This window comes from Biomphalaria glabrata, chromosome 6, assembly GCF_947242115.1.
Source record: "Biomphalaria glabrata chromosome 6, xgBioGlab47.1, whole genome shotgun sequence".
Taxonomy (NCBI): Eukaryota; Metazoa; Mollusca; class Gastropoda; family Planorbidae; genus Biomphalaria; species Biomphalaria glabrata.
This window is the reverse complement of record NC_074716.1, coordinates 42,176,920-42,231,112: the sequence shown is the minus strand read 5'-3', so window position 1 is coordinate 42,231,112 and position 54,193 is coordinate 42,176,920. Positions and strand designations below refer to the sequence as shown.

The following is a 54,193-nucleotide window of genomic DNA, read 5'->3' as shown; positions in this document are numbered from 1 at the left end:
CGACCCTTGATCCCATTCCAATCTCCTTGAATGTTTAGATGAGCTTGTACCTACAATTACTAACATTGTGAACTCTTCACTGACTTCAGGCATTGTACCACAGCAATTTAAGCATGCACTTGTCAGAAAGAAATCCAGTCTTGACCCGGAATGTCTAAAAAACTATCGCCCGGTATCAAACCTTCCCTTCCTGTTAAAGCTACTGGAGCGCATCCTGTTAGCGCAAATTCATTCTCATCTTGAACAGTCTCTTGGAAGAGTTTCAATCTGCATATAGGAAGTGACGTAGCACAGAGACAGCAGTGGTCAGGGTACTAAACGACTTACTTCACAATTCCGACAAAGGCTACATATCAATTCTTTCTATGCTTGACTTGTCCGCAGCCTTTGATACGCTAGCTCTTTGGCTCCGCACCAACGCACAGGGCGTTGATTTAAAAAAAAGGGGAAAAAAGTCGGACCAACGCTGGGGGCATCGGCTATTTCAAATTTATTTTTTTCGTTTCCATTTCTCCAATTCTTGTTTTTTATTGCTTAATTGTTTATCTAGAATAGTTTCCCTTTGCTAAACATCCGGGATTTCCTTCATTTAACGTGTTTTTATTTTGTACGAAGTTTGTAAAGAGATGACATTTATTTTTTCTGTGTGCGTGTTTTTTTAACATCGAGCTTCAACCAAGGCCATATAAAATTTGTAGATCTAAATATTTCTTTGATAAAGAAGTATAAGAATTCAGATGACAGTGGTTTTGTTTCATCTGATGGTGATATTGATAAATCTAATTATATAGATCTAGATCTAGTAAATTAATTTATTATTATAGGTCTAGACCTAGGCCTAGGTCTAGTAATGATGAAGTTTATCAGCTGATGAAGCAGCTCCACCCCCAGCTAATGTTCAATGTAGATCTAGAACTAGTTTAGCTGTCTCTACATTATCTAGATCTAAATCTAATCAGATAGATGTAGATCTCTAGATCTATCATCTAGGCACTGAAACAGAACAATTTCAGATTTATTCCACCAAGAAATAGGGTTGTCAACCTAGACTTAGTCAGCACTGCATCTATTGAGATGGAATGTTTTTTTCATTGACAATCACATTGTTGATAGTCTTGTTAGCAAAATAAATAGCTATGCTGACCATAGGATTAACTGGAACACCCCTGCTAGAATAAAATCTATTTTCAGAGAATGGAGACCTATAACTATAAAGAAAGACAGAGTATGTAAACACTTTGGGTCAGGGAGAACGGTTTATGTTTGCGCTGGGTGGGAGTCGAACCCACACATTCATATTGACTGCTTCCATGAATATCACAACTAGAAGGAATATTTATATACTAAGTACATGAAGAACTTAAGAAGAAAATACTATAAATATATATATGCTGTACAGTTGGACTAGTTTTAGGGTAAAAGTGTTTTGTTCCAAGAGTGTTGCTTTTTTATGGGCTTTTTCATTAAAGTAGTGACATTTGATTATTAGTTCCAGTTTATTATTTTTTGCATCTATTGCTGTTTCTTCTGTGGTGTTCTGTAAACAAATGGATAAAAATGAGAAAAAAAGCTATTTCAATTCAATTTGAACAATAAATTTCTTTAAACATGCACTTGGATGGATATTTTCAATGTCAGTTGGTGAGTTTTTCATTTTTAATTTTTATATTCAAAACCCAAAATAACAAAAACAACATAATTTGCAAACTAGAAAACATAAGAAATGGAAAGAGCATCCATTTCTCTTTAATTCTATATCAAGTTTATTATTTTCCAATAATAAATAAAAAAGTTATACAAGTTATATCGAAGCAAATTAGCGCACTCTGAAATGGCGGAAAAATTAATTCCGTCCAAAAGTGGCAAATAATTCCGAATTAATTCCGGAGCCAAAGAGCTAGACCATGAAATTATGATGGCCAGATTCTCTCCAACTTTTGGTTTAGCAGGAATAGTCCTAAAGTGGCTTGGATCCTACCTGACGGAACGCACCCAAGGTGTCGTTGTTAACGGGACAGAATCAACAAGCTTACTTTTGAAGTACGGAGTACCCCAAGGATCAGTTCTAGGCCCAGTACTGTTCACTATGTATACATATCCACTCAGCGGTGTGATACGGCCAATCGGCATCTTATAATATTTCTTTGCAGATGACTCACAGTTATACGAATCATCAGTACCCTCAGAGGTGTCGCATCTGGCAGAGAAAATCAGTGGTACCGTTGCAAGGGTGAGCGATTGGATGGTTGAAAATAAGCTCAAGATGAACGAAGACAAGACAGAAATAATTAAGATTGGCACTAGGAACAATGTCTCAAAAGTTGAAAGCACAGATTCTCTCTTTATCACGAACTGCCAAGTTCCTTATGTCCATGTAGTGCGGAATCTTGGAGTTTTCTTCGACTCAACACTATCTTTCGACCCACACATAAGTCAGCTCTGCAAAGGTCTTTATCTGCAGCTACGCAGATTAGGCCAGATCCGACCATATTTAACAATGGAGTTAACAAAAAGCTAGCTGTGGCATTCAGACTCTCCCGCCTTGACTACTGCAACGCCGTGCTAGCAGGTATACCTAATGACAAAATAGCCAAGCTGCAATGTATACAGAACAACGCCGCTCGAATAGTCCTTAAAAAAAACTAGACAAGATTCTGCTACTACGCTCTTGAGCACGCTCCATTGGCTTCCCGTAAAAGCGAGAATCGATTACAAGGTCGCCACACTTTGTCATCAGTACATATATAACAACGAGATGCCATTGTACCTTAGTGAACTGATTACTCCATATGTCCCCCAGAGAGCCCTGCGCTCAATGAACTCAACGCTTTTAGTGGTGCCACGTTTCTCCCTCAAAAGCTACGGTCTGCCGGCTTTTTCAGTTCACGGACCAAAGGTTTGGAACTCATTCCCCATTGATCTTAGACAGAAAACATGCTACACCACTTTTAAGAAGAACATTAAGACCTATCTGTTTAAAACATTTTTAGATTAACTGTCATTTTAGCTGTCGTGTCTGTGTTTGTAATGTTATTACAGCGCCTTGAGCCTACATTTTGTTTGTTAAAAGTGCTTTATAAATAAAATTATTATTATTATTATTATTATATTAAATTTTTTTTTTATCGAAATAAAATCATTTAAATCACATGAAATAAAAACCAGATTCCACTACGTCGCACGGCCTAGTTAGAGTAAAAAAATACCTTTTTCAACACGAGCTAGTTGACAAGGTTAATAGATATTTTTTTTAAAGTGGAAGAACTCGACCTTTAAAACTATGTCTATCAGTAATGTTATTTCCGTAATTCGATATAAAGAATAATTAATTACCATAATTAATTCACTAATTGCTTTTCTTAAGCGGTTCCCGTAAGGGGAGGCCGCTATTAGGTCCATGCAAAATTTCTGTCTGTCCTTCTGCTACACTCATATCTCCAAAAAACATAACAGATATGAAAAAAATATTATTTCACCATGCATTGTGGCTTGCAAAGTAAAGGTCAACAGCTACATTATGTATTTTGAAAAAGCGAACCATTTAGTTTATGAAATTTATTATTCAAGAGATTTTATTTAGTTGACAACTGTGACGTTCACTGTATCTGAGCGCCTAAAGGCAGCACGGAAAACCTTCTCCTAGATACCCCTTTACCTCACTGGTCCACAAATGAGATTGGTCTATAGCGCCCTGAGCATGTTATAATCATGAAAGTCGCGCTATCTAAAATTGTAATATTATTATTATTATATTCTACTAGCAGATCCGCGGCGTAGCATACGCCTTTTAGTAAAGGGTGAACACTTCCTGAAAGACACAGTTGTCCGAATGGGGTGGGTTTGGTCAAACGACTGTGTGTGCATGCCTGGAGAGCGAGGAAGGCGCTGGTGTGGGCTGGATTGGGCGGGAGGAGGATTGGAGATGACAGGTAAGTGAACATTTCCAATACGCCTACGTTCTGTTAGAAATGTAGATTATTATGAAACTTAATCTAAACACCAAGCAGCATTACTTGGAAGGAGGTATGGCAGTGGACAGGGCTGGAGTTGAAATGACGACGGTCTGAAAGGCACACTACTAATCCAGGTAGCTATTCAAAATGAAAGTGAAAGATAATGCTCTTTTGCAAAGGGCGATTACTATTGCTCCTTTTTAGATAGAAGAGAAAAATGTTTAGAACACCAATGACAGATCAAGAGTTAAACAGTAGGATCTAGGTGTCATCCTATGCGATAGTCGAATATTGAACAATGATACCAGAGAATTCCATTGTGCTTGTCTAATATAACGTGTTGACTTAAAGTGTAAAATGTTTGCTATTTAAAGGAAGAAAAAGACTTTATGACTTTACGCATATATATAGATATATAGTAGTTGAGTTCTCTCGCTAATACAAATGTTGTCTTATTTAAACAGCGTCTATGTTTTAATGATTTATTCTTTTCTTTTTAAGATGCGTCAAGTCATCATTTTAGTTGTGGTTAGTGCCGTAGTAGGATCTGCCATATCCTACGCCAGGCACCCTAGAGCTTTATTTGAGAACCTTGAGAATGACATTGTCAAGCGAGGTCTGCTGGGAAATCTTCCACTAATCGGAGACGTCCTGCAGGGAACAGTAAGTGGCTTGGTCAACAAAGTTGAACCTCTTCCTCAAAATCTACTCAAAAATCCTTTTGGCATTACTGGAGAGATCCCCTTTGTTGGACCTTTAACCTACGGAGTTCTCAACACCGTTGCGGATGTCGCTGGCGGACTTCCGATCGTCGGCGGACTGGCTCAGGACTTAGTGAACAACCCACTTGGAACCGTTCAAAACCTTGCCGGCGAGCTGCCCATTGTTGGCGGATCAGTCTACGGACTTCTTAAAACTGCAGATGGTGTAGTTGACCCGCAAGGGGCACTTTTTAGCCTTCTGAACCAGATTCTCAACAATGTTGTTTGATGTTTTTTTTTAATGAAGATTAAGACAAAAAAAAAACTCTTGGTCTTAACATAATTTAATGACAGATAAGCCTACGTCAACTTATATATTATTAGATTATATAATTATTATATAATAGACATTTTAAATCGTAAGTCTACTTAAAGATTATATAATTAAACGTTACAAAAGCAAGGCAACATTATTTGGTTTTACAAAGTTTATATGAACTCGTTTTGTCTGTCTGTGTGTCTGTCTAGCCAAAAGCTTGTACACGTTATTTCTCCGACACACATTTTCGGATCTGAAATTTTGCACAATTATTACTATTACCAGACAACACAAGAATCAATCAAAATTTAATTTAACCAATTAATTAATTAACTATTGGTAATAAATTACTTTGTTTGGTATTTCAAACAAGGGAAAGAAATAGTAGTTGACTGAAGTGGTGGTATAAGCTGAATTAGTCCTCTTTATATAAGGCTGCCGTGTCCAGCTTTGTGAGCCCAATGATTAAATAAAAAAAGAGATGACAATCGTCCATGTTTGGCTGTTCGCTAGCAGAATGGTGACCACGTTGGCTTGAGAAACATGAGGTGGCTTTAGGCAACAACTTCGAATTGAATTATATTTATTTTTATAAATGCTTTTTAGAGGCCCCCGAAAGGAGAAAAAGACGCTATTAGTTTTGTGTGGCCTGTCTGTCTATCCGTTCGTCTCGTTTAGATCTCAGAAACTTGAAGAGAAAATGAAAATAGGACATCATTCAAAGTTCTGATTCAACGGCTACATTTTTCTTTTCGAAAAAGATCCATCTAATTTTTAAAATTATCTATGCACCACTTTTCAATGAAAAACTTCAAAGCAGGTAAGTTTCTTAAAAAGGTCACAGACTTCTCCATTAATAAATCAAGCTTGATTCATAGATTCGCGCATTGGTACAAAAAAAGTGCATCTAAGGTCACAATGGAAAAAGTATCAATATTTTTTCCATTTATTAACTAAGTCATGGAATAGAATACTGATTCAAATGTTGTTTTTAAAAAATACTTTTAATACGAACCTGTTGTAGTTAAAAGTTAAAAAAAAAAACTTTTATAACGCGCAGCTAGCCAGGAAAACCAGTGACTTGGCAGAATTAAAGTCATTGGTTAACATGCATGACTGAATGCATGACGCGTAGGACGTAATCATCTTCTTTTTTGAAGTAACGTCTGTATTATATAAGATACGATACGTTTTAACATATCCTCATTATACACTTGACAACAATCTAAATTAGACTCAATAGAGGCTAGATGTACATCTAGATTTAGATTTAAATGTATTGAACAATTTGAACAAAATTTAATTTTATAAATTATTAAGAAAATAGTTTATTTTCTTACAGATTAGGGGTGCAGCCTGGGCGGTAAATTTGCGAGTGCTGGGCTGCCCACGCGTCCACACTCGCCTCTCTTCAATACTGACCGGGTCCAAGGGGATGGAAGCCCCTTGCAAAATGGGGATTATTTAATGTACAGTGCACTGTTGGACTTTTGTCATTTTGTTTATACATCTGCTTATTCAAGTTCTCGTGCCATTCAAAAGTACAACTACAAATAAATGTTTTAGTTATATATTTTATCAGAATATGTTGATATTTTTGTCAACTTAGAGTTTGAAGGTAAAGCAAAATTAATAGTTAAATTTGGGGTACATCATTCTCTAGGAATAAGTAGTTACATATAAAAGATACTTCTGAAAAACAACACGCTTATGTTGATTAAAATATAATCATTTATTTAAATCAATTATTTTACTAATTTTTCAAGAGTTACGATTTAGCCGGTGGCGCGGGTGATGTGGTCTTTAAATGTGATACCTAGGATCCTTCTGTATCATCTCAGTTTCATTGCTAGGATCCTCCTCTCTTGCTCCAAGATTCGCAATCATATAAGGAATGTGGCCATGACCAGGGAGCGCATAGGTTCACTCAAAACAATACTGAAAGACAAAGGTAAAGCTTTCGACATAGCTTCCATACAAGGGAGGCAACAAGCAAAACAAACATTTCGGCTTTGAAAATAGTCATGTTTGATTAGTTATTAAATTTGTTATAGATCTAGAGTAACAATAATAGATGTAGATCTAGACTAAACCTAGAACTAGTCTAGAAATCTAGATCTAGTCTAGCTCTAGATTCTAGATATATTATATTCTATTCTAGACCTACAAAGTAAATAGAGCGATTATGATCAGGATTAGTAGGCCTACTAGTGGGTAATAGTGCTACATATTGTTAGCACGGGAGACTAGTTATTTGCGTAGGCCCATTTTTAAAAATTTCCTAGCCCGTCTACTCCAATATATTAATCGATATTGTTGATGAGAGGTAGGTATCTAGGAGCAGTAGCGTCACTAGGGGGTGCGAGGGGTGCGGTCGCACCGAGTGAAACCATTCTGGGGATGAAAACCAAGTTTAAAAAATTTGCAAATGCAGACAAATCGAGAAGGATAATTATATTAAAATCTCTGGATATATGCCCAAACATGCCCAGACACGTCTTACTTACTTAGACTTAGGTCCTCCCGCGCCGTTCGGCGCATTGGGCGGCAAGCTGTCTCCATAATGATCTGTCACTGGCAATGTCTGAAGCCTCCTCCCACCTGGTGTCCACTGTTCTGAGGTCCTCCATGAAGGTGTGTCGCCAGGTAATACGAGGACGTCCCTGTTTGCGCTTTCCTCGTTTTGGCTTCCATGTTATCGCAACTCTTGGTGTGCGTAATTCATTTTGACGTAGAACATGTCCCGCAAACCTCATGCGACGCTCAGTCACAACCTCACTAAGTGTTCGACTTCCAGTTCGGCATATGATTTCCTTGTTTGAGATCCGGTCTGTGTAACTGACTCCCAAAATCCGTCTCAGCCATCTCTGTTGAGCCACATTTAGTCTTTTCTCAATTTTGACAGATGACTTCCACGTCTCACATGCATATGTAGCAGTTGGAATGACGATTGTGTTGAGAAGATGTATTTTTGTCTCGAGTCCAATGGCTTGGCTAGTCCAAATAGGCTGCAGCCTTTGGAAAATGCTCCCTGCCTTTCCTATTCGGCACGCTACATCATGGTAAGCATCTCCATCATTTGTTACGATGCTGCCAAGGTACGTGAACTTGTCCAGCTCTTCAAGCTTTAACTCGCCAAGTCTGACGGGGACACCCTTTGCCTTATCCCACTCGCATAATTTTAGTCTTATCCAAGTTAATGCGGAGGCCAATTTTGGGTGCCTCTCTGTCTAGGCTCTCCGTCATTTCTTGAATGCATTTATTTGTAGCCCCGAGTAGTGCAACATCATCAGCAAAGTCCAAGTCCGTCAATCGGAGTTGTTCATGCCATGGAATACCAAAGGCAGTCTGGTTCATTGCTCTCCTCATTATGTAGTCGATGGCTAGGAGGAAAAGGAAGGGAGATAAGATGCACCCCTGTCTCACACCTGTCTCGATTGTAAAAAACTCTGTTGTTCCCTCTTCTGTTTTAATGCAGCAACTAGACTGACTGTACAGTCAGACACGTCTAGATGGAAGTTTAAGTTTCGGTATCCGAGACTGGGAGCACAACGGTATAGCATTTCTGTCTTAAAGTATAACAAAGAAAACCTGTTCGGGTGACGTTAAGTCTGTTTATAACTTTAATTAAATATCATTGTAAAATTTGAAATAACATTAGAATAAATATCATAAACAGTGGGATTTTATAATAGCATTGACATTCATTTTACATTTGAGTAAAATCAAATAAAAAATCAAATACAAGTAGGTAATCAGCTCACTGTATTTGTTCAACAAAAAGAACTAACTAGCAATAGTGTTTATTGGATCATATTTGTGGAAAGTTGATGGGAAAGGGATGACACCCTGAGCTACCGCACCAGGTGACACCGTCTGGGAGGTTTTTCTATTTATTCTAGAAGAGTTAGAAGAGTCTTATCAAAGACGAAGTGTTGTCCTGTTTGCATTTATGTGAAAAATGATTTTTTTTACAATTTTATTACATAAATTATCAAAACAAGACTATGGCTTAAATATTCCTGGTCCATTGGTGACTTCGATGGGGTCGCCTCTCAAACTCTCTTTGTAATCTTGTTAATTGTTAGTCTAGGTCTATTACAAATTTAATTACATATATGATCCAAACAAATTAATACAAGTACACTTAAAAAGCAATCTACCCACACAAAACGAAGGTTTCATTTGTGAAATATATAGCAAGGGTCATTAGTTATTGTTATCATTATTTCTTAACTTTCAACGATTGTAGTACGCTCATACTGAAAATCTAACAGGAATTATATAATGTCAACTGTCACTAGTATTGTTTTTAAAAACGCTTTTAGTCAATAGTCCTATAGAAAAAAAAAATTGATCCAGTGGAGTCCCGATTGTCTGAAATGATTGGGGATCGGACCCATTTCGGATTAACGAATATTTCTGATTAAGCAAAATTGTTACTAAGATAAACATAATAATGAAACACAACGTGTAATGACATAAACAGGTTAATGCTATAGTAATATGATAAGTGAACTTTATTTCATCTCAAGGTAAGAGATTGAAATGCTTTTTATTCTCTAGTAAATGTTGTTTTCTATATCACTGTATTAGATAATAAAAAAAATGTATCGTTCTGTTACAGCCATGCAAAATGATGCAGTTTATCGGAAGTAACTAAACTAAATAATATTAACATATACTTACGGAAAAATTATTTTCCAATAATTACCAAGCATTCATATTTCACTGTAGCAATTTTCTAGTTAATTAATCGTCTTAAGGTAGCCTGGGGATCCTACGATGTAGGAACTTAACCTCTAGACCATCGGAATGTCCCAAAAAACATTCTTCTTGTCCAGAGTCATTTCACCCGTATGCACCCCAGTGGTCAAAGGTCACAAGCCCTAGCTAGACCATTCCCCCCCCCCCCCCCACCTCGCAGCATCCGTTCACTAAGACAAATTGTCTAATACATGCCTAACGGCTGTCTGTGTCGGCTCTATTGAAGCTGTTAACAACTTTACTTATAACCTTTTTATTTTCTTTAATAGTTTTTAATGCACTATATCAGTATCAGTAACTATTTCTGTTATACGCAAATTAAGACCCGCGGGCCGCGGGTAATATATGGCTAATTTGGACGAGCAAGAAGTAAAGGAAATATCACTCTTATTTCTGCGGTTAGTCACCAAACGAAAAAACAAGAGGGGTGGGGGAAAACAAGTGGGTATTCACACGTCGCTACGGATGGCTGCGCCCTGGACTGTCAAACCCTGCGCGCTCCCACCCCCATTCGTCCTTCGGGAGGTTTGGACTATGAAGTAAACTATCTTTAACTCTGAAAGGATCATCCGAAACATGTAAAACATTTTACAAACAAATATTTTACAAACACTAAATAGCAGCGCCGGACTTAACCACTGTTTTTTTTTTTATCGTGCGTAGTATTAGCGTTTTCCTAATTGAATGACACCCCAAAAAGACAGTTTTTGTTTATATATTTCAGGAGATTTTTATGAGTTAAAATTTTTTTTAATAATTTCCGGAGATTTCCAGGACTTTTTTGTATATTTTGCATTTTCAGTAGATTTCCATGAGGCCTGCGAAAAATCTGTTATAAGTTTTAAAAATGGTTTAATTTAATAATTTACACCTAAATATTAGCGTGGGGCCTATGAAAGTGCGGAGCCCACTGCGATCGCATAGGTTGCAGTGTCCCAAGGCCTGCCCTGCAAAATAGCGGCCTATGCTACGTCACCCCACGAAAAAACAAGAGGGGTGGGGGAAAACAAATGGGTATTCACACGTCGCTACGGATGGCTGCGCGCTGGACTGTCAAACCCTGCGCGCTCCCATCCCCATATAGCATGGTTAGCTATATGAATAATCCACTTCTTGATAGGAATCACTAAATGACACTTGAAATCTTTTATAACGTAAACATATGCTACCATATAGGTCTGTATTAACCTAACCATGTACTTGACATTCACATACAAAGGCCTATCAACAAACTATTCTCTGCCACATTGTTTATGGCTGTGTCCAAATGAATTACCTCGTAGAACGTATTTAGCAACAGCCGTCACCATGACATTTTTCTAAGTACCTTGTGTCATGATACTTCTCTGTCTATTCTTTAATATCTTAAATATGCAGTGACTTCTTTCACAAGCTCCTTGTGTACAAGACAGTATAAATACAAGAGACACACCTGCCAATAAATCTTTAAAATTCTGTATCTATAACAGCAACTATCGCATCATCTGCATTTTCTCCTTGGATTCGGTGTCACTGCTACCCTGTTCTCGGCATGTGGAATTAAATGAACAAAACCAACTCTTCAACTTCAATTCCTTTGTTTGCCCACCTCACAAGGTCATCTGCTGCTTTCTTAATAACTTGCAGATCCTGTTCATGTATCTACAGCTTGGAGTTGGCTACACACACAATGTTATATGCTCTCAGAGCATCACGTTCATTTGTTTAAAGGGAATTTAATATTCATGTGGAAAACAAATACTGTCAAGGTTGTTTTATATTTTAGCAATGTCTCTCTGTATTTCGGTCTACATCTTCGTTGTCTTGACAGTAGTATTTCTTTGTTGAATATAACGTGGCTTGATCTCCAGGAATAAATGACGTTGTGCCTGTTCATTCATAGACGCTGCCATCTTGACATTTAACAAAGGTTGAATTGATTGTGTTTTCAAAGTTACAGATTTATAATTGTGCACTTTTCTGCTCCCCCTTTGTGCTTCTTTTTCGATTCTGATGCATATTGACTCCCAATAATTTGTTGTCACCTGTTACACTGCTCAATAGAATAACTGTGTAATTGTGAAGCTGACAAGATCATGCTATAACTCAACCATACCCATAACAATGCCTTTGTGACTGGACATTCCATCCATAGACTAGGAGCATTGTGATTGGTCCTTTTATAGATTCATCCGAATATATTCACACCAACGTTTAATTAATTTTAAATCTTTATACGAAATATGAGTCTTATATTGCTTGTTCAGCGCTCAATGTGTAGGCCCCTATAAACGATGAAGTGATGATGAGCTAGGAATGTTTGGCTGCACTCTGGACTGGGTTATTCCAGCTGGAGCTAGCCTCTTGGCCTTGCTTTTTTCTCTAGCGCTTTTCTTCTGCCAGCGCTGTTCTCTTTTTCTCAGCTATTTGTGCGCCAGTTTTAATAGCGCGACGCCATGATGGTCTGTTTTTTTTTGCGCTTGATCAAAATCAGATCCCAATCACAGATGAATCCATGCTAATACAGCAGCAGATTATTGAAATAATCACAAACTAGGAACTTTAACCAATGTTTGAACAAGGGTACCACAAATTCTGATTACAATTACATATCTCAAATTTAGATCCTACATTATGGGTCTTTAGACAGATGTTGTTGAGTGTTTTCTCATCTTCTTATTTGGTACAAAGTGGATTCAGTGCCTTGTTCATGAACCTCATCACAAATAAAAGAAACCGACTGGTGGAGTATGCAGCGCTCACACTAACCAACAAACTGTCGAAAAGGATGGACAGTGAGCGTTTTATTTTTATCTCTGAAAGTTGAGAAACACTGCTTCCAAATGATATATATATATATATTATGTATATGTTTGTGTGTGTATGTATTTAGGTTAGGGTTTACTCGCGGATAGGGTTAAAAAATACATAAACCCCTACTCATAAGTTCTGGATCCGCTAGTGTATTAAAGACTTGTTTGGATAAAGATTCTATAAGTAGATTTCCAATTGATAATTTCTATTAGCTATTTAACTTAACCTTTCTAGTTTTCTTTTAATGTTTATGTTTTTTTCATTTTTTTTTTACAAAGATAATTTACTGTATATATCTCAGAATGTGCATTTGTTTAAATACTGGATATAGTGCTTGGCGCAAGGGCTCTTTCCAGTAAGAACCTATTCTAGGGTACAATGAACGTCTTCCGAAATAATGAAGGGTCGGAATGTAAAATAAAATATTAATTAAGTACACACACACATATATAATATATATTATAATATTTATTTATTACTTTATATATATGGTCGGGAAGAAGAAAAAAATCCCATGCCTCCCCGCGCTAAAAAAAAAAAAATCCTGACTACGCTGACTGTTCATTCAGATCTGACAAAAATGTACTATGATACAACCAGTAAGGACTCTTCCCGATAGTCCTGGTAACACGTGGACTTCCTATCTCTCGACAACTCGAACAAGTCTTATTTAGACTAAAAGTTAATCGAGGTTCAGTTTATTGCTTCTAATAATGAATCCTACTTTCTGTCAAGTCAATGACTCTTGATCTGAATAACTAAGTCCCATAATTAAACTATAGTCACTATAAAAGATGTTTACTGTGTTGATAATGATATTACAGCTCTATGAACTCTGAAGGAAACTATTTCCTGTTTGTATATTGAGATAGCTCAGAAGGTAAGTTTTATTTCATATTTGCAAACTTTGTGACAGTTAAAAGCTTAATCATAAATATCGTACATTAAAAAATGCTTCTTTTTAAAAAGGATTACTGCATTATTTGTCCCTCTCTCTGTCTCTCTCACTATTTCTCTCTCTCTCTCTCTCTCTTTCTGGATATATAAAAGCATTAAACACAGAATTCACCCATTGATTTGTTTCCATGGTGTTCATTATTATTTTTTTAACCAGTAAAAGACAAACTACTGCTGATGACAGACACAAACGTCGAAAAGAGAACCTAAATCGAATACAGCCGACAAAGGTTATGTCCAATGTTGATATGACAAAATATGTAGGTTGCAGCTTGAACCTACATATTCACATGAAATACTGTATTCGTAATTAATCTTCGGACTCGAACTAAAGCCTTATTATTATGTCGACAAGTAACCTCCATCCATTTTCATTTCCAATTTCAACAAATCGTCCTGAATCCACTTTTCTTTTAAATTGCGTTTTTCGCATAGCGCCGCTCCCTTTTGGCAGCAGCCGCACACACCTCTTTTCATTTCCAGTGAAGCGGGCGGTATTCTGACGTTTCTGAAACATATTTTTGGCACGTAAACTTTAGTATCTTTTGCTTGGAATAACGCCATCGACTCACACATAGAACTACTTTGGGCTCGTTCTTCTCAATACCAGTTTTCTCTCTCATCACCCAGCCATCATGTTTACTCGGCGCAACGATTGTTATACGATTTAGACTGTTGTCTCTAAGGTACCGAGTACAAAATCTGCATCTCTTCGTTTTTGGGCTTGGATATAACCATCTTCAATTATGAAGTAACATCGAAAACATGTAAAACAATACCTGTCAACAACATATTTTGAAGGAAGCGCGGTGGCTGAGGAGTAAAGCGCTTGGCTTCTAGACCAGAAGGTTCTTGGTTCGAATCCTGATGAAGACTGGTATTTTTAATTTCGGGATCTTAAGGGCACCTCTGATTCCACCCCAGCTCTAATGAATACCTGACATTAGTTGGGGAAAAGTAAAGACGGTTGATTGTTGTGCTGGCCACATGACACTCTCTTCAACCATGGGCCACAGAAACAGATTACCTTTTACATCATCTGCCCTATAGACACAACCAACGAGTTGAAATAATGTGTTTGATTTTTATTTTCCCACAGATGCGCAGCCTTATTCTTGTAGTGGTCATGAATGTTGCCTTCGGGTCAGTGATGTCCTTCACAAGGCAACCCAGATCTGCAGATGCAAAGGACGATCTTGCTAGGCGCGCTCTCCTTGGCGATTTGCTCGGAAATGTTCTCGGCGGCTCTGTAGGTGGCGTGGTCAACAAAGCCGAAGCACTTCCTCAAAATCTGCTACAAAATCCTTTGGGAACTGTGAAGGATGCCGTTGGTAGACTTCCCCTGGTAGGGGGTCTAGCCAACAATCTTCTGAACACTGTGACTGATGTATCAGGAAGTCTTCCAGTCGTTGGAGGCCTGACCAAGAGTTTGCTGAACAACCCGTTAGGTACAGTGCAGGGTGTCACTGGTGGGCTTCCAATCGTTGGTGGCGTTACTAGCAGTCTGCTAGGTACTGCTCAAGGTCTAACTGATCAAAAAGGTCCAGTTCTAGGACTTTTGAATGGCCTTCTTGGTAATGTGCTATAAATGTATAATTCTTAATGTAATGTTTGATTACAACAATATATATTCAAAATGTGGGACATTACTTTTGCTAGCAATAAAATATGACAATTTAGATATTTTTGTCTGTTTGTTTTTGTCCAAAACAGTGAAAAATTAATTAGAGTTTTAACGTATATGTTTTCTTAAAATGTGCTATGTTGTTTCATTTACAATGATTTTTTCTGACAAATTTCTTGTGGAAAATATTCCTTCAGAGTTGCGGTGAGTCACTTGGGTTCCGAAACGAGGGGTCCCGGGCTCGACTCCTGGGATTTTTTAATTTCTGATCTTTAGACCGCCTCTGAGTCCAGCCATCTCTAATCGGTACCTCACATTAGCTTGGGAAAGTTAAATGTCGTTGTGCTGGCCACGTGATACCTTCGTTCAGAAACATATGACCTTTACACCATTTGCCTCATAGATCGCAAGGTCTGAATATGTATATTATATTTGCCCCGCATCGAAGGATACACTGAATTTCCCCCTTCAATTATTCAGCATTGTTCTAAATGTGGTTGACTAAATTAACATTGATGTCATGATTTCAGGATGCACAAATAATTCGACCTTTGAACTTTGAGGCAGAACTGGCAATAAATTGTCATAGGAAGCAAAGAATCCTATGGGCTTCTTTTTGGATTAGAAGACAGTAAAAAACTGACTTAACTAGCTTAGCTAAAATGTATAGAATGTTAATTTAACTAGAATCAATGACTATGTTTGATACACAGCGCGATAGTGTGATGCCAGATCAAGCGCAAATCTGAACCCTTTCTATTAATTCTATAATTTCATAAAAGCACAAGGTCTTAGTATTTGCAGGCAAAGTCCCATAACTCGTTTTTTTAAACGTTTTTATGTTGAGTGATATTCTGCCTGCTCTTGGCTACCGAAAGAAGAAGTGGAAGATGCATGGATACTCCAGCTGAGGGAATGACCCAAACCTGGACCTCTCAGTTCGTTATAATGGGGCATCTATTGCCAACTTTAGCCAAACTCAACATTCGAAAAGGTGGGCTTACTATAGTCACCACGAAACACTGATTTAAGCATTTACATAGAAATCGGTATCCCCGAATCAATCTAACGATGTGGTCAATGTTAATCCAACTGAATTTCATTTGTTTGAACCGATAACATTTTCTTATATTATAAGCTGACATCATAGCAATATTAAAGGGTATACAAATAAAAGAATAAAAAAACCTAAGCTAAGAAAACTTCGCTATTTCAAATTTAAAAAAAAATAATTTTTAAGCATAAAAAGGAATTCAATTTACAATATCCTTGTACAGTTTATTTGATTGAAAATATTTTCACATTTGTAGACGTTGAAGAAATAAGATGTATGTCTTACAATCTTTCATTTTATTAACATCAATAATAGACATGGAGTGCAAACACACATACTTATTTACCATACGGTTCTTATATTTATAAATTTATGCCAATCTTATGACAGCACGTGTACATATAATTAGGATGCATTTCAACCTAATCTAAATAGCTTCTATTGCACTATATAACAAGACATTAGAAGTTCCTGTTACGAGTTGTACAGGTGTGTCACTTTGGCCATTTTAATCTTTTTTTTTACAAAGCTTATATCACCTCACTCCGTCTGTCTGTCTGTCCAAAAATCTGAACAAGTTATTTCTCCGACACTCAGTCTCTGATCAAGCTGAGATTTTGCACGATTATTTCTTTTAACTAACAACAGATGAATCAATGAACAAAATTAATCAATTAATTTAATTAGTATTGGTAATAAAATTATTGTGCTTGATATCTCAAAGAAGGGAAACAAATAGTACTTGACTGAAGTGGTGGTATAAGCTGAATTAGTCCCCTTTTTAGTATTTTGCTTGTTTTATTTTTGTTTTGCAATTTATGAAAGCCAATCGAGTTTGTGTTCCTAGTAATAGATGCGATTATAGATAGTGATTGAATGAATCATCTGTATTCTATAATGTTCCTGACATTATCGCAGTGTTGAGTGTTGTTTAAATCGGAACAACTGTAATGTTTGCAATATGTGGATTGAATTAATTTCTGGAGAATATTGGAATTGTAATGAACCTTTACAAAGAGACATGGACATTGTTATCACAGGCAGCAAAATAAATAAATAGATTCTTTATGTCCCGCCGTGTATTGATAACAAATATTGGTAAACTAACATTGTTACAAAGCACTTTATCCACTTTTTTTTTTTACAAAGCTTCTATTAACTCACTCTTTCTATTGTCTGTCCATCTGTTTGTCTGTCTGTCTGGTAAAAAGTTTGAACACCTTATTTCTTCCAAATCCATTCTCGAATCAAGTTGAAACTTTGCACAATTATTCATGGGCGTAGAAAATACACTAATCAACGTAGTAACAAAATATAAATAATTAGTCAATTAATTACGGTTTAATTAACAAATTTGTGTTTGATATTAACAAGGAAATTAAACCTTTGGTATTCAGAGATATAATTAAATTTGTGGGTCAATTTGCCCTTTAAAAATTATACATGTTATTTCTCCCAGACTGAATCTCGGATCAAGTTGAAACTTTAAACAATTATTTTTTCTACCAAAAAAAAAAAAAACAAAAAAAAAAAAACAAGAATCGATAAAAAAAAAGAACCAGTTAGTCAATTTATTATTGGTAATTACCCGGGCATGCTACCCTGCCTCATAGTGGCACCCGGGTCGAAACGATCATAAGAGGAAACGATTAGGCTAAAGGGTAGCAAAACAAGACTCCCGTGGGGGTGTCTAAGGGGATGCGAGAGCATCCTCATTGCACTGTGCGGAGTTGTAAAAAAGCTCCCACAACCTTGTCACAATCTAGGCGCTGTTTCTCAAGGGGCCGTTACATGAATGGCGTGTCCCGCATAGTAAGCCTGGTATAGAAAAAGTAAAATGGCGGGGGCCTTAGTGTACGCGGTCTCTTGCCGCGAGTCTGAGTCTGACCCACCCGTCAGTGTACACTGTTCTCATTCAGGCCGGTGAGAGGGAGCTCTTGTTCATTTTTTGCTGGCTTAGAGTTCCAAGAGCTGAAGACTCAACTCTACCTGACAGTTTAAGAAGAAGAATTGGTAATTAATTATGTGCTTGATATCAAATAAGGACAGTGTCTAAGAGAGGTGGATGAGTGGGATTTCTTCTGGTGTGTGTCCTATTCTTAGTTGGAAGATTGTAGATTGCTCTTTGCGAGAGAGGGAGTTAATACTATCAACCGCTAACTTGTACATTTTAATATAGCACAATATTTGAAACAGAAAATAACATATTTCCTTTCGTAAAAATTTCGTTGTTTACTTTTTAATCAAATGAATGAAACAACTTTGTGTTCAAAACATAAGCTCCGTCACTTCCGGTGCAAGTGGGTGTGTTATAAGTGGACCACTGTAATTCCTTATCATCATTGAGCTCTTTATGTGTTTCAATGTAATGACCCACGGACAAATGTTTGTAATAGCCGTGTGGATGAAATATTAAAATGACCAGATTTTCTTTGGCAGCCTCCTGGTCACCGAAGTATTTATCAAACGCAGTCTCCCAAGCGTCGATGAAAGTGTCCACACATTTCTCTAGTTTTTCGGCCAGAGTGACGTCACACGTGACGCAAAGCAGTTTGGACAGGTCTTTGGTCATGTCACTGGAGGCCAGACGTAAGCCTTTGATGGATGTGACCTTGCTTGATTCACTGTCGTAGAAGAGCTCACACGAGGTATGCTGAGCTTCAAGGTCATCAAACACCACGTGACTGGCTGTAACCACTCGGATCAGCCACCAGAATTCGCTTGGAGCGGACGATGTTTTACAAGTTTCACACGGACAACTTTCTTGACCTTTGGTCACTTCCTCAACTCGTCCTGTACCAAACACGGTTTTATCTTGCACGTCATCTGGCCATGAGTAGGGTGTCTCGATTCCAGGCCAATGTTTTGGTCTGTTAGGACTGATGGCAGAGACTTTTATTCTGACCACTAAAGTACTTAAAGCGATGACCAAATTGTATATTTCTTGGCTCTGATAAGACTGGGGTAAACTCTCTATAGAAAAACTTTGAATCGGGATAAAAGAGCTATGTTCAGGTTGCTTAGTACAATTCAAAAATTCATATTTCTCTTTTCTCATGTGTTCCTCAAAATTATCACTACTTCCCTTTGCGTCTGTGAAATAGAAAAAAATGCTTCAGTTGATCGTTAGAAGACAAAGTTCATTGATACTGAGTTACGTCTTACAGTTTGAAAAGAGGCGCAAGATATGTCAGATGTCCTAAATGAGTATTTAAATATAAAAGAATAAAAACTATTCGGTATTGTGTGTTTCTATGGTGACGATGACCAAAAAATAACGATTGGCTGCTGGTTTTGCAGTGTGAATGATGCAAGATAAGCGGTACTATCTTGGCTACGACAGACGACTCCAGAATGCCGAGTGTAAAGACGTGTTTTTACAGTTAGTTAGATTTGTTTGAATTATAATTTTTTTTTTAAATTTCATCTGACGTTGAAATTGTTTATACTTATATTTAGAAATGTTCACAAAGAAGTTATTTAGTTTACATTCATACTAGTTGACCCACGGCGTAGCATACGCCACTATTTTGCAGGGCCGTCCTTAGGCCACTGCTATCTATGCGACCGCAATGGGCCCCGCACTTTCATAGGACCGGCGCTTATTCTAGGTGTAAATTACTAAATGAAACAATTTTATAACGTATAACAGATTTCCCGCGGCTACCAGGAGCTCCTGGAAATCTCCTAAAATTGCCAAATATAAAAAAAAAGTCCTTGAAATCTAAGGAAAATATTGAAATCTTTAGAAAATTCCTACAAATATCATGAAATATATAAACAAAATTGTCATTTTGGGGAGTCATTCAATATGGAAAACGCCAATCCTATGCGCAATAAAAAAAATGGCATTATGCAATACTCGTAATTGTGGAATTCGGTGAAAGAAGCTTCTCGCGCCTCAAACTAAAGAAGAATTACTTGAGGTCAACAATTCTTGTAGATAGATTGAAACATTTGATAATTCTTGCTATTGAGAGTAATCTATGTAGGAAAAATTTATAGTATACTGTATGACCTCTCTACGTGCAAGGCTCGTAAAGTAATTCTGCACGTAGTAAAGAATGAATAAAATGCAAAGACGAATTTATTTTCTAATACAAACTCCTTATTTTCACTTATTATCCGTATCCCTATCCAAACTTGGCCCCTCAAAATCCGTTTCGCATAGGGCCCCACATGGTTAAGTCCGGCCCTGCTATTTAATGACGGGTGAATACTACTTGTTTCCCCCCCCCCCCATCTTTTTTTTTTCGCCGCTTAATTTACGTGGGGTAACTCTAGTCCAACTTGAAGAAATAAAAGAGTGATCTTTTCATTACTTCTTGGTATCCAGACTGTTGAGCCATGAAGGGAATTATATATATAGAAGAAAGATAATACAAACTTTTATTTTTCACTTATTATCCGTATCCCTACTCAAACTGGGCCCGCGAAATCCTTTTCACATAGGGCCCCACAATGGTTAAGTCGACCCTGCTAATTAGTGACGGGTGAATGATACTTGTTCTCCCCCCATCTATTTTTTTTTGGCCTCTAAATTTACCTGGGGTAACTCTAATCCATCTTGCTGAAATAAAAGAGTGATCTTTCCATTACTTCTTGGTGTCCAAACTGTTGAGCCATGAAGAGAATTATATATATATATATATATATATATAGATTTGTAAATTGAAATATAATTCGCCAACAGCGGTTTAGTTATCTACCAGCAGTTTGGGGCTACAAGTCAACGACCGTCGTCAACAGACATGCAGGAGAAACATGCTCAGTCTTCGGCTTTGTGAGCACAAAATGGCGCTAGTGAAAGAATAGAAACGCCAGCCCTAGTTATAAAATGATGTAGCTTAAAAAATATTGCTAGAATTTAGTTGGACAATTATTTTCTGCTATTCACTCCACAGAAATAATAAGCTCCATTGGTCCAGCAAAAAAAGATATCCTTATAGTTAATAAAAAAAATACTCATTGAAATAGATGTATGATCATTCATAGATATACCCTTATATTAGATTATAGCTGTTATATACTCTCAATCTCAACATATTATCAAGATGTCATTTATTTAATAATATATCACATTATACACTAAAGAAACACAATGACGCTACTCTCTAAGATCAGACGACAACTCGGCCCATCATTCCTCATTCTGTTCCAGAACGAGACTGCTTTGCTCGCCTATCTTAACACCTCTTTGTAAATATTAATTAACCACAAAAGAAGTGGTGTCCTTTTTGAAACACTATGTCAAACTATTTAGATTCACTATATTATGATTTAAAAGATTGTATATTGAATAAGGCACTTTGCAAGCTCTTACGTGTTATGAAACTGGATCTAAATATATTGTATAGTTTGAGAGATATAAACGTGACAGACGGACATACAGACAAACCCAACAAAACTAAGAACGATTTTTCCCATTTTGATAGTCGCTAAAATTTTAAACAATATATTTAAATTGTTCTAATTATTTGTAATCAACAAGAGTCGTTCTGCCTCCCATCTTCAACTTTATCTCTTCTTTCATTCTCCCCCCGCCCCCTCCCCCCATGCTCTTTTTCAAGTGCTCCTCTTGCATCAATCCAACTTTTTACATCAAAAATCTCCAGCAAGGAAAAAACACGCACGTACGCTCTGTGTTATTGTCATAGACATAAATAAATATAGACTGGCCGATTAAAGAGTTTTATGAAAGGAAAATTTGTGACCTGCAATTTTGTGTACTTTATTATACAGCATTTATGAGCAGTATAAAAGTTAAGTATTCATATCTATTTCAGCCACACGCCTATATATATATATATTGTAAATAAGGAGGCAGTGTAGTTTTGTTTAATCTCTAAGAATGAAGATCACGCAATTTTTCATAATTCAGAAATCCGAATACAATAGATATACATGTTTTCAAGTTACATGAAGTTACTTCCTTCGGCCAGTCTATATTTATTTATGTCTATGGTTATTGTATAGTCATAATATTTTTTAAATATGACATAAATTTTGATTTTATGAACGATTTAAAATGAACTACTGTCGGACGGAATAAATAAATTAATTAAAGTTTACATGTGTACCTGTTTTAGGCTCAACCACGGCTGTTACTTGTTCTGTAAAAAAAATAGTTTTATAGTGTAAGGAGAGGCTTAATTGTCCACAAACAATGTAACATTATATAACAATGCTAGAAATTTTAATTTAATCGTATTCAATTTTTTCACCAAATAGCTTTACAACTAGTATACAATAGTTCAAGTTAGCTTAAAGGATCGAAATATGGAAAAGAATTAAAAACTTTAAAGACTGTATCATTTACCTCCCTCATATCAAAGCCCAACTGAGACACTTGTTTTTATAGAGTAAAACGATATGGTATTAATAGCGTGTTTATGATTAAATTCTGAGTCATTAATTAACTACATAATTTATTCAAAATAATTGATGTAATGCAAACAAAGTTTTTTTTTTTTCAAAAGCTTTTTATATTTATTTATCTCTTTGAAAGCGACTGCTCTATTATACGTATAAGAATGTCACTGATTAGGTCCTGACAAAGCTAGGACATCTTGTTCTATTTTGTCCAACGCTATACCATTGTGACCATTATTGTCATCGGGTCGGGATCTACACTGCTGTTTGTGCCCATGTGGCTGGTGAGACCTATATGAACAGGAAATGTTGCACACTCGCACACATAAACTCTTATACATAGCTACACACATACACTGTCACACACAGACATTGACACTCTCTCTCTTACACACACACACTCATAAACTCGTAAACACACAATCACACACATACTCAGTGACCCAGACAGTTGTGTGTGTGTGTGTGTGGGGGGGGGGTATGTACGAATATAGATTATCAGTTACATTAATGATTCGGTATGTACCTGACTGTCGCCTGGCTGACTTCTTGTCACGCACTAGGGTGTAATAATCTAAGAATAATGTAGAAAAAGACATGGTTGATTGAATATAAATTACATTCTAAAAATAACATTAACTTCACATTTAATTATCATATAAGATTTTTTTTTACAGTAAAAAAAATTATTTCTTCAACTAGGTTATGTTTTTTGAAATCTTTGCTTTTTCAAACAAAACTATAAAAAAAACACACACACATACACAAACATTGAGATAACAAAAATGTAGTTCTCTACCTGATGTTACACTGCTTACGGTAGAATCTAAAGAAACGAAGAAACAAAATCTGTATTTAGGAAATCTTCAGAAAAAATAAACAAATTTTTTAGGAAAAATCCTTAGAAAGGTTTTTTAAAGTGTATGCCCAATGAAAAATTTGGAAGCTATCTATCTATCTATCTATCTATCTATCTATCTATCTATCTATCTATCTATCTATCTATCTATCTATCTATCTATCTATCTATCTATCTATCTATCTCTATCTATCTATCTATCTATCTATCTATCTATCTATCTATCTATCTATCTATCTATCTATTTATCTATCTATCTATTTATCTATCCATCCATCCACCCATCTATCTATCTATCTATCTATCTATCTATCTATCTATCTATCTATCTATCTATCTATCTATCTATCTATCCATCCATCCATCCATCCATCCATCCATCCATCCATCCGTCCGTCCGTCTGTCCGTCCATCCATCCATCCATCCATCCATCCATCCATCCATCCATCCATCCATCCATCTATCTAATCTATCTATCTATCTATCTATCTATCTATCTATCTATCTATCTATCTATCTATCTATCTATCTATCTATCTATCTATCTATCTATCTATCTATCTATCTATCTATTAATCTATCTATCTATCTATAAATCTATCTATCGTTAGCCATTTAGCTAGTAGCGATGCACCATATTTCAGGGATCGATTATTGACAGAGACTCGACTGTGGTTTTAGAGATTAAATGCTATTTCATCCCTGAAACTGTCTGAACTTAGTTCTTCACTTGTTCTTGTGATAGTTTTCCCGTTCAAAGAACTCACCTAATACACTCGTAACAAGACACTCAAACATCTTCGAAGTAATTTGTCAAAGTCAGAGAGACATTAAAGTCTAGGCAAACCTTATTTCACTTACTATCTAATTACCTTTCAAACTAATTATCTAGTTAACTAAGCGTACATACTGATAATTTTCATGATCACTTACATTTCGACATCTGATGTTTTCCTGACTTTCGCTTGTTTAATCTCTTTAATGTCCCTTCGTTTCCAAGTGTTCCATAATCTAAAAGAAAAATAAATATAAATAAAGCTTAAATCTTAGATTTCATTCAATAACTGTACGAATAGGCATTAATATACTGTATAGGCAATATTGATTTCATGTAGAGCTATTGCGCTGACAAAAAATGTCAAAATATAAATATCTTACCTGATGTTTCGCTACTCAATACAGAATCTAATGAAACAGAATAAAGAAAAGCAATAGAAAGTAGGTGTTAAACTAGAAATAAAAGTTCAATAATGTTTTAAAGTAACATCGCAGTCTAAAATAGGACGTGATTGGTCATTACTTTGGTGATGCAATATGATTGGTGACCACACTAGAGATCTAATATGTTTGGTCCTCACCCTGAAGATGCCAGATATGATTGGTCCCTAATCTGGATATGCCAGATATGATTTGTCCCCACTCTGGAGATGCCAGACATATTATTGGTTCCGACTCTGGAGATGTAATATTTTTGGTCCCCACTTTGGAGATGCAGTCATGTGATTGGTCCCTACTCTAGAATTGCCAATCATATTACTGGTTCCTGCTATGTAGATACTCCAGAGATACAATATGATTAGTCACCATTCTGAAGATGCGATTTACTTGGTCCCCATTCTCTAGATGCAATATGATTGGTCCCCATTCTCTAGATGCAATATGATTGGTCCCCATTCCGGAGATGCAATATGATTGGTCCCCATTCTCTAGATGAAATATAATTGGTCCCCATTCTGGAGATGCAAATCATGAGTATATCATGCAACCTTTAACAATGTATCCTTGGTTGTTCTCTTAAACCAGGGGTCGGCAACCTTCGGATCGCGAGCCACATGCGACTCTTTGGATGTTAAGCTGCGGCTATTTAGTTTCATGCGCAAATAGTATTTATTTTATCGAAGAAAAAAAACATTTAAAAATGTTTTGATTCGATTAACGAGTATTAGGCACCGAATCTATCTCTCAGCCACTTGTACTCGCCTTTCAGCGCACCCCTTCACCATGTCTTAAAATGTAACATATTTGTTGGTGGATATTCAACTTTCTTTTGTCCTATCATGTGATACATACGAATTCGCACACAAAAGACACGGCACTGGTTGGCCTTGTTGTCAGATATAGGTCTTTCCAAGATCCAAAAGAAGAACTTCTAGGATTGCTACCGCTCTCGTGACAGACTAGTGGAGAAGATACAGCTAAAGTCGTACAAAAAATACCTTGAAGACGTAGGACGTAATCATCTTTTTTTTAAAAGTAACGTCTGTATCATATAAGAAGATAAGAAGAAGGTCCAGAAATGTAAGTACTTAACGCAACAAAAATGGACAGCTTTAAATGAAATGCTGAAAGTTGAGGCACTTATATTCGACACATAATAGTCTTCCGGATTGCTACAGTCAGGTGAAAAAGTTGGCATTTGGAGTGCTGACTATTTTTGGATCGACTTATTCGTGTAAGCAAGCTTTCTCTTGCATGAATATACTTAAAAGTAAAGTAAGAAGCCAACAAACAAATGAAAATTTACAGTCGTGTTGAAACTAAAAACTAGTTATGAGCCAAATGTATCCAAACTTTCTAAAACCATGCAAAGCCATAGTTCTCTCTGAAATTGTTTGCACAATTGTTTCTTATTGAAGTACAAGTTTGTGTTGTATGTAAATGTTTAATTGGTCAAATTTTATACTTCAACAATAAGTAATTATCTAATAATACCAGATAATTTTTTTTTGAAAAACACTATTTATATAAAGATAAATAGATATATTTTCTTATGAATAAATAGTTTTTTTTTTTCAAAAACTTTATTTATGCGAGTACTATTTATTGTTTAAAAATTTTGTGGCTCTTTAAAAACGTTGAAATTTAGTAAATTGTAATTTTTGGCTCTTTCGACTCAAAAGGTTGCCGACCCTTGTCTTAAACCACACTACGTCCTGGAATAAGTAACGAAGCCACTCAAAACAAAGAGTGTAATTGAGATCACTCTAAACGTATTACGTTAGATAATGTTTTTCTTTCTATTGTGTGCTCACATTTGACGTCACATTAGCATAAATGTCCCATGTTTAATGGCACCACTAAATATAATACATTAAACATTTCTAATTGCTTCTATATGGCGCATATTCCATACTAATAGCATGCTCAGTGCGCTTTGGTCCAATCTCTTTTTCTGGACCAGTTGAGGGAGAGAATATCTAGAACTAGTGGGAAGCGTGGTCGAGAGGCCAAGTGCGCTTGAACTTGGCTTGGCTTGGCTACCTAGAAGGGGCCCCCAGGGTTCGACTACCGACTCGGGCAGAGTTGTGTTTACTGAGCGCCTAAAGGCAGCACGGAAAACCAACTCCTAGATACCCCCTCCCCCCCACCGGTCCACAAATGAGATTGGACCAAAAGCGCTGTGAGCATGCTATAAGCATGAAAGTAGCGCTATATAAAAGCTATAATAATAATAATAATAATAATAATAATAATAACTATCCCATGCAGCCTCTGCTTGAGTTGGAATTCGAACTAGGTGGATAAGCAAATAGCCTAGCGATTTCAGCAATATCGTACGTATATATTGCGAACCATTGGACAGTTCTGAACACTGTACGAAGCACAGACATCACCTGTTGGCATCGATATTTATGCCACAAGGGAACTGAGCCTTACGTGGTTGTGACAAGAGGGACAAAAAGGGTGGCTACCTTTATTTTTTTTATTAGACTTAGCCCCCTTTATTACTTGATTTAAGTCCCTGTCAATTGTTTACGATGGCCACTCTCTCTTGAGCCTTTCAACTGACCAGTGTATTTTGAATTAAATCTATATACTGTTTAACTCATAGGGGCCTACTTGTGTTGTACTATTGTTGTGTTACTCAAGAGGAGTGTGCCACTGTTGTGGGAAGAGTATTTCGATAATGAGCTAAGTAGACTTTATCAATTTGTTAGTACTAAATTGATTTATGTAAATGGTATATGTCTACTTAGTCTCTTATCCTCTTCTGTATGTTTTTTTTTTGAAAGACATATTTTGTTTAGATACGAGACAGTAGTGTGTCTCATGAATGACGTCATTTCATGGTTAATGTATGTATGATATTATTGTAAACTAATGTAAACCCTCGCTTTGGTTTTTGACATAAAATGTCTCATGAATAACGTCATTGAATTGTTAATGCATGTATGGTATTATTGTAAACCATCTTTTTGGTTTTGCGGCACAAGACATTATTGTGCTTCTATGATGGTGGTCCTTTCATTATATTGACCGGAAACTGTCTTGCTACTTTGCTTAGTTTCATTATGTCATTTTCTTTTGGTGAGCCTTTATTGCCATTTATATTTTTTATGATCTTTTTCTTTTGTTTGTAAATAAACTCCTTTTTTTTTGTTGCAACTGAAATCTCAGAATTATTATTTGTTTGTCTCGGTAGTATTATACATCTAGAGGCTATAGTTATTAGCCTAGATAATATAGTTGGGACCACAAAGTACCACTGGACTAACTTGCCAGTACAGTACAGGTCACTGGTCTTATGACCTATCCTATTTGTAGGTCACAGAAAGAGCTGACAGTGGTTCCAATCCCGCTCGCTGCTATCCTCTACCGCCATGTCGAAGGTTTGGGCGACAAAATAATAATCTTCATTTCTGAATAAAAGTTAAAAAGAACCTATGTTGTTGTTTTTTATTACCTATTGATTTCGTGTGACTTCTGTCTGTGGCATCATAGTACAAGGTTTCCTCACTTCTAAGGAGTTCTGGTAATTAAAATGTAAACAAGCAAAATAAAAATAAATAATTAAAAAAAAAACTTATATTAAATATATTAGTATCAATATTTTTTAAACAATTGTCTTTGTTTAGCACAATTTCATTTAAGCTTTCTTAATACAATATGATCCTATCACTTGTCTGGACCAGTTGGAAAAAGGTGGGGGGGGGGGAAGAAAGGGGTATCTGGGTAATCGCTTTTAAATGTAATTAAAAAAGGGAAAGAAACGACCTGATTTCAAACTTGTAGGTTAAAGCTTTCTCAGGCTTCTTAAGTTAACGCGGTAACCACTCTGCTAGCGAAAAGTCTATGAACATGGAAGATTGCAGAGTTATCTATTCTTTTTATTTCATGTTTGTGTTCACTCAGACGTCAAGCTAATATAATGGGGACTAATTCAGCTTAAGCCACCACTTCAGTCAAGTTCTATTTCTTTCCCTTGTTTGAGATAACAAACAAAGTAATTTATTAACAATAGTGAATTCACTAATTGGTTTTAGTTTATTTTTGAGTTGTCAGGTAAAAGAAAAATTGGGCACAATTTCAGCTTAATCTGAGATTGGGTGTCGGAGAAATAACGTGTACAAACTTTTGACCAGACATACAGACACACGAAAGCACAGACAGACAGACAGAGTGAGTTGATATAAACTTTATAAAAATAATCGCTCAGATTTATTATTTTTTACTCTAAGATTTATTACAAATTTAATTACACGACTGATCCAAAACTAATTGATACACATTAATATAAGCTTTTTTTTAAAACAATAGTTTTCTTGTATTTTGTTTGTTTACCTATTGATTTCAAACGACTTGTATTTATGACATCAGAATGATCAGAGTACACAGTTTCTTCACTTCTAAGGAACTCTGGCGGATTAAAATGTAAAATACAAGAAAATAAAAAATTTCTTATTACAATTTTAGGAGCTTATACTATAAGAACTATTTTCTTTCCAGAATAACCAACTGGCTATTCCACTTAGAATAAGTCAATATTAATGTTGCGATTAATATATAATGAAATATGTTTTAATCGTCAGGATTTGGACTCTCTCTAAGACTACAAGTTTGCATTCGTCATTGAAATAAATGTGTAGCTATCAACGTGTCTCTTTCTGACTCAGAAACAAAAGAAAATTGCGAAATGACACACTGAGAAATCAATACATTGAAGAGTATCCTACATGGCTGAACAAAACTTCGAATAGCTCGCTTGTTTGGTGTATCCGGTATGCGAAATAACAAACAGTTGAATCCAGTATAATGAGACAGTCCTACCAAGAGTGATGTCAATTAAAAAAAAAACATTAAATAGATAACGGTTGGTTCCTAACATAAATGGTCGCTGTGAAGGACTAGGAAGTTTGTACGTACAAGTCACACCCTATGTATTTCATGCAGTCAGACGACAAGATGTAAAGAGACGATTTTAATTTTGTAAATGTTAATTTGGGATATATATGTATATTTAATGGGGTAGCCTGGTATTTTATTTCGAAGCGGGAGGGGGGTTATGGGGGACTTTTTGTCTCCTCTCCGGCCATATATATATATATATATATATAATATACAAGGCAAAAGACAGGGAGAAATGGAGAAAGACGGTCGACAAGTCCTGCTTGGTGCCCCAACGACTAAGGGATAGGAGGGACATGCGTGACTCCGATAAAAACTTAAAAAAGGACAATTCTGTAATTGTCATAGTTGTATATGATAGCCACCCACTTGAGGTTCACCTCCAGACATATTAATGTCAACATTTCCACTGTCAGCTATCTAAGTGCTTCCTGCTTGCCTGGCTTATTGTGGGAAACAACACAAAATAAAGTGTAAGTAGAGCCCCGCGTGATTGTGTAATTAGAGAATGGGAGCGTGGGGACCGGAACATTGTAATTGATACACACTGGGGACGAGACTATAAACTTGTAACTTGTATCGTCTGCGATAATCTCTCTCTCCCTCTTCTCTGGCAATGCTATTCAACCTCCACAGCAGACGATTAGGACACTAGGGAAGTAAAACTGAGTGCCTTAGTAACGAGTCTATTGTAAAAAAAACAACAAAAAAGCCCCACAGTGTCAATATCCACACACCGTTTCTCAAGGGCCCATTTTTTTTTTGTCGTAACAATGCACAGCTTATGTGGTACAGAGAATAAATATGGGGGAGTTTACCCGGAATGCTCGGCCTTTGGCCTAACTTCCAACCAGAGCGTCTAAGAATACAATCGACCAGTAATAGGAATGTAAAAAGTTTACATTTTGGATCTTTCCCAAGCAAGAAATGTATTTCAATAGGCGGATAAAAACAATCTTCGTGAGCCTAGAGTTTGACGAGACTTAGACTTTAACTCTTAGGACAATTACGAAGAAGAAGAAGCCTTCCCTCTTTCTATATCACTTCTTCATATATATATATATATATATATATATATATATATATATATATATATATATATATATATATATATATATATATATATATATATATATCTTGTCTTCAGTGGTCTAGCTAGGGAGAAGGGGCGAAGAATTTGAAAATCCCCCCGGGCACCCCCTTGATGGGGGAGCCCAAATGAGTGTTCGAAATTGTTTTTTTTTACATTAAATATTAAATATTACGCAAAATGCAGGGGCACCCAAAGAGGTCAAGCCCCGGACCCCCAAATGATGGCTAATTCCGAGCTACGCCCATGGTTTTGTTCGAGTCGGAAGATTAATGACGAGTGCAGTATTTGACGTCGTGGCTACGCGACCCTAGCTGAGACCTAGATATATTGCTACATCTAGTGCAGCCCTAGCTGAGACCTAGATATATTGCTACATCTAGTGCAGCCCTAGCTGAGACCTAGATATATTGCTACATCTAGTGCAGCCCTAGCTGAGACCTAGATATATTGCTACATCTAGTGCAGCCCTAGCTGAGACCTAGATATATTGCTACATCTAGTGCAGCCCTAGCTGAGACCTAGATATATTGCTACATCTAGTGCAGCCCTAGCTGAGACCTAGATATATTGCTACATCTAGTGCAGCCCTAGCTGAGACCTAGATATATTGCTACATCTAGTGCAGCCCTAGCTGAGACCTAGATATATTGCTACATCTAGTGCAGCCCTAGCTGAGACCTAGATATATTGCTACATCTAGTGCAGCCCTAGCTGAGACCTAGATATATTGCTACATCTAGTGCAGCCCTAACTGAGACCTAGATATATTGCTACATCTAGTGCAGCCCTAGCTGAGACCTAGATATATTGCTACATCTAGTGCAGCCCTAACCAGTGGTCGAATTAGATTCTCTTTTTCTTCGTCTCCGTCTGTCCTCGGCAGGGGATAAAATAAAAAAAAAACATAACCTAATTATATATGTACGACGCCCTTATTTGAGGAGAGCGATTTATGTACCAATTAGATCTGGAAAGTTGAACATAGAAACAAGAAACAGGATAATAATAATAATAATAATAATAATTGACAGACTCACTAGAAAATTACTAACCAAGTTTCGATGTCTACACCCCAAGTGCTCCACCATAAGGTTATACCTGCCCAGGAAGGATGGGGGTCGTGGATTGCAGAACATCTTCAAATTGTGTAAGATGCAAGTTTTAAAAATACGATCAAAACTCCTCGCCTCCAGCAACAAATTAGTTTCCTTCCTACGGAAATACGACTCCGATGCAACCCCTCTGAACCTACACAATGCTGATGTCAATATCGGTTTGGACGACGTAGGGCATGAGATTCGCCAATGGGAAGAAAAAACACTCCACGGAAAATTTCCGGCTTCATTACATGGGGACAACATCGACAAGGCTGCTTCCTTAACATGGCTCAAAGCAGGTCATCTCTACCCTGAAACAGAAGGCTTTGTTACAGCAATACAGGACAGAGTAATCAGGACAAAAAATTACGAGAAGCATATCCTGAAACTCAATGTTGTCGACAAATGCCGAAAATGTGGAAATGTGGGCGAGTCGATTGAACACATTATGGCGGGATGTCCAGCCCTATCAGAATCAGCCTACCTAGGTCGCCATAACCAAGTTGCAAAGTTAATACACCAACACCTGGCTTTGACGTACAAATTGATCGGTAAGGACACTCCCCCTTATTAAAAATACTCTCCGCAAGAGGTTCTCGAGTCTACTGAACATCTGCTGTACTGGGATAGGCCTATTCTGACCGACAAAACGGTAGATTTCAATCGCCCGGATCTGCTGTTCATCGATAAAAAAGAAAAAACCGCTACCATTATCGATATCGCCGTACCACTGTCTCAAAATTTAAGAAAAACTGAGATAGAAAAACAAAGAAAATATGGGAACCTAGGCTTGGAGATTAAGCGTCTATGGAAATTGTCCAAAATAACAATATACCCCATTGTTATATCAACCGAGGGGATAATAACAACTGACCTCACAGACACCTTCAAGGCCCTTAACATTCCTAGGAACATCTTCGTTGCCTGTCAGAGGGCGGTACTGCTGCAGACCTGCCACATCACCAGAAAATTCCTCAGTGGAAACTGTTAAAGGGACTACGATGAATTTTGTTTCTCTTTAGCGAAACTCGACCCTGGCAGCGCCAGAGAATGACTACTCGTTCATTTCTAACATAATAATAATAATCTTTATTATCCGTATGGAAATTTGTCTTACAATTTGTGCATTACACCAAACAAAAAACATTATAACTATAAGAAACCAAAGTGTACATTCACACCAGACTCACTCATAGTTTACATGTGACAAAGTTTATACCATGAAGAGGTCAGCACTCAGTGTCACGGATATTGTCATTCTAAATGTCTAGCACGCACTCTACGTTCTATATAAACAATTGTTCATTTGGGTTAAATCTCTTTAACATTTTCGGGTACTTCAGATAAATTAGATTACACATTATAGTATAATATTAATAGGAAACAAAAAATACTCTATGTTTCCTTCTGGCGTGTTTCTCAATGTTCTAAAAACAAAACAAGTATATTTGTTTGTAATTAATTAATTGTTCATGCCCCCCCCCCTTTTTTTTTATGACAAAAAAAAATCGTTCACGCTATTTTTGTAATACGGATGGAAATATATAATGCAAAGCTCAGTGATGGAAAATTAAGGTTTTATAAAGTTTTTTTTTTTTTAAATATCTAGTTTTAATCAGTTTGCATACTTTTACTTTAGATATTGTTGAAAATATATAGCTTATTTTTGAGCGAGAGAGAGAGAGTGAGAGAGCTAAAGAAAGAGCGAGAGAGAAAAAGAGAGAGAGAGAAAGAGAAAGAGAGAAAGAAAGAGAGAAAAAAAGAGACAGGAAGAGAGAAAGAGAGAGAGAAAGAAAGAGAAAAAGAGAGAGAGAGAGAAAGAAAGAGAGAAAGAGAGATTCAGGAAGAAAAAGAAGAAAAAAAGAATTGGAAAAAGATTATTACCACAGCCTGTTACACGAGCCATAAAAACTACAACATATCTAATGAACTTTAAGGGTTAAATTCTTGATATAATCACCTGGAGAATCGATTCTATTTTCAATGAGGTTGGTCAACACGTCAGCAGATGTAGGAGCTGGCTCAAGTTTCTGATCTTTGGTACAGAATACAAGTAAGAGACATTCAATTAAAATAAATGGTTCCTTTGTAATTACAAAGTTATAAATGTTGAAAGAGTTAACACAATTAAAATAAATGTTAGAACTTTATCTATCTATCTATCTATCTATCTATCTATCTATCTATCTATCTATCTATCTATCTATCTATCTATCTATCTATCTATCTATCTATCTATCGAGTTATTGAATTTTATAAACACGCAAAAAAAAAACAAAAAAAAAACAACAAGGTTACAAAGACAGTTTGTGTGGAAACACAAACTCAAAATCCGCCCCCGAAGTGGTCTACCTAGAGTCTACACCAGGATTCGAACACAGGACTTCTGGTTCCAAGTGCTTTGCCACCCAGCCACAGCATCTCCATATATTCATCTACATTACACTTATATTTTAAAAATAATAACTATTAACCTTATCCATATATTTAAAATTAATAACATATTACATGCAATAAAGAGAATCTAAAAAAGATTTATTCTTCTTACAAAATTAGATAAATTGGCAACACAAAAAAAATATTCTTGACCTATTTTTATTAGGTAGTGAGCTAGTTAGAAATGGCTTGAAAGACTTGGATAAGGTCTACTTGGACCAGACATTCCCCTCGCAAAATAAAAATTAATATCTCCGTTGTCATTTGTCAGCTAGATCTAGACCTAGTTTTAGATCTAAATCTATATTCAAGATCTAAGTCTAGGTCTACAACTAGATCTAAGTCTAGTCTAGAATTAGACTTAAGTCTAGATGTAGATCTAAGTAGATCTAGAATTAGATCTAGATCTAGAACTGGATATAGAATCTTGATATAGAATCTTGATATAGAATCTTGATATAGAATCTTGATATAGAACTAGATCTAGAACTGGATATAGAATCTTGATATAGAATCTACTACCTCTCGACTAGAACTCGTATGAATGTACACGTTTAATCTTACAATTACTAGACCTAGGGTAGGCAAATGTTATAGTTATGTCATGAATATATGTTATGTCATGAATAGTAGGTCATTTGTTACCGGGTAATGCCATTACGAATGGTATACTATGCTGTTCGTATCCGATTTATTTCTTAATGTGATACTATTGTTAACATAATAAATAAATCTGCATCCATAAACTGTCAGAAGATAAGTTATGGCCTAACAATTGCCTTAATACCTTAATAATTAAAATTTTGTTCAAACTATTAATACATTATAAATATATCTAAATCTAAACTCTATTTAGTCTTATTTAGATTGTCAAAAGTAGGCCCGTATAATGAGGATATGTCAAAACTGCGCGCTATAAAAGTAGTTCGTTATTTTTTAAACTTATAACTAAAACGAAGTTCGTATCAAATTTATTTTTTAAACAATATTTGAATCAGTATTTTATTCAATGAGTTAGTTAATAAATGGAAAATATATTTTATAATGAACCATTGGCAATTTTATCATTGTGACCTTAGATGCCCTTTTTGTATCTTTTTTTTACAAATGCTCGAATTTATGAATGAAGCTTGAGTTATTAATGAAGAAGTCTATGACCTTTTCAAAAAAGTTACTTCCCTTGAACTTTTTTCATTGAAAAGTGGTGCAATTTTTTTGAAAAATCTGCTTGCATATATAATTTTAAAAATTAGATGGTTCACTTTGGGAAAAAAAAATTAGCTGTTGCATCAGAACTTTAAATGATCTAAAATATCATGATGTACTATTTTCATTTTCTCTTCTAGTTTTTGAGATATAAACGGGACGGACGGACGGACGGTTGAACAGACAGGCCACACAAAACTAATAGCGTCTTTTCTCCTTTCGGGAACCGCTAAAAATCTTTTTTTTCAAATAAAGCTAAACCTAGGGGAAGAAATCCACACTTACAACTACATCGCTTATTCATTACCAAACAAAATAACTAATTGACTAATGAGTTAATTTTTTAAACGTATTCATGTTTTGTTAGGTACAATAAATAATTGGTTTAAAATGTCAACTTGATCAGAGAATGGGTGTGGTAGGAAAAGCGAACATTTATGATTATTTGAAGGGAAACAACGTTACTTATTTAGCTATATCTGTGAATACAAAAGATTAATCTCACTTGTTAGTAAAGATCCCCTTTTAAACCATACGATCTATAGGGTAAATGTTGTTAAGGTCGTCTGTTTCTTTGATCAATGGTTAACTAGCAGGGTGTCATGTTGCCAGCATAAAGACCAGCCACCTTTACTTTCCCCAACTGAAGTCAGGAACACCTTAAAGTTGAGTGAACTCAGGGGCGCCCTAGATATCCCATAATTCGAATACAGGAAACCATGTTTGGAAACCAAGCGCTTAACCATTCAAACACAGCGCCCCTCTCTCTTGTTAGTATCAAACAAAATTACTAATTAGTGGTAATTAATTGACTAACTAGTGTTGTTTTTATTAATGTATTAATATAATGTATACTAAGGAATAAATGTGCATACTTGATCTGAGAAGAGAATGGGTGTGGGAGAAATAACGTGTATAAACTTTTTATCAGACAGACATAAAGCGTAAGAAACAAACCTTGTTTCTCGCCTGAAATCTTGCAGTGACAGAAGGGAATTAGAATCACAGAAAGAAGCGTGTGTATGTGCAAAAACACAAAGAGAGAAAGAGTTAAACAATTTAAAAAAAAGATAAGGTCTGAATTTTAAATTTATCTATCTGTCTGTCTGTCGGTCCGTCCGTCCTTCCGTCCCTTCGTCCGTCCGTCTATCCGTCCGTCCGTCCGTCCGTGCGTCCGTCTGTTTGTCTGTCTATGTATTACTATTTATTAATCTATGTATCTAGTACAGGGATGGCCTACGTTTTGGTTCCATGGACCAATATTTTGCACTTCTGATTGAGATGTGCCACTTAAAAATTTACAAGTTTCATTCCTTTTAATTATGGTAATTAGTTTAGTTTAGTTAATTTTATTTAATTGATGATTGCTTATACACGATTTACATTCCTCAAATATGTGTGACCATATGGTTTTTCCTTAGAGTGACTAAGGCCAGGCTTTTCAAAATTTTGAAATTGTCATCATTTGTTTTTCTAATAACAAAAAGCTTAAATAGGTAGCATAAAAAATGTCCAAGACAAACGAAAATAGAGCGCATACATATTCAAACATACAAAATGCGGTGCAAAAATTACATTAAACAAACGTGTTTTTTGGTCTGATTAGTTTTACAAACATTTCGGTCAATGGTATTATCAACGAAACTGAATTCCTGAGAAGTTTTTTTTTTAAATTCGTTATTATCATTTTGTGGTTTTCTTGAATTTGTTTTTCCTTGGGGTGAAATGCGCCAATTGTAACTGTAAAATGCGCCAATTGTAACTGTGAAATGCGCCACTTAGGGTGGCTACCCCTGATCTAGTATGTAGTTTAGTTCAAGGATCTCATAACATGGTATTTGGTTAACTTTTTTTTACCTTTGCTTTTGAATGAATGTTTAAAACAACTTTTAGGAAGTATGATCCCCATAGTCTGCCATCAAAGACTTCCATCAGGATACATAGAGAATTACAAGAAGATACACTCCTATTTCTGTGTCATCTAGATATCAGTTGTCAATGTACTATACACATATATTGTAAATAAAAAACGCTGAAGTAATACAAATCAATATGGGAATACCCAGTATAAAAGTACCAACCTTACCTATATAGAATTCCTTTTTAGTTTGTTTTTTATTTAAATTATTAATAGTTGTAACACATTTTTAAAAATCTTTTTTACAATAAACTAGATTGAATTTATTAATTATAGTAAAATATTGATGATAATAGTATTAATACTAATTTACGCTATCGGTATTTATTATAAGATCGGAAATTCCCATTACGTTGAGCTGTATGCATTGAGAGTCGAAAGAAATGAGACGCGGACAATGTCCAGAATTCTTTAATCGATGGAATACATCTTGAAATGTTTTAGTTTGTTACGGATGGTATTTCTATTAGGAGTGCCTGACATCGATGTCATTTCAAGATACAGTATAAACAAGCAGAGGATTCAACCATGAGTCGAAAATTGGCTACAAAAACACGAAGGTGGCATTTCAGTTTTCGTTTCGATATGCAAATGTGAAAAAATTTGTGTTGAGTAATAAGAGACAGTTTGCGATATATTAACAAATGAATGCACAATGTCCGTCTGCACCTGGTAATGTATCTATTTTTTTTTAATAATTTTATAATTTTATAAAGTGTAAAGTTATGCATTTTTAGGAAACTAATTTCCAGTTTATGTTTGGGCAATGTATACAGTGAAGAATAAATTAGGTACGTAGGCGCTACATTTGCACATGATATCCCAAAAGATTGGTCAGCTGTAAAAATTATTAAGAACCTTTTTACAAAGCTTATATCAACGCTGTCTATTTGTTAAAATTTATTACTCCCACACTCAATCTCGGATTTAGCAGAAATTTTGCAAAATTATTTCTTTTAACTGACAAGACAAGAATCAATAAACATAATTAACCAATTAGTTCGTTCATTTGTTTGGCATCTCAAACAAGGGAAAGAATTTGTACTTGACTGAAGTGGTGGTATAAGCTGAATTAGTCTCCTTTATACATCGTTCGTGAACACAACATGAAAAATAGATCAAGACTATAGAAACATAGATAACTTTACAATCTTCCACGTTCCTAATCTCTCCACTAGAAGAGTGGTTACCTTGTTGGCTTGTGAAACATATAAGCCATGAGTTCGAATTCAGGTCGCTCCAAATTTTTTTTTTAAAATGCTTACTTTATCGCCCCAGAAAGAGGAATAGACGCTATTAGTTTTGTGAGGTCGGTCGGTCCGTCCGTCCGTCCCGTTAAATCTCTTAGACTAGAAAAGATATTGAAAAATCCTACATCATGATATTTTAGACCATTCAAAATTCTGATGCAACGGCTACTTTTTTCTGTCATACTAACTACTATATTAAAAAAAATATGCTTTCGAAGAGAAAAATTCTATTTAGTATACATATAAATCGAACATAATTTAAAACAATAATTAAACTATAGTTTTCATATTATTGCGTGAACAGTAGTGCTGTGTTATGCGACATTGTCGAAAGGAATTTTTTTTTCTTGAGGCTTTGAGTAAGAGTTTGACACTTTACAAAACAATAAGATCAATTAGAAAATCATTATAAGACATCAGTTAGGCCAGGTTCACATATAACTTCATCTTCACATTCACCTATACCTTGGTCTTCTGGACCGTTGGGGCACCACACAAGATCTGTCAACCTTCTTTCTCCATTCTTGTCTTTCAATTGCCTTTGATAGAATTTCATTTCGCTTTTCTTTCTGCCTTTTTATCTGCCTGGATGGACCACTTCGGGGGCCGATTTGAGTCTGTGTTTCCACACAAAATGTTTTTGTCACCTTGTTTGCTTTTATTCTGTTTATTTTAGGTGAGAATTTAATGTTAAACCACCACTTGCCCCAGTATAGTTCGGGGGGGGGGGTTAAATTTAAATAATAATAATAATAATAATGATAAAGGGAATATAATTAAATTAGCTTCTCTTTAACGAAAGTCGACCCTGACATTGTCAGAGAATAAATACTCTTTCGTTTCTAAAATAATGATAATTATAATATCCAAAGTAACAATATACCCCCCTCCCATTGTTATATCAACCGAGGGGATAATAACCCCTTCGTACACGAAGTCACAATTTTGTTCCAAAAAATTATTTTGTGGGTGGGTTTTGATGCTATGGACCTCAGGAGTAAGTCAAGCAAAAATTGTGTCCATCGGTCAACAATTAAGTGAATTAAATCATATGTATGTTTGTACACACCGTGTATCAATGCAGTAAAAGGGGACATAATTTAACATAGCTATATAGTACAAATTTTAACAAAAATAATTAAACAACCAATATAAATCAAATTATTTATTTACTTTTATCAAATCTATTTATTTTATTAAGCAAATGGCATTCTAAAAAATCACTTTTTTCTTACTAGTACTACGTAAAAAAAATAGCATTTTGAGTATTCAGCGTGGCCCATTGTATCCCATCCTACCATCGGACCTCATAGATACCTTCAAAGCCCCTTATCCTAGGAAGATTCTCTCTGCCTATCAGAGGGCGGTACTGCTGCAGACCTGCCACATCACCCGAAAATTCCTCGGTGGAAATTGATAAATGGATTACAATGAATTGTGTTTCTCTTTAACAAAACTCGACACTGGGAGTGCCAGACCAGAGAATGAATACTTCTAGACCAGAGAATGAATACTTGTTCTTTCTAACTTAATAATAATAATCTTTATTATACGTTAGAAAATTTGTTTTAAAATTGTGCAATATAGATATAGACCTAAAACCTTTAATTTTACAAAACACCTGAAGGCATTATAGTGCTTTTATTCTCGTTAATTATCTTTCTACACTCCAAATAGTTTCTAAGCAGCCGTTATATTGAAATATAGATCTAGAAAAGTTTGCTTTCGTTTGATAAAATAGATTCGTTTTTTTCTCTTCCTCAGGGTCTAAATTTGACCTGCACTTCGCAATACAATCGTGTGATAAAAACAACAATCATGAAGATTTTATTCCTATTACAAAATTTAAGATTGAACATCTACCTAAAAAGTTTCAGAAAGACAAAGATTTTTCTCATCTTATCAATCACTTGTCCAAATTAACAGTAAAATTAACAGTGACTACTTTGAGTCCGCAATCTACAATAGCTCCCAATAGTAATACAGGAAATGGTCTTATATTTTATCAGGATCTTAAAGGCAGCGGTAGCATTAAAAACTGCAAGGATACTAGGCTAGAATCAGGATCGGAACAGCAATTAGGGCAGATAATAGTTTTGACCGCACATCACCTGGTCTCTGACCAAGATGCAGCCGAGAAAACTGAGTGCGCCATGTTTTTTGATGGGGTCGAAGTTCAACCTAAAATTCTGAGGAGTAGTAATCTCCTAGATTCATGCGACCAGCGAGACATCAGTATATTGGCATTTAAAATATACGAAGAAGATACAGTTAGAGAAATAGAAAATAGTCTACGAGAGTATGAATATTTGTCTAGGAAGTTACATCTGAAGTACTTACACATTAAGGAGTCAGATAGACTTTGTATCACTGTATCACACCCACATGGTTGTTACAAATATCTCACTCTGGGCCACTGGAGGAAACATGAAGAGGGCTATTACACTTACACAGCCAAAACGTGCCCATCGAGCAGCGGCGGATCCATATTTTTATTGGGCGTACGCTCCCACAATATGGTCCATAGGGGAGTGAGCCCAAGTGGCGAGAACTGTAGCAGTAAAGAAACTGTTTTTGTAAATCCAGAGTTGTCATTAAGAGAAGTGTAGATTAAAATTTCAAATGGCATTTTATTAATTGATATACTATAGATGAAGCCCAATGAACTAACATTAACAAACTTGAGTTACTTTTTCACCTTCTTATATTTTTAAGATATTTATGACTTATCCCAAATGATTATTAAGCCGCAGCATTATATTTTATTATTGAATATCTTGTTAAATTATATATTAATTTGTTGGTAATTTTTTAAAAAATATATTTGAATCGTTTAATGGTAGCACCACACACTCGGACCAGCCGTTACTTTGCAGCGAATCATCAACAACCGAAACATTCTTGTGAAACTGAAAATATTTGTGTAATTTAACCTGCTGGTTATTAGGGTTCAAACTTATTGTGTCTAGAGGTGCTCCAATTTACCGGTATCAACTGTTTAAAAAAAACTATGATACATTCTTACTGAAATTAGCGCTCTCGGAGATGTTTCTGTCAAAGTTTTAGATGGTTGCTCATTATATTAATACTATTATAGTCTATTACTGTAACAGACTATCTACATTTCATAATTTCTGTTTTTCCATTCCCATCGTCCTTACAGTGCCTATATGTCTCTAATGCCCAAAGAAGCAATGGTTATATTAATAAATGTTTATGGTTTTTATAGTAAGCATATTATTGGATATCTTCATACACGACTGAGGTACTCTAAACGGTTATCTTTCTGGTGTATCTGGTGTACAAAATAAAGGAAATGGTGAAAAACTTGTTTTCAAAAAGGTATTTGATATTATCTGCGCACATTTTGATACTTCAGAATCAAAAGTTCTAAGCTCTTCAGTTTGTAGTCCAAAATAATTTTAATTTTAGGATGAATATGATGTTCAACCCAGGACTTAAAACTTATATATAACAAATGAGCAACTAACTAGCGGTAACAATGGGGCACTTGATACAAAGATTGACTGTAACGCATTTGAGTTTTATATAACATATATGTCAGTTCCTTTTTTTTTTAGTTGGCAACAGTAAAGTTTTATTTAGTGTTCTTGACATTGCTAAGTTCAGTGTCCTTGACATTGCTAATCTCCGATATGGCTGTATGGAAATGTATATTTTGTTGGACCCATATGTGACTAGGTAAAAATTATTTGCTTATTTCAAACTTCTCAGGCGTCTTTTGGTAGATGGTAGATACCAAATGTTGTTTTTTCTATTTCAAGATGTTAGTGTGCTCTATCTGCTGCTCTATTTACAAACATTTCATCTGTGATAGTGATGACATGCGACAGTCTTAGTGTTAGTGAAATAGAAGTTCACTTTGTTGAAAATGTGTTCACTACAATTCACTTTGTTGACTTACATGAAACGTTTGTTGATTAGTTTTTAATATTAACGTTTATAAATCTTTTTTGTCTATATTACAAATGTAAATCAATTTATAATACAATGATGTTTGAGCAATATGTTCTTTTAACTAAGCTAAATGTGTTCAAAACAAATGTAACGCTCAACTGTAAGGTCAGGTTATGTTTATGTATTATGTTTTTACAAAGCTAATATTAACTCAATCCGTGTATATGTCTGACAGGAAAAAAAAGTTTGTCATTTAGTAGTAATTAATTAATTTGCTTTATATAGGAAAAATAAGTTGAACCCTGCAGTATTAAGAGATCGCAGTTGTTTTTAGCGTTCTTCCTATTTTGTGACCAAGTATTTTTTAAAAACTTCGCTTGTTACTGATTGATTTTTATGTTGTTTTTATGAAGTCGTTGTATATTTCTTTTAACAATTATCTTATATAATTTATTCTTTTTCTATTCTAAGGTACTTATGCCATTAGGAAACAAATTATATGTTAATTTAGTCATTATTGTTGACCTAAATAAGTGTATTTATTGCTTTGGCATTTAGAGAGTCATTCACGCGCTGAACATATAAGCACTACAATATAATAGAAGGCCAGAAAGAATTACTAGATAAATCATTTTCTTCATATGTAGCAAGTTTTACATTTTAGACGAATTCTTTTAGTTCAGTTAACAAAATGTAAACTTCTTTTTAGATCTTTGTTAGGTTTAAAAAAGGAAAGCATAAATGTAATATATATATATGTTCACAATATCAACATCTCTAATCTATCTATCTATCTATCTATCTATCTATCTATCTATCTATCTATCTATCTATCTATCTATCTATCTATCTATCTATCTATCTATCGATCTATCTATCTATCTATCTATCTATCTATCTATCTATCTATCTATCTATCTATCTATCTATCTATCTATCTATCTATCTATCTATCTATCTATCCATCCATCCATCCATCCATCCATCCATCCATCCATCTATCTATCTATCTATCTATCTATCTATCTATCTATCTATCTATCTATCTATCTATCTATCTATCTATCTATCTATCTATCTATCTATCCATCCATCCATCCATCCATCCATCCATCCATCCATCCATCCATCCATCTATCTATCTATCTATCTATCTATCTATCTATCTATCTATCTATCTATCTATCTATCTATCTATCTATCTATCTATCTATCTATCTATCTATCCATCCATCCATCCATCCATCCATCCATCCATCTATCTATCTATCTATCTATCTATCTATCTATCTATCTATCTATCTATCTATCTATCTATCTATCTATCTATCTATCTATCTATCTATCTATCTATCTATCTATCTGTCTGTCTGTCTGTTTGTGTCTGTCTTTCAATATATCAATATCTGTCTGTCTATCAATATATCAATACATCATTATCAATATATCAATATATCAATGTCTCTCACTCAGTCTCTCTCGATCTCCCTCTCCCTCTCTCGGTCTCTCTAAATAAATAAATAAACAAACAAAAAATAAATACATATTTAACGCAGACAAAGCCGTTGTCAATTTAAGTTGTCTTTTAGTCGTTTCCCTATGTCTTCGGCCTATTCCCTTCTACGTCTGTGTCCTACGACTCACAAACTCACTCTCGCACATGATTGTATTGTGAAGTTATTGACTTGTATCATACAAACATTTATATAAAAAAATTGCCTTCCTCTCTTAATATTGTATATAGATTTAATTATTTTGTATATTTGTAATTCTTTTGTAATTTCAGTATAAAATAAAACTAAATAATTTAGTGATACGGTCAGTAGGTCTACAAAATGTGATAATCTATCGGGAGAATAAAGCAAGGAGCAGTATGTTGAGAATATCCTTATATTATTTAAATACAATTTATTTTAATTTCAACCAAAAAAAGTAATATGTTGTTTTCTCCTGACTGAATCTTTTTTAATTGATGTAAAAAACAAACGTCAATTATATATATATTGTTATAACCTTGCCATGCACACCACCATCCAAGATAGTGCAGAAAGAAGGTGCGCACTATCACGGACTAGACAAGTTGGATGTTGACATGAGAGAGAGAACGATTTCCGCCGAAGTGAAGAGCCAATATGGAGATGCTGTGCTCAAGGCAGATGCCCCTTTGTGTTTGTCATGTCTCCGTGTAAATAAACGTCTTTGTCTCGTTGAGTTGCCTCCCTTAAGTTGTTACATTGGTCTCAGAAGTGGGATTATAGGCGACTCAACGAGAAGAGGTAGGATTCTAGCACAATGGCATCTTTGAAACAACTAGACCAACTCTTAGTTAAAGAGCTAAGGCAAGAACTTCGTTACAGACGCCTGAAGCTTGGTGGTAGCAAGGAGGTGCTTACAGCTCGTCTCCGGCAAGCTCTAATTGATGAAGACGAAGATCCGGAGACCTACCTATTTGAAATTGAACCGGAGATTTGTGAGCTTATTGGCAAGATAAATGAAGGTATTGATGCAATGTGTGAACAAATTAACAGTATGGGGAAAAGGTAGATAAAATGGTGTCTCAAGAAGACTCGTTGGTAAAGGAGCAGTTGCCTGTAGACTCGTTGGTAAAGAAGTTGCATGGTCAAGACTGTGGCTGCACAAACAGTGGTAACGGAGACGCTGGGAATTGGAGCGCCGTCTGTGTCTGTGTTGTGGGCAAGTCTTGTGGTTGTGACTTTCAAGACGAGAAACGTGACAACGATTGCTGTGACGAACTCAACTGGATGTACCGAATTAAACGGAAAGAGAAAAATGAAGAAACGAAAGACTGTTATGTGCCTGAAGCGTTTGTTCCTGATGTACCTAATACCTGTATCTCAATGAGCCGGACAGATGAAGACAACGTTGGGTCTGCGTCTAAGCCTGTTGCTATAGACCTTAAGGACCTCTGCCTATCTGTCGGTGCTCACGAGGTAATTTCGAAGCTCGACAACTGCAGCCAGAAGTTTAGCATGAACTGTACGTGCGACGCACCACACAGGGAATGTGGATGCCAAGAAAACTACAAACAAGGTATGTGTACTTCTGCCATCATCATTGACATTGGCACAGATGAATGTCAGTCAGCCCACTTTAAATCTAAGCTGTCAAGAGGAAGACATCTTCAACTCGAAGAGACTTATCTCCTGAACGTGAAACTGTTAGCTGAGGATGACCGCGGCGCATTGGACTTCGTTAGCAGCGTGGCTGCATGTGAACCTGCGGTCTCCTTCAAAGGCTTCTGTCAGGAGGGTTTGCAGAAACAGCGTGCCCGAGTAACGGCTGTGTTGAGAAAAACAGGGCTTAACACTATCTCTTTGTGTGTCAGAAGGCCACGTCATCGTCTCAACAAAAGCTTGATCAACTGGAGAAAGAGAAAGTGGCACCGGAGGAAAACAGTGCGGATGCCTTCGTGGGGAACACGCTCCCTGCTACCTGTGACTCCAACGAATCGACCTCCACCTAAACTGTCAAACCTCTACTACATTATTTCTTTTCGGGACGAAATGTGCTAAGAAGGGGGCAATGCTATAACCCAGCCATGCACACCACCATCGAAGATAGTGCAGAAAGAAGGTGCGCACTATCACGGACTAGACAAGTTGGATGTTGACATGAGAGAGAAAACGATTTCCGCCCAAGTCTAGAGCCAATATGGAGATGCTGTGCTCAAGGCAGATGCCCCTTTGTGTTTGTCATGTCTCCATGTAAATAAGCGTCTTTGTCTCGTTGAGTTGCCTCCCTTAAGTTATTACAATCTATCTATCTATCTATCTATCTATCTATCTATCTATCTATCTATCTATCTATCTATCTATCTATCTATCTATCTATCTATCTATCTATCTATCTATCTATCTATCTATCTATCTTTCTACATCCATCAGCGCCAAAACGCCCTGCGCTAAAACGGCGTAGTCAAACAAGCCGTTGAACCAAAACAGCTTCACCAAATCGGCTAAGTCAAAAGATTTTGCTTGCAATAAAGTACCAGCATGACATTTATTGAATAGTTGATCGTGTCTTAAAATGTACAGACAATACTTATCAAATCTTAGTTACTATCGACGTTCATATTTCGATCAAATTATTCACAATAAAAAAAAACCAATGTAGCTGATTGGATGTTTAAACTGATTCAGATTTGTCGACCGTATTTCTCCATTCATCTCTGTCTTTCGCCTTAGATAAAAATCTCTTTCATTGGCGCCGGTCCATTGTTTTGTGTTCTCTTACATCGGTTCCTCACTCTGCCTCTTCTGACATAAATACATTGTTGACCATTTTTTGATATCTTGTCTCCATCATCTCCAGCAACGTACTGCTCGATAAAGGCATTCAATACAGGATAGCCAAAAAAACGATGGGCACAGTGACATGGCTGCAGAAAGAGTTTGAGACAGCACCTTGTTGACTACTGTCACATCCTTGTTTAATAGTGACATTTATTGGGAAGCGTGGTCGAGAGGCCAAGTGCGCTTGAACTTTGCTTGGCTTGGCTACCTACTCTTAGATAATCCTCCCCCCCTCCCCCGGTCCACAAATGAGATTGGACCAAAAGCGCTCTTAGCATGCTCTAAGCATGAAAGTAGCGCTACATAAAAGTTATAATAATTTATTGGTTGATCCCGAGATATGCTGGTTATTATCTCTTATGATCACGCAATGGAAATCAAGGGGTCACAGTTGCATTATGGTTTTTTTTACTACATGGTCAGAGGCAGTCTACGACATGTGATTGAAGAAAAACAGACGTGTCTTCAATATTTAAATATTGAAGTATTGAAGTAGTGTTAGCTGTTTGTTTAATGAAATTCTATTTGGATTACAAATGCTCTATTTCGACCCTACAAGATTAGTTGATTCGTAGTTGCTTAGAGGCAGACATTCAGCCACAGATACCAACAGCAAAGTTCGCATTCGGGAGTAAGTCAGATGAGCTCGTAATTAAACTTCGGAATTTATTATAAATAATTTATTTCATTTTTAACCCTTAAAACGCGTATGGTAGTTTAGCCTCTAAACACCAGAATTGTTATTCCATTTTGTATAGACTCCTACAAAAACAGCTCAGCACTTTTAAGGTTAACAGGGTTCATTCCTAGAAAATACAAAGAACTTAACACAATTTTTAAAAAGTAAATCAAGAATAGCTTGAATAAGTAAAATAAGTAAAATTTTACAAAATCATAACAAATGTATACGGTATGCTACAAAAGTAACAATAAGACAATATACGTTGGCTAATAATAAAATAAAATAATTTTAGACATTTAGTATTTTTGCAATTTACCTTGCGTCAAGGTGCGAACTGGTAGTTAAAAGTTAAGCGATCCATCAGTGAATACAGGCACCTATTTTGTGTTTACAAAAAAAGTATGTATGTGTGTATGTATGTATGTATGTATGTATGTATGTATGTATGTATGTATGTATGTATGTATGTGTGTGTATGTTTGTGTGTGTGTGTTCATAATTAATCTTTTTTACATTCTGGCCATTCATTCTTTTGGAAGACGTTTTTTATACCCTAGAATGGTTTTTTTCTGTAGTTAGTGAAAAAATTGTTGAGTTCCCCCTTGCCAGCAAATGCTTATTCTGAGGTATCTACAGTGCATTATACTGCTACTAAAAAGTTTGTTTTTTTTTAAACCTGATTTGCTATTCTTACTTATTTAGATCCTCCCGCGCCTTTCAGCGCACTGGGCCGTAAGCTGCTTCCACAAAAATATATCACTGGCAATGTCTAAAGCGTCATCCCACCTGCGCTCTTAGAATTTGGTGACGGTAGTTTGCTTTAGAACAGGGGTGGGCAAATTACGGACCGCGGGCCATATGCGGCCCGCCGAGGTGTTTTATGCGACCGGCCGACACCTACAGAAATCAGGTGTGCCCACAGTATATAGATATAAGAATGCAAATTAAAAAAAATATATATATAAATTATTGAAACTGTCTCATTATAAAAAGATTTAAGTAAGTAAACGAGGCAGGGGCGTAACTAGGGATTTGGGGGCCTGGGGGGATTGACCTCTTTGGGGGCCCCTTGCATTTTGACATTCGACATATGACATGAGATAATGTACGCAGAAATATATAAGCCCCAAATCAAATTGGTTCAGTATATCAGTAAACTTAACAAAAAGTAATCATAAAGACTCTTTTAATGAATAATACCGTTGTTTATTAGTTAAATAATGCACAAGTGACAAATCTAAATTGATATCGCTTCGCGTAGTGCATTCTGTGCAGCAAAGACATCTATAACATCAACTACATCGATACTTTCTAGTATTTGTGACTTCATTGACATTAAAACCATGATAAGCCTTTCTTGAATCATGTAATCCTGAGATACTTTTTGATGAGCTTGAGCTTTGAGAATGATCTCTCACATGACGTAATGGAAGTGGCCTGAGTTAGCGGTATTCGGAGGAGGTTGCAAAGTCTGAGCACACGTAATTCCCATATGAAGCCTGTTTCCTCAATATGTCTATTGGTGATTGTATTACTGTTTGTTGATGAAAAGTGCTCGTGCATCAATGACATCATTGAAAAAGCGATTTTCCATTTATTTCATCATACAAACAGGAAAAGTAGCACAGTTTGTCATAAGCGTCTCTTCTAACAGGTGTCTTGGTTCAAGAAGAAACCCAAAGGTATCCATTTTCTTTCCAGCCTTTGGAATCCGCCCTTCATCTCCATATGAAATCTGTCCAGCACTTCTGTCGCAACACGTTTGAATTGCAGTTGTATTGACAGTCCTACATTGGAACTCAACTTCCCATCAAGTCTTTTCTTTCATATGGTTGTTTTGATTACAGGGAATCCGTAGTATTTACTACCTTCTTTTGCTTTTTCGATGGATTGGGTTTTTGTCAGTTTCTCATCATTTTGCAGAAAGCATGAAATGGTACTAATTTCTTTAACAGCTTCCCGTATATGCAGTCCAGACTATCTTAATTGGGCGCAGGAGCTTTGACCAGAATTCCAGATAGGCAAAACATTCTTAATTTTCCACTGCATGAAGAAGATTCTGTGCTAATATTATAATTGTATTACGTCAGTGTTGGTTGTTTAAGTTTTGTGCGAAAGCAAAAGGATTCAGAGTATACAAATGTGGAAAAGATCCATATCTCGTTATGCTCGAGTATAGAAATACTCCGATAAGTGGACTGCTGTATTCACCATCACAACTGCTGACGAGTAGAAGACTCAGGGAATCATTCCAACTGAACACAAACTATTGAAACCATTGGTAGCTGAAAATGCAGAGACATTACTCAACGAACGACAGATGAAAAGCTAAGTGAAATACGATGCAAAAGCAAGACTACCTAAAGATTATTCTGTCGGAGAGTTCGTCTAGGTCAAACATGGCAGAAAGCAGTTGTCATAAAAAAAAAATTCAGCACTCAGATCTTACATCATAAAGACAAACAATGGAATAACATACATAAGAAATCAACGCTTTTTAAATAAGAATTTCGATGAAGACATCTCTGGGTACTATGATACCGATGAAGACAATGAACTGCAAACTGTTGCTACAAACTAAACAGACAGTTATAGACCAACGTCTAGAGAACTTGTTCATTCAAGACAACCAGAAGTGGACGAATTGTTAAAGTTCCTAGAAGACAGTGCCGGTCGCAGTGGGCGCCGCGCTTTCATAGGCCCCGCGCTAATTCCAAGTGTACATTATTAAATTAAACAATTATAACGTATATAAAATAACAGGGTTTTCGCGACCTCCTGATTTTTCAGGGCATCCAGTAAATCTCATGAAAAGGCAAAATATACGATAAAGTCCTGAACTTTTTTTGAATTTATTCAAATCTCCTGAAGACTAGACGAAATTGACGTTTTGGGGTGCCAATAAATAAAAAGTGGCATTGCGAGGCTGCGAGCTTTCATTTGATAAAAATTAATTGCAAAGACGAAAGTAGGCCTATTTTCTAATTCAAAAAATAATAACTTTGACATTATGTTTATCCCTACCCAGACTAGGCCCCGCGCGATCCGTTTCGCATAGGGCCCCTCAAATGCTAGGGCCGGCCCTGCTAGTAGATATCACTATTAAGAACTTTAAAAGGAAGGGTGTGATAATAACTTCAATAGGAAGGATGTATTAATACTATATGATATTACGTCATTATTTTTTGTTTATGTTTTGTGCGAAAGCAAAAGGATTAGATGTAAATAAAAAGAGAGAGTTTCCATTAGATTGAGGAAAGATGAATAAAGGGGTAATAACTCGAGTGTGAAGTTTAATTCTGAAATTATAGACGCCGAACCCGAATAATGGGCAATTTTAGCATTGTTAACCCTTAAGATGCGTGTGGTAGCATAGCCTCTAAACATGAATATAGTCATTTCCTTTTGTATGTCTTCATTGTAAAACAGCTCAGCACTTTAAGGGTTAAGAATAACTTTTAGTTATACTCGATTCTGTAAATTTTGCTTCAAGGTAATTAGTGTAGCCATATAATGCTCACCATTTAGATCTATTATTAGTAAAGGTAACAAGATACCTGGAATTCGCTGTATATCATGCAGTTTTATTTATGGCAACAAAGTTTAAAATGGGAAATATATATGATGCATAAAAACTGATCTCTGCGGCAAAAATATTTTTAAAATATCAAGGTTTAGTCTTTGTCATAAATTTAATCCATAAATGTTGATTAAAAAAAGACACCCGTTGACACTATTTGTCAATCAAATATATTAATTTATGTATTTACAAATAAATTTCGGACATTCATTTGGGCCCCCCCCTAGTTGGGGGCCCGGGGGATTTTAAAATTCCCCCCCCCCATCCCCCCCTTAGTTACGCCACTGAAACGAGGATTATGCTTATTGGCTATACATCAATACATCAATACACTCAATTCAAGACACAATGTCTGAGTGTTGGGTAGGCTTGAAACAAGATGGCAAGTATAACATCTGATGTAGCTCGATCTTTGACTGAGAACCATAAACTACAAACAGGAAAGTTTGCACAAAGCTGCATTAATTTAATTATAATAATGAAACCATAAATACGGTAATGAAACTTGCTAGAGCTAGGGGAGTAAACCACGGGTAGTTCTGATTTAAGAATGAATAATCCAATTGCATCCGCTAGCTTAGCATGGGCAAGGCAAAGGAGAAGAATATAAAATCTTAAGGATGAAATTGTTATGTTACTTGAAGGACATTGACTGTGACTTTGTTACCAATATTTCTAATGAAGAGTGGAAAACCAAATTTCATTTTCTGCATAATTTCAATCGCAATTGATTTTTTTGCATATGAAATGTAAATGCATGTTAAATCTTTTCAAACAAGGCTTTCTCATTTCTAAAGGCAAGCAAAAAAAAAAAAAAAAAGTTTTTGTCATTTTCCTTTGCTGAAAGGTGAAACTATCTTTAGTGAAATGATTAAAAGTACAACACTTATTAAGAGAAGTCGATTCATCTCCAGAGGACATAACTCAAAGCAAAAAGAAATTTCAGTCAGTACTAACACGGGAGTCTTAAGGGTTCCAGAAGCTGTATTTCGACACTTAGAAAAACTTTGCTGCTGTTTACACTATTTGGGTACACATATATCAGTTCTTCTTCTTCGTTCTCATTTTACATGTAATCCTATATCTGAGATGAACCGCGTAGTGGTTTCCTGATCAGGCAGTTCTCCGAATAGTCTTTGGAGAGTCTTGTTCCGGTGAACATTCTCTGGTGATGCTCCACAAGGGAAGGCTTCGCTCGTTCCGACATTTAACTTCCGGAACATAAATTGTCTCATTTAGTGAGCAAGCATTTTTTTGTGGAAACTAAACAAGTATAATCACTGGTCAATGTTCACTGACTGTAATTGGACAGCAGTCATAGGGATAACAACTAGTTACATAGTTTCACAGTTAAAAAATATTATGCACGAGTGTAAGAAGTAAAATACTGCACATTAAGTACAACTGTAAATTTGAGGGGATATTGTGATATAAAAAGACAACAGCAATTTAAAAAAATCGTAATACAGTGTATATATGAATTAAAAGACATTCTACACAGCAAGTTTATCTTTCTAATATATATATATATATGCGGACCGCCATTCCCAAACCTTTTTTTTAATGCGGCCCTCGATACAAAAATAATGCCCATCCCTGCTTTAGAATAATGTTGAAGAGAGAGGTTTTCAACCTCAAAACTCTCTGTAAGGTGATTTTAAGTCTCAAAACCATTTGTAGGGGTTTTAAACGTTAAAAAAAGCCCTTTAGCGGAATGATGTTTAAACTCAAAGCCCCCTTTGGCTTGACTACGCTCATATAATTTTTATTGTGTACTTTCCTTTTTTTAATATTAAAACCCGCTGAAAAAACTGAAAAACCCCTTTGAATTCGCTCATAGAATTTAGAGTGTGTAATTTGCTTTTTTTATATTTAGTAGGTATTTTTAGCTTCAAATCCAGCTTATAGAATCTGGTGACTGATGTATGGGGGCGGGGGGGTTATCGTAAATTTCGGCGGGGGGTTTAAAATCAAGATCTTCTTTAGCTATGCTCTTGGTATTTTGGAGATTCTCGTTTGCATTTTTTTATTTTGTTGTATAAAAGAGAGGGATTTGTCTGCAAAACCCCATGGTAGGAGGCTTTTCGCTCCGACAAGTGATGATTTAGTATTAAAATCTCAACTAAAATAAAAACAAAAGATCAGTCACTAAAATCCGACTTTGTTTCGGACGGGGGGGGGGCTCTAAGAGGCCACTAAAACATATCATACTTTGCATTTTTTAAAAATATTGTTTTAATATTACATTTCTATAATTGTTCATAAATATTCTAAATTATTTTGGATATTGCTATATGTTTGTGAAGCCAACTTTGTTTTATAACCTCATCTTAAAATGCCGTCATTCAAAGCAGAACATACATTTTTACTAGAAGCAATTCACTAAAACTTATAGTAATATTCCATTACATACCAATGAGTTTTCGTAACAACACTTTATCAATGTTTCTTGTTTAAAAAATGGTTAAATTATTCTATACGAATGTGAGCTTAAACGTTGTTTTTTTTCTCGATTAACATTTACCTATGAATATATTAACATAAAATAAACTATAATCTAAAAGGCGTAATACCTACTGTATCAAATCTTAAACGTTTATTAGCGCAAGATCTTATGACACTTAATACACTCCAATTAAAGCAAAAGAGTAAGAATTTAAAAATGGAATTCCTGAACTCAATTTCTAACGCTCTTTCTGTTCTTTAATTAGAAGCAAGCAAACTATAATTTGTCTCTATATAGTTTGCCAGCTTTAATTTTGAAGAATTTTAAAATTTGTTTTGTTTCAGAGCACCTTTAGTTTCTTCTTTTCACATTTATGACCATCGCCCCTTACCACTCCTTTTTGTGCACAGCGCCCCCTATCGCCCTTTTGGCTCCCAGCGCACGCCTAAATCTCAAAACGCCCCCCCCCCAGGGGGCGATAGCGCTCCCATTGAAGACCACTAATGTAGAGGAATAATTTGTATAATAGCACGTTAATATTACTTGCTATACATTTATGCTACCGATTCATTATTGAATTTTAGAAAAATCGATTTTTGTTTATGTCATGTTGGAAATATGAATTATGTGCTATAAAAATCATGCGCCTATATCTATTACTTGTCAACTCACTTATGTTGAATAAAATATAATTTTTTAATTCTAACTAGGCCGTGCGAATCTAGTTT

General features: G+C 35.8%; 3 protein-coding genes across 7 annotated transcripts; 2 read left to right on the top strand and 1 right to left on the bottom strand.

Annotated features, from left to right (window-relative positions):
- The first annotated feature begins 13,369 nt into the window (after nt 1-13,369).
- LOC129926619 (uncharacterized) lies at nt 13,370-15,157 on the top strand. The gene is made up of 2 exons (XM_056031630.1): nt 13,370-13,413; nt 14,590-15,157. Exon 2 carries the CDS (start codon nt 14,590-14,592, stop codon nt 15,076-15,078), a length of 489 nt encoding a protein of 162 aa, XP_055887605.1. The 5' UTR covers nt 13,370-13,413; the 3' UTR covers nt 15,079-15,157.
- A 1,209-nt stretch (nt 15,158-16,366) lies between these two features.
- Nucleotides 16,367-37,397, bottom strand: LOC106079695 (uncharacterized). Of its 2 annotated transcripts, XM_013240898.2 has the most exons (10): nt 37,216-37,397; nt 33,677-33,751; nt 28,963-29,037; nt 28,085-28,150; nt 24,559-24,585; nt 24,334-24,411; nt 23,340-23,366; nt 23,067-23,114; nt 22,249-22,281; nt 16,367-19,261 (listed from the first exon to the last, which is right to left on the bottom strand). In XM_013240898.2, the coding sequence occupies exons 1-10, from the start codon at nt 37,265-37,267 to the stop codon at nt 18,408-18,410; spliced, it is 1,335 nt and encodes a 444-aa protein (XP_013096352.2). In that variant the 5' UTR covers nt 37,268-37,397; the 3' UTR covers nt 16,367-18,407. The 2 variants fall into 2 exon arrangements, with proteins under 2 accessions (XP_013096352.2, XP_055888606.1); XM_056032631.1 differs by lacking the exons at nt 33,677-33,751; nt 37,216-37,397 and adding an exon at nt 32,907-32,944.
- Nucleotides 33,288-46,451, top strand: LOC106079684 (uncharacterized). Of its 4 annotated transcripts, none has more exons than XM_056032633.1 (2): nt 33,288-33,769; nt 40,291-46,451. In XM_056032633.1, the coding sequence occupies exon 2, from the start codon at nt 44,994-44,996 to the stop codon at nt 45,975-45,977; it is 984 nt and encodes a 327-aa protein (XP_055888608.1). In that variant the 5' UTR covers nt 33,288-33,769; nt 40,291-44,993; the 3' UTR covers nt 45,978-46,451. The 4 variants fall into 4 exon arrangements, with proteins under 4 accessions (XP_055888608.1, XP_055888607.1, XP_013096342.2 ...); XM_056032632.1 differs by lacking the exon at nt 33,288-33,769 and adding an exon at nt 37,518-37,836; XM_013240888.2 differs by lacking the exon at nt 33,288-33,769 and adding an exon at nt 37,523-37,948.
- Nucleotides 46,452-54,193: the final 7,742 nt, after the last annotated feature.

Excerpts from the sequence above, each read along its gene's own strand:
- LOC129926619 (XM_056031630.1), top strand. The coding sequence starts at position 14,590 with ATGCGCAGCCTTATTCTTGTAGTGGTCATGAATGTTGCCTTCGGGTCA.
- LOC106079695 (XM_013240898.2), bottom strand. The coding sequence starts at position 37,267 with ATGGGGATCATACTTCCTAAAAGTTGTTTTAAACATTCATTCAAAAGC. Across the intron at positions 23,367-24,333 it reads AAAACATCAGATGTCGAAAT|ATTCTACCGTAAGCAGTGTA; the intron begins GTAAGTGATCAT and ends TCGTTTCTTTAG. Across the intron at positions 23,115-23,339 it reads CGTAAGCAGTGTAACATCAG|ATTATTACACCCTAGTGCGT; the intron begins GTAGAGAACTAC and ends CATTATTCTTAG.
- LOC106079684 (XM_056032633.1), top strand. The coding sequence starts at position 44,994 with ATGGTGTCTCAAGAAGACTCGTTGGTAAAGGAGCAGTTGCCTGTAGAC.